Source organism: Coffea arabica, chromosome 1e (assembly GCF_036785885.1).
Source record: "Coffea arabica cultivar ET-39 chromosome 1e, Coffea Arabica ET-39 HiFi, whole genome shotgun sequence".
NCBI lineage: Eukaryota > Viridiplantae > Streptophyta > Magnoliopsida > Gentianales > Rubiaceae > Coffea > Coffea arabica.
Window position 1 is genome coordinate 40,392,947 of NC_092311.1, and position 72,089 is coordinate 40,465,035.

At 36.6% G+C, this 72,089-nt stretch overlaps 4 protein-coding genes, 1 non-coding gene and 1 pseudogene across 5 annotated transcripts; 3 read left to right on the top strand and 3 right to left on the bottom strand.

Moving 5' to 3' along the window:
- Positions 1–6,049: 6,049 nt before the first annotated feature.
- On the top strand, positions 6,050–6,156 carry LOC140021782 (small nucleolar RNA R71). The gene has a single exon (XR_011825765.1). It is a non-coding gene; the product is annotated as a small nucleolar RNA R71 (small nucleolar RNA).
- Positions 6,157–12,361: 6,205 nt separating this feature from the next.
- LOC140017026 (uncharacterized) lies at positions 12,362–16,293 on the top strand. Its single transcript, XM_072071385.1, has 6 exons — positions 12,362–12,475; positions 14,121–14,180; positions 14,264–14,416; positions 14,569–14,596; positions 15,923–16,097; positions 16,179–16,293. Exons 1-6 carry the CDS (start codon positions 12,362–12,364, stop codon positions 16,291–16,293), a joined length of 645 nt encoding a protein of 214 aa, XP_071927486.1.
- Positions 16,294–25,814: 9,521 nt separating this feature from the next.
- On the bottom strand, positions 25,815–26,473 carry LOC113740862 (uncharacterized). Its single transcript, XM_072071388.1, has 2 exons — positions 26,469–26,473; positions 25,815–26,358 (listed from the first exon to the last, which is right to left on the bottom strand). The coding sequence occupies exons 1-2, from the start codon at positions 26,471–26,473 to the stop codon at positions 25,815–25,817; spliced, it is 549 nt and encodes a 182-aa protein (XP_071927489.1).
- A 23,486-nt stretch (positions 26,474–49,959) lies between these two features.
- LOC113740927 (protein kinase STUNTED-like) lies at positions 49,960–52,646 on the bottom strand (annotated as a pseudogene).
- A 3,517-nt stretch (positions 52,647–56,163) lies between these two features.
- On the top strand, positions 56,164–58,170 carry LOC113740880 (DELLA protein RGL1-like). Its single transcript, XM_027268395.2, has one exon. The coding sequence runs from the start codon at positions 56,341–56,343 to the stop codon at positions 58,093–58,095; it is 1,755 nt and encodes a 584-aa protein (XP_027124196.1). The 5' UTR covers positions 56,164–56,340; the 3' UTR covers positions 58,096–58,170.
- Positions 58,171–71,582: 13,412 nt separating this feature from the next.
- On the bottom strand, positions 71,583–71,945 carry LOC113740886 (non-specific lipid-transfer protein 1-like). Its single transcript, XM_027268403.1, has one exon. It carries the CDS (start codon positions 71,943–71,945, stop codon positions 71,583–71,585), a length of 363 nt encoding a protein of 120 aa, XP_027124204.1.
- Between the last annotated feature and the right edge of the window lie 144 nt (positions 71,946–72,089).

A 72,089-nucleotide genomic window follows, 5' to 3' on the forward strand; every position in this document is an offset into this window, starting at 1 on the left:
ATGATTGTGATAATATGTCACGTTTTTGTATTTATGGATGGCAATATTACTAGCCACATCTTTGATGATTTATCATATCTAGTTGTGGTAATATGGATGGCAATATTACTGGCCATATCTTTGCTGAAAATGATTAAATCTGTCAAGTGTCCTGAATAATAATTGCTGGTTATATCTTTGCATCTGATGACTTAATCTAACAACTTCATTGCATTTAAATGGGTATTTCAGGGTCTTTTCAATGTCCTGAATAAAAGCAGGTTTTTTCAATGTCTTCAACAAAAGCAGCTTCATTCGCTCATTTATAATTGAAACATGAAAATCAACTCTAGATTGAAACCAGGATGTGGTTTTTGCACTACAATTTGTCCCAACTCCAAATTCTATTATACTACTTTTACATTACAAATTTTGCCCAAACTTCATCTCATACATATAACAACCAGTGACAAAAGAGACACAAGTACAGTCAGCATCATCATCATCTTCATCAGCCCCATCGTTGCTTCGACATTGTGAATCTTCGATTGTAATCCCATAATGATGTTATAGTTATTACTTTCTCATTCCTTGCCCAGACATGATAAATCTTTTCGCTGTTGCAGGTCCAATTGGTGAAACCCCTTCAACGTATGGATTTTGGCAGAATGATTCATTAGTGCCTCCCTCTCTACTAATTGGATTGCACCATGCCCAAAATGAACAAGCACCAGTTTCACATACATAATACAACATACTTTTTGATGGTTTTTCAGATTCTACTACTTTAATCTTTGCTTTATTGTTGTAGAAGTATCGCCGGTTTTGGTACCTTAGGTCCCTCGATCCACCGCCAAAATTTTGGGAGCTTGAAATTTTTTGGTTCTCCCTTGAAATGATAGCTGATTTAGCCCTTCCAAAGCTCTTTTTCTCCCATCCAAAGCTGTGTTGCTCTTTACGTTTTTGGGTTTTCGTTTTGCATCTCTCTGTCGAATTTATCATTTGCAGAACAACAATTATGGTGGGTTTCATTTGTAAGAGACATGAAGGGCAAAATTGGAATGAAACCAGTTTCTTCTAGCCACAAGTTACCATTAAGTCGCGTCAATATCACTCGCTAGCTTCCCAACCGGTCAGCAGGTAAAATCCAAAGAAGTCCAAAGCACAGGGGGGTTAAGTGGGTGTTTCTAAACAATGAGGAGGTTTCGTGTCAATTTCCTTAACCACAGGGGGGTTTTATGTATTTTACCCTAATAAAATTCATGTTCGGGTTGCCTCCCAAAAGAGTGTCTTTTTTTAATGTTTTTTGCTAGACATAGCTCAAGATTTGTTTAAACTAAGCGAATCGGGTCTTCCAGTTGCACCATCTCCACCCGTTCAACCAGAAACCCTTCATGATACGGCTTGAGACAGTGACCATTCACTACAAATTTCTTCTCCGTTTTCAAACTCTGGATCTCGACTGCACCATAATGAAAGACATTAGTCATAACAAAATGACCAATCCAACAAGAACGTAATTTACCTGGAAATAGGTTCAATTTTGAGTGGTACAGTAGAACTTTTTGCCCGCAGACAAATGTCTTCCTAGAAATTTGTTGGTCATGAAATATCTTATTATTCTCCTTATAAATCACTGCGTTCTCGTATGTTTCATTTTGAATCTCCTCCAATTCTTGTAATTGCAACTTTCTTTGAATTCCGCCCTCCTCGATATTCATATTGCATTGCTTGACCGCCTAAAACGCTCTATGCTCGAACTCGACCGGGAGGTGACATGGTTTCTCAAATACCAACCGGAAAGGGGACATTTCAATGGGTGTCTTGTACGCCGTCCTATATGCCCATAGTGCATCCTCCAGTCTCATACTCCAATCCTTCCTATCGGGTCGAACCATCTTCTCTAAGATCGACTTGATCTCTCGGTTCGACGCTTCCGCCCGACCGTTTGTTTGAGGATGGTAGGGTGTGGATACCTTATGTAAGACGCCGTACCTCCTAAAAAGTGCAGCAATCGTCTTGTTGCAGAAATGGCTACCTCGATCACTTACAATCGCTCGCGGCATCCCAAAGCGGACAAAAATATTAGACCTTATGAATTCTGCAACCACTTTAGAATCATTAGTACGGGTGGCCTTTGCTTCCACTCATTTTGAGACATAATCCACAGTAAGCAATATATACAAAAAATCATAAGATGAAGGAAAAGAACCCATAAAGTCAATACCCCAAACGTCAAAAATTTCAACAAAAATCATTGGGGTTTAGGTCATTTGATCCCTACGAAAAATATTACCTACTCGTTGACACTTGTCACAGGAGTTACAAAATGAGTAGGCATCTTTGAAGAGGGTCAGCCAATAGAACCCGCTCTCTAGCACCTTACGAGCCGTTCTCTTTGGTTCAAAGTGACCTCCACACTTAAAAAAGTGACAATAAGTTAAAATAAATTGGAATTCAATTTCACTTACACATCTACGGATGACTTGGTTGGCACCCTACTTCCAGAGGTAAGGATCATCCCAGATGTAAGATTTTGCATCACTCTTCAACTTGTCTCTCTTCGCCTTAGGCCATCCTACAGGAAACTTGTCAGTGACTAGAAAATTAATAATATCCGCATACCAAGGCAAGGATAAATTAACAGAAAATAAATGCTCATCGGGGAAAGTTTCTCTCAACGGGAGGTCATTTTCGGTGACTTGTACTCGACTCAAGCGATCTGCTACTAGATTTTCGCCCCTTTCTTGTCTCTGATCTCCAGATCAAACTCTTGTAGCAATACTATCCACCTTATCAGTCGTGGTTTTGCCTCTTTCTTGGTCAACAGATACCGCAATGCTGCATGATCAGAAAAAATAATAACTTTAGCACCTAATAAATAAGACCTGAATTTCTCTAAAGCAAAAATTACAGCCAAAAGCTCCTCTTCAGTGGTGGAATAGTTTAATTGAGATCCGTTCAAGGCTCGAGATGCATAGTATATAGCATGAGTTGCCTTTCCTACTCGTTGACCCAGCACCACGCCCACGGTATAATCGCTGGCGTCGCACATGATCTCGGACGGTAGGTTCCAATCAGGAGGTTGTATAATAGGTAGCGAGGTCAATAGCTTTTTCAACCTATCAAACGCCCTCTTACATGCTTCATCGAAATCGAAGGGCACTTCTTTTTGTAAAAGTTGCAATAGGGGTGCTCCAATTATTCAGAAGTCTTTAATGAACCTTCGATAGAAACCTGCATGACCCAAGAAAGAACGCACTTTTCGCATGCTCGCAGGATAAGGTAAAATAGATAAAACATCTATTTTTGACTTATCAACCTCAATACCCTTAAACGACACTACATGCCCCAGAACTATTCCGTGTTCGATCATAAAGTGACATTTTTTTCAATTAAGCACGAGATTAGTTTCTATACACCTTACCAAAATTAAATTTCAGGTTATCTAGACAGTTGTCAAAACTCTCACCATACACACATCCATGAAAACTTCGATAATCTTCTCAACATATTCGAAAAAAATACTTATCATGTATCTTTGGAAGGTAGCAGGTGCATTGCACAACTCAAATGGCATCCTTCGATATGTAAAAGTTCCAAACGGGCACGTAAAAGTCGTCTTCTCCTGGTTCTCGGGTGTGATAGCAATTTGAAAATAACCTGAGAATCCATCCAAAAAATAATAGTAAACTCGACATGTTGATCGCTCTACCATCTGATCAATGAAAGGAAGGTAACAATGATCTTTTTTCGTGACGGCGTTCAACTTCCTATAGTCTATACACTGCCGCCACCCGGTGGGCTTTCGAACTGGTACGAGTTCACGCTATTGGTTTGATTCAACTGTCACCCCTGCTTTCTTCGGGGCCGCCTGTACTGGACTCACCCAGGGGCTATCTGATATTGCAAAGATTATCCCCACATCCAACAGTTTCAGGATCTCTTTCTTCAGTACCTCCATCATTAGGGGATTCAGTCTCCTTTGAGCCTATCGAATAGGTTTAACACCATCCTCGAGTCGAATTCGATGCACACACACTGTGGGGCTAATTCCCTTGATACCGGCAATGGTCCATCCTATCTCCTGCTTATATTCCCTGAGAACTCGAAATAGTTTGTCCTCCTGAACCTTTGATAAACTCGCGAAGATGATCACTGGGAGTGTCTCCCCTTTACCCAAGTATGCGTACTTTAGGTGTTTCAGCAGGGGTTTCAATTCCAAAACAAGCGCCTGCACCACAGATGGAAGTAACCTCTGGTGAGGTTCGGGTGTAAAAATGGGTGCGAGATCACACCTTATTTTTGTGGTTGGCAATATCTGTAACGCTCTAATCACACATTTGAGCTTTTCACTCAACTCTACCCCAGGGATCATCTCTGATTCGAAATGCCTGGTCAAGGCGACTTCTAACTCATGCCTGCCTTCAATTTTAAAAACTTCTTGTACAGCAGGGTCAATAACATTTATAGAGAAAATAGAGCCAGCATATGATTTTGAAGGATATTTCATGGTTTAAAAAATGTTAAAATGAACAATCTCGCCATCAAATTCCATAGACAGGGTGCTCTTATTAACATCAATTTTGGTTCGAGCTGTGCTTAAGAAGGGTCTACCTAACAGTAAAGGTGATGGGTCGCGGGAGTGTTCATCCTCCATGTCTAGCACATAAAAATCGGTGGAAAAAATCAATTCATTAATTTTTACTAAAACATCTTCAGCAAACCCGTCAGGGTATGCATTGGTTCGGTTAGCTAAGTGAATTATTATTCACGTTTCGTTCAAAGAACCTAAGTTCAAAGAAGCATAAATGGATTTGGGCATGACATTAATCGAAACTCCTAGGTCTAACATGGTCTTCCCAATTAAGGTATTACCTATCCTACAGGGAATGGTGAATATACCTGGATCCCAGCATTTCAGTGGAAGTTTCCTTTGTAAGATTGCTGACACGTTCTCCCCCACTATAACTCGTTCATCTCCTTTCAACCGCTTTCGGTTGATACACAAGTCCCTCAAAAATTTTGCGTATCTAGGCACTTGTTTAATCGCGTCCACTAGGGGAATGTTAATCTCCATCTTGCGAAAGATTTTCAGGACCTCTTTTGCCTTATCCTATTTCTTTGGTTTCTCTAGCTTGCTAGGAAAGAGAGGTAGATTAGTTTTAGCTTTAGTGATTAGGTGCGGGAGTACCTTTTGATCTTTGTTGTCTCTGCCCTCCTCTTCCAACTCTTTCTCAATTCGTTCATCGTCCTTGTCCTTAGGAATCACCGGTTCTCGTTCTCGAATTTTTTTGCCACTCCTCAAGGTCATTGTACTAACATTCTTCGGATTCAACTCTGGTTGAGATGACAACTTCTCTTGAACTTGGGACTCCAAACGGTTGTTCGTGATGGCCATTTGATTCATTTGATTTTGCATGGATTGCATTTGTCCCAGTTGATTTCTCATATTTTGTAGACCTGAATCTGTCTTCTGTTGATTTGCAATCAATTGTTTCATCATCTATTCCAAGAACGGACTTGAGTTAGAAGGGGGTGGTGGTAGGCGAGGTTGATACTGCTGTTGATACCCTTGCTATTTGTTTGGCGCAAAATTGGACTGCCTATTTCCTCCATAACTGAAGTTAAGGTGATCCCTCCAACCAAGATTGTAGGTACTTGAATATGGGTCATACTGCTTTCTTGGCACGGGCGCGTGGCCAGTCATGTTAACTTGTTCTGCATTTTTTCTTGAATTAGCGGACACATCTCCATAGAATGACCCAAGGCAACGCATACCCCACATACTTTGGCTTGTGAGGCACTTCTCACAGTTAGTTTTCACACGAAGAACGTCAATTCAGAGATTTGTTGTTGGATGGAGGATGTTTCTATCTCATTCACCCTATGCGTTAGGACATCCTCCCTTGTACCAAACTGTTGCGAATTCTCAGCCATTCCTTCAATTAGCTCTCACGCCTCTCGAGAAGTCTTATTTACTAACGCCTCTCCACTTGCAGCATCGATTATACTTCTGTCCCTGAAGAGTAGCCCCTTATAGAAATATTGGATGAGCAGTTGCTCATTTATCTGATGCTGAGGGTATTGGATGCACAGCTTCTTAAATCTCTCCCAGTACTCATAGAGAGACTCGCCTAGATGTTGTTTGATACCGCATATCTCCTTCCTTAGGCTTGTAGCTCGAGACGCCTGAAAGTACTTGTCCAAGAATTTTTTCTTCAGCTGGTCCCACGTGGTGATACTACCAGGTGTTAGGTAGTACAACCAATCTTTTACGGAGTTCTTCAAAGAGAAGGGAAAGACCCTCATTTTTATCTGCTCTTCTGTGATTCTCGGGGTTTTATACTGTTGCAAACGACGTCGAATTCTTACAAGTGCTTATAGGGCTCCTCATTTGGTAGACCATGGAAAGATGGCAAGAGATGAATTAGATCAGATTTTAGTTCAAAGAGAGTGTTATCATTCAAATTTGGAAAAGTAATGCATAAAGGTTGCTAATTTAAATTATGAGTAGCCAACTCCCTTAGTGTCTATGCATTTGCCATGATGACTTGCTCTTGGTCCGAGTCACTCGAAGTGTCACCAAACAAATCTGCTGGTCCAACTTCTGGCTCAGGTCTCTGAGATGCAGCACTTGAGCGCTATTCTCTGAGTTGTCTGGTCTCTTTTCTTGTTCTACGCGTAGTCTTTTCTACCTCGGGGTCGAAAATTAATTCACCTGTACGAGAAAAACGAGGCATACATTGAAAAGCACCAGAAAATTAGAACAAAAGTGAAATAAAAAAGAAACAAATAACTGACACCAGTCCTCGGCAATGGCGCCAAAAATTGACAAATGTCGAACATGTGCAATAATAAAAATAGAACCTAACTACCACCAAAAGCAGTCAATAATTAATCCTAGGTACTGGAGTAGGGACTCTAGGTGTGCAATGGGTTACTTGATTCACCATGTTTCCGAAAAGTTTGTTTAATCCGATATACCAGAATTAATTAGTTGACAACATTTTCTAAATAGTAGACAGTGGCAAGTAAGGTCGTCTCCTTAGGAATTGGGGATATTTGTCTCTTTGAGATACTAATTGGTGAAGGGGGATTTTATGGGAATGATACTAAAAATAATTAAGCAATTCAACTAAAAAAAATAATTAACTAACACAAATATAGACAGGAATTAAATCAAGAATAGAATAGATAAATTCTAACAAAGGATACAACTACTCAGACACAGTCCACTCATCCGATCATTAATGCAAGGTAGGTTCACTTAATTTATTAATAGGTTAGTTATAGTCGCCGACGAGTTCTGACGACCAATTTTTTCTTAATTTATTGGTAACCAAGGTACGACCATTGATTACCCCTAACCAGAAAATATTTCTAGGTACGACCGTAAGAATTAATTTTTCAATTACATAAAGGATTGGAAAAACCTAACCCCAATCAATAACATGTTACGAGAGTTATTTAAATCAGATTGCACGTTTCCCTATTGTATAAAAACGCTAGTTGCCACTAGTATTAATCAATTTAAATAATTACGAATTTAATTGACTAATTTGGTAGGAGATTAATAAATCGCACTAAACATCGAGCCCTTGACATTCAATTAACTAAATAATCTCATAGAAATTCAAACAGACAATGTGCAAATATTAATAAATTAAGGAACGCATGATAATTAATTCGATCTCACAAGTATTCGGGACTGTGTCGTCGCGTTGATCTTTGGCTAGACTGACAGGTGTCGAGCCTGTGTAATAATAAATACCTACTCGAGAAAAATATAAATTTTCTGTGTATAGCAGTGAGTAAGGTCGAATCCACAGGGATTGGAAAAAATTCGATTCTTTTCAAGTTCAGGACACGGGGAATTTTTTATCAGAATAAAACTAAAAATAATTAAACAATTTAACCAAAAAATAAATAATTAATTAATACGAATATAAATAGCAATTAAATAAATAATAAATAAATTCTAACCAAGGATACAACTACGCAGACACAGTCCATTCATCCGATCATTGATGCAAAGAAAGTTCACTTAATTTTATTAACAGGTTAGTTATAGTCACCGATAAACTTTGACGACCAGCTTTTCCTTAATTTATTGATAACCAAGGTACGACCGTTGATTACCTCTAACCAGGAAATACTTCTAGGTACGACCGTAGGAATTAATTTCCTAATTGCCTTAAAAACTAGAAAAGTCTAACCCAAATTAATAACATGCTACGAGGGTTATTTAAATCAGATTGCATGTTCCCCTAATGTGTGAAAACACTAGTTGCCACAGATATTAACCAATTAAACAATTACGGATTTAATTGATTAATTTGACAGGAGATTAATAAGTCAAATTGCACATCAGGCCCTTGATATCCAATTAACAAAATAATCCCATGAAAATTCAAATAGAAAACATGCAAATATTAGCAAATTAAGGAACACGTAAAAATTAATTAGATCTCACAGATATGTGGGACTGCGTCTTCGCGTTGATCCTTGACTAGATGAGAAGATTAGCCACGCCTCATAAGAAACTTTCCACACAATTTAATTGATTTCAAAGACATAAATACTCGCTAATAAGTTAGAATGAAACTTTGAGTCTTCGTAGATTCTTTGAAGAAAAATTGCATACCACACAACAAAAGAAGGAATAAGTTCCTCCTCTACACAAAAGACTACCTATTCTACTTTGTAGTCTCCTCGGAGAGAAAATCTCCCTTCATGCCAGAAGCTCTCTAAAAATAAAAACAAACCAAATGGAAAACTTCACCCCCTCGTCCACACAAGAAACCATTCTTTTTCTCTATCTAATCAATCCCACCGAAAACAAAAGCAAAAGCCAACTTTTGTTTGTCGGGTTTCCTTTGACCAAATGCACACGATCACAAGAAAGCAATTATCCTACTACTGTAAGAAAGCAAACAAAAGGCACACTATCTTTAGACAATACTAATTCTTCGCGGTCCCCACCAAATTGAGATGTTGGCTAGCCAAATGCAATTCAATTCTTCTTCATCAGCAAAAGGGATGGACGTTGGTTTACACCATGCATGTGGGCCAATTGTGTAGAGCTTCACAATAATCTTCTCAAGAAGGTTTCTGCGCCAATTTCTGAAATTGGGTTTAAATACCAAATATAAATATATGTCACAATTAAAGCAATATTTGGCAAGATCAAAGAGGAAAATTAACAATAAAATTACTAACAATTGACACCCTATCATAGACGAAAAGCTTAGCCACGCCGCATAAATAAATCCCACGCAAAGTGATTGAATTCATGAACGTCAAACCGTCTTTAACTAATTAATCAAGAAGTAAAAGATGATTCTCCCGTTGGGAAATTTTGTCGAACAGTAGGCGTGCGCATGACAAGGAAAAATAAAGAAAAACTAAACTATTGCTCCAAGCTATCCTACGACTAAAAACAACCTCTAACCCTCTAGTGGTTCTGCCAAATTTAGAGAAAAAGGTGCAAAAGCGGGGCCCTCCGAATTTTCTCTTGTTTCCTATTGCTAGTAGGACTTCCCGTACCAGCCATCTCTTCATCAGTCCAAAAGGAAAAGGAAATCAGCTTTGGTCCCCTCTTGTGGGCCACGTTGATGGAGCTTTGTAGAAGACTTCCACGTGTGAAGTAATTTGCTTCAGAAAGCCCCCCCCCTTTTTAGCACCTTTCAGTCCCATTTCCTGTAGATAGGTCCAAATACCAAATATAAGTATATGTTAACAATTAAACGATATTTGGCAAGGACAATGGGGGAAATTAATAATAAAAATTACTAACAATTAACACCCTATCAAATCCCCCCACACCTGAACCATGCTTGCCCTCAAGCATGAGAACAGCAATTGAACACCAAAATTTGACAATGGCTATTGCTCCAACTACCGTATTGTCAAGATACCAAGAAAAACATATATTAAGCATCAATGGTCAAGATCCAAGAAACAATACCTCAGTTAGCTTCCAAACCACCAACTCCTCCAATTTAAAGCAAACTAATATAAGAAAAAGGAATGGTTGCTCAACATTCATCAGCAAATGGTCCAACTATTAACCAAAATCTCAACATTAAATTCACAAATCGGCAAGCTGACTCTTTCACATTCTAACACAATCTTTACTTTTTTTTTATCACGTTTTCTATTTTTCTCTTTCTTTTTTTTTTTAGAATAACAAAAGACTTAGTTTCTAGCCATTAGAGCCTTTTGACGCGAACTCCAACATTTACCAGATGGAGGAGCCTGGTCACTCAGCTCCAATCGCTACGCGACCACGCACTCATAATAACTACTATCTTTTGACGCGAGAATCGACAGTTTAGGTGAAGATCCCTGGTTACTCAGTAGTAACAACTAGCGGAGTACAGTCAACTTTTATTTACAACCATATAACACAATAACTAAAACAACACAAAAGTAACAGCAGCCAGCCTCAAATTTCCAAACATGGAGAACTAAAATTAATAACTGGACCAATTCACATGAAAAATGCCAACAATCATTCCCTATGCCTAGAAAAGTTAACCAAAAATTAGAAAAGTCAAGCCATTACTGATATTCACCAAAGAGATGTTCCTAAACTCAACCACATTAACTTGATACCCTTTTATTACTAAAACTTGGCAATAGCAACATTAATCTGTCAAGCAATGCTACCACACTCGATTGTCGAGATTGTGTCATTCATTTTCCGTCAAATTAGATGATTTCCGTCCATTTTCCAAAGAAATCCAAAGGACAATGAAATTATGTAGGTGTTTTTAAATAATGAGGAGATTTCGTGGGTAGTAAGCAAATCACAAGAGGTCAGTGTATTTTATCTTTTTTTTTTTAATTTTACAAACCAAAAGAATTCTATTCTAGTATTAGCTGTAATCAACCCAAAAGAAGAAAGACAGATGTTCTATACCAAAATGGTCCTATCCTAAATCACAACAGTACGCAAAACCAAGTTGAGTTTGACATTCAACCCCCCGACACTTTGGCACTTCAAGATGCGACTACGCTGCTACCGCTCCTTAGTACAGTAAAACTCCGAGTCACCACACACACTCACACGCTAGCCACACTGACTGTGCCCCTTCTCGCCCCATTCTCGCTCTCACCTAGGGTGCGATTTAATTGAATAGCTTGACTCGAGCTCATGAATAGCTTGATAAATTATTCCATTTGAGATTGACAGGTCGCGGTTGAACTAATCAATTGAGTTTTTTGAAGCAAGTTCGGGTATGTATATTATATATTGAAAAACTTGTGGTGTTTTATGAAATACTTGATATAATATTTAATTAATATATTATAAATATTTAAATTACTCTTTTAGGTTGGTTATTTATAATATTTTTGATCCTAATCATTTGTTGAACTCAAGTAATCAAACTTCACCATAACGAACGCAATTCCTCCACCTAGCACTTTTTCCTGCCTTAGATCTTTGTTCATTGATCGTTGTGGCAAGCTCAAGAAGTTGTTCACACCAAGGTTGCTACAATCCGTGCAAAGTCTTGAAGTACTTAAGGTCTGGTGTTGTAACGAATTGGAGGAGATAGTATCAAACGATGAAGAAGGCTACTTTAGTTTTACTTCAAGCAACAAAGATTCATGCTAAAGGACCACTATCAGTTGCCTCCCAAATCTCAAGAAATTGGCTGTGCTAGGAAATCCTAAACTAAGGAATATTTGCAAGGGGCTCCTGATTTGTAACTCTATTGAGAGAATTGAGGTAATAAGCTGCCGAAATCTGGAAAGCTTACCTCCCTTCCTACCCTCCATCAATGGACAACCTTCTGCACCACCGGCACTTAAAGTGATCCAAATATCTCTACTTGGTTGGGAGTCATTGAAATGGGACAATCCTTACATGAAGAAGATCCTTCAACCTTTTGTTCGTTATGGTGAATTTTGAGAATAATGTCAAGCTTGACAAATTAGAATTGTACAAAGATTCTTAAGAATATGCCAAGGTCGGAACTCGTATTTATCCAATGTAATTTTTGCCATTAGCGTAGAGTTTGTCATTTAATAAAATTATGATGTGTTTTATTTTTAAAAAAAAGGAAAAAAATTCGTTTACTCGTGATTTTAATCATTTAAGCTTTTCATTGTTATTCTCCATAAGAAAGTGAAAACCATGGAATTTGGGCATATCCATGCCAACAATATATATATTCCACTTACTTTGGGACCATTTCTGCAAGAGTTCCAGAGAACACATTTGAAGATTTACATTACTAAGTCCAAAAGTATAATTAAGGTCAAACATAATTAGTCAGAAGTTTTATTCAAGTCCGGAGAAAGAAATTCCAAACTCACTTCTTTGGAAACATGGTAGTTTGATACTTGATGATGAAGTTGGCAAGTTAAGATGTTGTACACTGTTCGTGATGTTAAAGCAATCGTGGAGAGCATCATTGGCTTCCCTCTTTATGATCTGACTCTGAGCCTAATTTATGATGGCAAAAAACTTAATGATTCAAAGGTCCAATCTTGTCACAATATTACAGCAGAATCAACCTTACTGATGTTAGCGCAAAATTTTTTTCAGATATCTGTCGGGTACTACAATTTAATCTTGACGTGCATCAAGATTGTTTGATCAAAGCTGTGAAGAACAAGATTTTTGATAGGCTAGGATTCCCAGTTGATTCCCAGATTCTGGAATGTAGAGGAATACCTCTAAACAGTCGTCAGCATTTAGCTAGTTACAACATTCAGAGAAAGTCCATAATTCAACTGTTTAATCTTGCCCGTTAATTGAATTACCTAAGAAAGTAACATCTTCTTTGTGCAAGACTGAAAGGTCATTTTTCAAGATTTTACTTATGATGCTAATCTCTACAGTCTTTTTGCATTTTGGATTACTTTTAACTGTAAAGAAAAATATTGGGGTGTTTTTTTTTTATCAATCGTCACTTTGTCTATAGTATCCTACACTATCCTAATCTAAGAGGGAGACACAAGTCACCCAACTGGGTCTAGAGGGGCCGGAAGGGACTGAACTACCATCAGACTAGACAGATGCACTACGCACCCGTCTGATTTTTTTTAAGAAACCACTTAATGTGGTAATTGATGGGAGGCAAAGGAGCCTTAAATGGCTTAGTGGTGGCCATCAGCCCAAAGGCTGGTGGTTAAAAAAATTGGGGTGTTGATCATAGCTTTTCATTTCTTCTAATTTTCTTGTGAAACTGTTGGTATTTGTTTTGGAAATGGGCTTCTTATAGCTAAAACAAATTTATTCCTCCTTTAAACTTGTTGCATATGAGGAAAGCCTGACAAAAGATGCTAACTGTATTAAACTCAGAGATGATTTCTGATTTAATCAGGGCAACAGTTGATGCTAACTTTTCATGATATGATCAAGTTTTTGCTCATTCGAGAAGTATTACCATGCTATGTGACTGAACAAGTCCCTAGTTGTTGGACAAGAAAACAAATAAAATTACAGATGACGATGTCTCTAATGTAATATGTTGTGTTTCTTTTCCTCCAGTGCAATGTAGCTGAATAATTACTTTAGCTTTTTTGTCTAACATAATTCAATTCAATGTGCAAATTCTAAGACAATACCTCTATACCGGCTCAAGTTGTAGTAGTGTAAAACTTCTTTTTTTTTTTGAGATTATTGGTTTGCCTTTTCTTTTCATACATTGGACATTTTTTTCTCCCCCTTTGGGTTTAGCTACACTTTGCACTCAATATTTAAATTAGCAGACCAAGCAATGGTGAGCAATTTTTTGTTATTGTTATTCAGAAGCAATATAAAAAGGATGAAGTCTTTGTAAAAAAATATTTGGGAAGTCCATCGGAAAATCACCAATTTGACAAGAAAAAAGGGAAGATTGAAAGTCATGTACAGGATCTACAGACCAAATAGATGATCAAATAGGTTCGAGGGGTGACATCATTTTTATTATTACACATTGTTCCCTTTATCCTCCTGAATTTTACTTGAATTCATGTACTTCAGATTTTTTTTTTCTTTTGATTAAATACAAGTGCTAAAAGAATTGGAGCGTCAAAATTCTTAGTTGCAAAGCAAGCAATCCAGGGTGTCACTTTCAAATTTGAATTAAGTAGATTTTCTGAGTACTCTTTTTTTGGCTGTTGTTACTGTTTTGCAGATAAATATATGCTTGCCTGTTATGAAACCGGTTGCTTTGAAAGTGAAGAAATCAGATACAGTTAGAAAAGTGAAAGCAATGTTGAAAGAAAAGAAAAGAATATGTGAATGTCTTCTGGAATTCTTTTCTGCTGGTCATGGGAGGATGATCAAAATCTGGGCTCAGTTGGGATTCAGCAGAATACTAATCTCCATTTTTTTGTTCAAAATTTGCTGTCAACGAGACTGTTTATCAAGAGAGCATCTGATCAGAAAGTCCTCCAGATTGATGCAGAGGCTTCTGATACCATCCACAATGTTTAATATCAAATGTTTAATTGAGGCCAAAGACGGGATCTGATAGGATGTAATTTGTTGCTAAATTTATAATTATTTTTCCCTTGATTTTAACCAAATATTATTTTAATTAATAGATTCTACCTATATTTGATTAATTGTGTTAATTGTAGGGAGGTGGAGTAAAAAGTGACAAAAGAGGTGATTTTTCAAGAATTACTGTCAAGTCCAGATGATTCGGGAATTTACTACGCATGGGATTTCCTAATTCGAGTCAAATATGGACATCTTTGGTGGAATTTGAAAGACTTTAATTACCTTTGTTAGTTGTAGAGTTGAATTAGAAAACATGAGTTATTATTGTTTTTATTTCCTTTTTTCTAATTAGACAATAGGCCTTTGTTATGAGTAGTAGATATCAAATAGGAAGCAAAAGAATAAGGGAAGTCCGCCGAGTCCCGTTTGATTAGTACTTCTTAGGGAGGAAAAGGGTCAGTCAGCTATATATATTAGCAGACTAGTCACTTAGATTAGGTTTTATCTTTGTTTCGGTTGGCCGCATGTCTTCACGTTGGCAATTTTCCCAACAACGAAGAACTAACTTCTCGTTTTCTAGTCGAAAGTCAACTTGAAGATTCGGTTCCAAACATCTGTGAGATCGAATTATTTTTATTTATTTATTTTATTCATTGGTATTCGTATGTTTTCTGGTTTAACTTCTTATGATTGTTTTGTTATTTGAATGTCAAGGGCTCGATATTCGAATTAACTTAATAATCTACCGCCAAATTAACCGATTAAATCTGTAATTGTTTGATTGGTTAATACTAGTGACGACTAGCGTGATTGGTCCCATGTTAGGAAAACGTATAATCTAATTTAAACAAATCCCCGTAGCGTGTTTATTGATTAAAGTTGGGCTTTTCTAATTCTTAATGCAATCGAGGAATTAAATCCTACGGTCGCACCTAGGGTTATTTCTTGGTTAGGCAAATAGTTAACGATTGTACCTTGACTATCAATAAAGTAAGGAAAAGTTGGTTGTTTATCGCGTGTATAGCAACTATAACCAATCTATTAACTAATAATTGAATTATCTTTACATCGATGATCAATTGAATGGACCGTATATAAAAAGTTGCACCTTTGCCTAGAATCGTATCTATTGTTGATTAATTCCTATTTATTTTTGTGAGTTGCTTTTATTTAGTTAATTAGTTATTTTTATATTTTTGTAAAAACCCCCATCTCTGAATTCTAAAAGAAATAAATTATCCCTAGTCCCTGTGGATTCGATACTCGCCTATATATAAAATTTGTATTTTTTTTGAGTAGGTAATTATTATTGCACAGGCTCGACACCTGTCAGGATCCCTTGTGATAAGTTCAGTCTAATTTATTCCGGTAAGCCCCTTGAGGATGATCATGAAACCTTAGCCTCTCTCGATATCCAGGGTGAATCAACTCTTCATATGGTGCTTTGGCCAAGAGATGTATTGCCAATCTCTGTGAAAATGTAAAATGAAGAGTTGTTGAAGAGGGAAGTCAAGTCGTTGTACACTGTTCGCGATGTTAAAGCAATCGTGGAGAGCATCGTTGGCTTCCCTGTGAATGAGCAGAGCCTAATGTGTGATGGACAACAACTTGATGATTCAAAGGTCCTATCTTCTTATCATATTGCTGCAGAATCCATCTTAAAGATGTTAGTGCAGAATATTTAGATACTTGTTAAGGATGGTTTCAAAACAATTACTCTTGATGTGTGTCAAGATGTTATGATCAGAATTGTGAAGGACAAGATTTTTCACATAACAGGATTGCGAGCTAATCCCCTGTTTTTGGAATATGGGGGAAAACCTCTAGATAATTTTCAGAGTTTGCCTAGATATAACATTTAGAGAGTGTCCACACTTCATCTAAGGAGGTTTGGGATGTTTTTAATTGTATTAACCAGAAAAGAATATGATGTTGTGCAAGAAAGATTGAGACATCCTTTGTCAAGATTTTGCTTTCTGATGCTAATGGATATAATCTTGGTGATTTGTCAAAGTGGAGTTTGTTGCTTTCACTACTGTCTTGTCTTGGTGATGGACGCATTTAAAGGTTATCAAAACAGTTTTGCTGTGAATAATTCAAAGCTAAAATATCCAATTTTGTCAAAAAATGTGAAAGCAATGTTTGAGTCAGGAGGGGAGAGTAATGCTTTGTTTCAGGAGCTTTTGCCTAGAGCTGGTCATAGGATTCAATTAGACTACTAAGTATGACACTAGCTAATCATAGAATTCGGAGGGATTAGTGACTTTCAAATTATCTGAAGTAGAAGATGATAATTGGTCATGGAAGGATATATTATGGTTGATACATGAATTTGTGATCCCATCTTTGTATCAAATGTTCGATTGGGGCCAAACAAAGGGTACATTCACATAACTTTGATTGAAGATGATATTGTAGAACGTTTAGCCTTTCTGGATATTCAAGGGGAAATTTTCTATGACTTGAAGTTTCTTGTTGTCACAGAACAGACAAAATCTTCAAGGCAGATAGAATTTGTTTGCATAATGGAACTTACATTTTTTGCACATTTTTGGATAATGGAACACAAAAAAGATGGACTTTCTTCCTATTTTGCAACTTTTTCTTTTTAATTGTATTTGAATCAAAAAAATAAAAGATATATGAGACTCATTGACGTGATTGGGAAATTTTTATGAAACCTAATCATAAGGGTGTATAATAACCAAATAATTCGACTCAACTCGTGAGTAACTCGGTCAAAGATTCGACTTTAATTTGGTGTTGATTGAATTCAAGTAGGGTTCTGCCTACTTGATAAGAAATTTAAGTGAGTACAAATAGGAAAACCAAAACTCAAGTATCTTGTACAATATGATTTTTTATTATTTATTGTGAAATTACATTTATGAGTAAGATATATAGTTATGAAATTTACCCCAATAAAAAAACCAAGCTTGAGAACCTTCTGTTATATATTTTGATTCTATCCAATTCCTATATCTTCATATAGTCAGATTTAGTCGCAAGAGAAGAGAAAATTACAAACAAGCACTATTTTAACTGTAACACGAAATCCAATTTAACACACAAAAGAGGATAAACGAATTATACAACAATAATGAGTAAAGAAAAAAAAATAGTTACAGTCAAGCATAAATTTGGAGCGTGTGCAAAAAATAGAGCCCTCAGTCTTAAAAGTTAAATCAGTGTTCTAATGTTCTTGATAAATCAGTGCTGGGCAACGGAGATGTTCCTTCGCTTGCAGATGTTCATAGCAAAACGCAAGAGACCATCTTGCCTATAGCCCCAGAATTCTACCACATCACCTTTCTTTAGATGATTGTCATCAACAAGCTTATTCCACCCGCTGTTGAGAGCGTACTTGTTCGCGCTCGGCCAGCTCTTCAAATTCATGTCGAAACAGCGTTGTGAGCAATCCACCACCGTGACCTTAAGAGCCTCTTTCTGATTCAGCAGCATCACTTCTGGTTCAGTCAATACTTGCATGATTTCCTCGCGAATTGGAAAGAGAAATCTGCTTTGACTTGAAGCAACATCGGACGCTTCCAATCTTTTCTCGAGTATCCAACGTGCTCCATGAGGAAGTTCTCGCGCGCGTCGAGGAGGCATTGATGCACGGCTGCTTGAAGCAGTTTCTGTTCCTTGTTCTTGATTCACTAGATGATCGTCATCAGCCAGGCCATCCTCGACCATAACAACGACGTCGATAACCTTTCCGAACAGCTTAATTGTCTTTTTCATCTTCTTTTCCATGTTTTGAATTCGCTGGACGGTGGTAGGGATCAACAATTGATAGTCAGGAAGGATGGGAATCTGATAAACGAATGGGAAAAACAGGAGGAGGACTAATGGTAATGAGAAGCACGAAGTAACGTTTATGGGCTGTTTCTATATATATATCATGTTGCAGACCCTAGAGAAGATCGCTTCTCCTAATCCTATACAGAATCAACTTTCCAGGATGATAACCTTCTCAAAAGCGTTTTTCTTGCGGCAATAGGAAACAGTTCGAGAGATATTCTCCTTCTTCTTGTGGGATTCGGATGCTTGTTTCCTTGAAGAGGTGAACTCTCGAAACTTGCAGCACTAATTGTTAAACAAGTAGGCAGTTGTATTTCATAAAATCAGATTAGCAACAATATTACAACACGAAAGTCAATTTAAAGTAATTAGAAAGGAAAAAAAAATGAAAACGAATTGTACTGCAAAGCAAAGTAGAAACATTTTTAATTACACTCGAGCACAAATTATATATCAATATCAATTGAAATAAAATCTTTTTACCAAAAAAAAAAACAAGTTTTTCTAATACAATCTTACAGTAATACACAATTAAAAATAACTCAAAAAACATCTCATCCATACAATATATCAAATATTTCAAAAAAATTTTATAGTAAAAATTTTTTATATACGTTGTTACAGTAAAGTGGATATTAGATATATTAAAAAGAAAAAAAAATAACTTTTACCCAAATGGATTAGTGATAAACAGAAAATGATAAATAAAATTGAGAGAGCAAGAAAAGGAAAATGTAATAAAAATGAAAAAAATTAAGATCATGGGATTAAACCTACATTTTCACCACAAAATGAAGCGAATGAATATCTTCCAGCTGATCTTTGAATTGACGAACAAAACTATAATAGAATAAAGGCAAGGAAAGAAGTATTTACGGTTATAAAAAAAAATAAAATAGGTGAGAATTACAGCCAACTCAAATTTAAAAATATAAAAAACCAAAGAAACACCCTCACTTTCAAACACCTTGCAATTCTCCCTTCCCTCTTCCTCCCTTATAATAAATCCATACTAAATCCCATCAACCCTCTCTTTTTCTCTCTTGGCACTACCTCATATGGAGCTCCAAGTTTTGCTATTGTTTTATAAAGAAAAATAAATAAATAAATCACCAAATACTTCCAAAAAAATGTAACAAAGGCAAAGGCATTTCATGAAAGTAGAACAATTACACATTCAGCCATATAAGCCATTTTATTGATGTTGTAGCCAAATCTCAGCTAATTATTTTGAGATCTAAAAAATATCTAAACTTTATTGAACGCAACAACCCTTGAAGGATGGACTGAATTTCAATCTATGATCATAAAATTTTTAGGTCCATTGCTAGATGGTGGTAGTATAGCTCACTTATTTAAAAGTTGAATCTTTTGTTGTTGGGTTCCTAGGCCACATCTTCCCATTGGAACGTGCAACTCTTTCTTGACTGGCTTTGGCTTAGCCTTGATAACGGTAACAGTTCAAGCAACCAATGGGGGAGGTGGCAAAGCCTCACCCTCAGGAGCCCAATCCTATTTATTGAGCAGCCTATTCTTTTCTAGCTCAGACGAGTCCATGTTTTGATTTGCCACAAAATTAAAAATGTTGTCAAGCATCAACTTATAAGAGCTATGAAACAGTATTTTCAAACAACCGTACTTTTATCTCCCCAATTTTGGATGTGGAATATACAAATTGCAGTGAAATTAGTATAAAATATTGAGAAAAGAAGAAGAAATAAACTAGTGAAATGCAAAAAGTACAATGAGGCGGGGCGGGGCGGGGGGGGGGCGGGGGCGGGGGGAATTTTTTCCCCCCCGTTTAGAAACGAGGCGGGGGACGGGGGTATATTCCTCCGCCCCAACCCCCGCCCCGCCACCCGTTTGAAATATATGTATGTACATAATTATATATATAATGATATTATCAATTATACTACTAATTATACGTGTTTATTAATAAAAATTATTAATTATTTATATTAAATTTATTAATACACTTATATTAAATTCCTAACTACACTTAATACAATAACACTTTTTTCTAAAAAAACACAATAATAATTTAGTAATTGTATTGGTATCAAAAGTAAAAACTTGATTATTTTAGTTATATTTTTTTATCATATTAGATTGTATTCAAATAATTTTTGTTTAATTATTTTTATGAGTTTCAATTGTGAAGTTACAATGAATAATAATTTGGTGATGTGTTGATATTTTAGTACTTGATTATTTGCTCAAATTTAATTATAATAAATTATATAATAATTTTTTTTAACACCACGGGTGCCCCCGCGAGGGAAGTGGGGCGGGGCGGGGGAAGTCGGGGGTGGGGGACGGGGGTCATTAATAGGCAATAGGACGGGGGATGGGGGAAGGATCCCCCGCCCCATTGTCACCCCTAAATATGACACTTTCAATGGGACGGAGGAATTAATTACTTTTGTGTTAAGATCAAGATGAAATACAGAAAACCCCTTGTGGTTTCGTAAAAAATCAACGAGCTGCTTTATGATTTTGAAATACCCACATAACCTTCTTGTGGTTAAACTAAAGTGGAATAGCATTGTTTGACCTGCTATGGTACTGGTAGCCCATTTTTTATTGATTTTTTTCTTTTCTTTCTTCCCTTCATTTTTTTTGTTTTCCTTTCCTTTTTTTATATATATTTTTCTTCACTTTCTGTCTTCCTGCATTACCACACAATCGCCACTGCTATACTACCACCACTATCTCTATCTTCTACCTACCTACCACCACCATCCGCCACCACTCTCTCTCCTTGCCTAATTTCCCTCCTTCCATTTCCTTTTTCCTCTCCCTTCTTCTCTCCCCCTTTCCTTTCTCTCTCTCTCTATCCTTTTCTTTCTTGATGATCGGATTTGGTCACTAGAGAGAAGATTTGGCTGCAACTAAATCTCTGTTCGTAACCAGATCTTCTCCGTGTGATTAGATAAGGTCACTAGAAGGAAGGGAAATGAGAGGGAGGCATGGGAACAATGGAGCACTACAAGAAATTTGGCCTTTTGTGACAATAAAAAGTCATCACTAAAAATCAAAAAGTCGTCATTATATGAATATAGTGACGACTTTTTCCATTGTCACATGGTTGTCACTAATTCTATGTCACAAATAGGTACGTGTGACAACTCTTTTAAAGTCATCACTGAATCTTATTATTTAATGACGAGAACTAAGTCGTCACTAACGGTTGTCATTCTGTGACGAATTTTCTTGTCACTGTTTCACATATTTTTTTGTCATAAAAGGTAGCAAAAGTCGTCACAAATTTGAACTCTACAGTGACGACTTGAACTTGTCACTATCATTCCTAGTATTCAGTGACAAGAATAGTCGTCACTTAGTGAACTTACAACTTTGTTTGGAAGATCTGCAATTGTTCATTACAAATATAGCATTGTCACGGCATTTCCGACAATTATAGTAAAAAATTAAATTTGCATGATAGTGACAACTTTGAAGGTTATCACTGAGTTTGTCTTAAAGAGTTGAAATTGGCCATTACAAATATAGTATTGCCATGGCATTTTCAACAATTATAGTAGAACATTCAATTTGACAAAAGGCAAAATCAACCATAACATTTAATTTGACAAAAGGCAAAATCAACGTAGAATATATGCCGCAAATTCATATATTTGGCCATAACACATCTATAAATTAATCAAAACAAAAGTGAACCACAAATGTTGGGTCCTAAATCCCACATAATCAATTCAAGTAGTAATGGCCAATACATATCCTTCCCAAAAGATAAGAGTACTAGATTTCTAAACTAAAACATAGACTATAGCACCAATGTCATATTTCAATCATCTCTAGCAGCATATCCAACAGTCTTCTCACGATCAATATGAAGCTAGACTGCATTGAAAATAAACATTTTTTTTAGAGTTTCAGCATATCCAACTATTGTGAACTTAATAAGTCAAAAAATTAGTCAAAAAAAGAGTTTCAGCCAAAATAAAAGAATATGTGAATTTTAAGAAAGCAGCCACCCCAAGTTTATAAGACTCGTCCTTTCTATTATCAAGTTTCATCCAATTTTTGTCCATGTCCTAGAGTTACAAATCCAGAACATAAGTCACAAATTTTTATCTACACATTACAACCAGAAATAAGCATAGATAAGCTAGTTATGAAACAATAGATTTCTTGAGGTGAATCTATAAAGATATAAGTGCAATTCCTAATGTGCATAAGTAGGCAAGGGGTAAAACAGGAAAATCTCTACTTCTCTGTGTTTTTTCCAGATTATATATTAAACATACACTTTTGCTAGCTTAGACAATCATCCATGAATTTCATTTTGAAGGAACAAGGAATGGAACTGTTAAGTGGCAGCAACTGCAAATCTGTTAGTGTTGTTGCAGTTGCATCCTTTAAAAGAGAGACTAATAAGTCAAAAACAATCTATTAAAACATAGTTTAAAGAAGTTACCTGACAAGTAATGAAAAATTAGAAGAACAGAGGTAAAAACAGGCCTAATTGTCTCTTGAGTCCAGTGTAAAGCAGCTGCAAAAAAGGCAATGAAAAAGCTGAGAACCATTTTTCAATTGAGGCTCCAATGAAAAAGCTGATTAGTGAACAAATATACAGAAAATAGAACACCAAACATAATGCACCAAGTGTAACAACCCATTTAATGGGATTAGATATGTTACCATCAGGAACAAAATCAGTTGCACAGAAAGTTGAGAAAAAGAATAAACTACATGCATAAAGCTTCTAAGATTTAGTGAGGAAAATGGACTGAAAAACATGGTACTGACAGATTTTTAACTAGGAGTGGTAGGACTGAGTGAGGAAAAAATGGGTAAAGAGAAAATTTTTACTTGAGGTTTATACAGGTCAAGTTTATGTCATGATAAGTTCTGTCACAAAGATATTCGTGCCATCGTCTTCATTTTCTCCACCTTTATGTATACTTCAGTTTCATAATGACAGAAACTCTTCGAATTAGTGAACTGTGGTAGTTGTTTAGATCAATAGAGTTCCATATTGTCCTTAATAGAATATTGAGTTTGAGCAAAACTCTTATCTGGATAAAAATTTCTCCCATTGCTGACCTTTTAGGCTTTAGCTAGCCTCTCTGCAATTCCAGTTAAGTGCTGTTATGAAGACATGACAAGAAAAAAAGAAGCAGAAAACAAGGAAATATACAAGTCTATTATTTAGTTTGAGAATCCTATTCAATTCTTGAATGGCATATGAAGTATGAACATGAAAGTATTAATTATACTTATAGATTGAGTAGAGCAGTAATAGCATTCATGGCTCTTAAAAAGGAAAAATAAAAAATGTGCTATGACTAACAAATTTAAGAATCTTGTCCATTTCCAAAATGTTATTTCATTTTCATAAGATTCTTTCTTCTTGATGAGACATTGTCGTATATACTGTGCTCAACTAAGCTTATGAGTGGGCCGTTAATCCATTTTGCTTTTACAATATAAATTATAAGAAAAAGAAAAAGAAAGAGAGAGAGAATGAGGGTAACAAGACTAATATAACAGATGTCAAAACAAAAACTCCATTACATTTTTTGGTTTCGAAGTTAAATTGTATCCCATAATAGTGGAAAGGCAGCTGGAGCCAACCTAGTGCTATCACCAAGTAGCCAAAAGTACCTCTAACAAGTGTAGTTGCATGAGTTTTATCAGCTTCAATGGACCTTGAAGTTCCAAAATCTGACACTTTGGCTATGTGCTTCCCATCCAAATGTATATTGTTGGACTCGATGTCTCTATGATAGATGGGAATTGCGGCTGCCAAGTGTAAATATGCCAATGCTCCTGCTACTTCACTTGCTATTCTTAGTCTGAAGTTCCAAGTGAAGGAGAATGAATCATCTATCTAATTATGAATGAGGTTGGAGAGGGTGCCATTAGGGATAAATTCATAGACCAATAGAGGAACTTCTGTCTCTAAGCAATAACCCAGTAGTTTAACTATATTCTTGTGGTTGACTTGTTAAAGAACAATAACCTCATTAATGATTCAGTACCATAAAGCTTCTGTCAGTACCATGTTTTTACTTTATCTTTGGCATTAAATGCTTTTATCTAAATTAGTAGAACCATATATGGACTCTTTACAGGTTAAGTGCAATCCTATATAAAGCACATCAAAACCAACTAGAGAATTCTGTTTGCTTGGCAGAATAGTCAGCAGTAGTTGTTGACAAGAAATTCTAAAACTGAAAAAGAAGCTCCATTCATTCACAAGCAGGCCGTCATCATAGCTAAACAGATTTTCTCTCTTTGGCAGAGTGGACGAGAAGAAGATACAGCACTAGGACAATCTCTATTCAAAATAAGTAAATCTTGAAAGAGTTGCAAAAATTTCTAAACTTAAGCGGGGCTGTGATTTAAAACTTGGCCCTTCGCTGTGTCTATCCTGCATATAACTAACTTAATGCAAGTGTTCTACAAGTTACCTTTGCTGTGTTGAAAACAACATTTTTGCAGTCTGCAAGAATGCTCACAGACCAAGCAGGAAGGAAATATGAATTCCCCTTGAATGTGACGTTGGCATCTACTTTCCTATCATAGTTAGCAAGAAAGGCTACACAATCGTTTGAAGTTTCATAGTACACATGTGCCTGATCAAACAAATTCATTCTGTTTTTTGGATAAATTCACTATTTTGGATAAATATACTGCATCCTTTGCCTATTTCCGAAGACATAAACTGTAATGATCATCAGAAACGTCTATTGCATATGTCCTCTTATGAAAAACTCTTTCTCTTATCACTACCCACCATTATAGTGGGGGCAATGGGGAAGAAGTCCTTGAATTAAATCAGTCGGTTCAAATGTTCAACAGAAAAATTGGCCTCAACCTACTGTTGTCCAACTCATTATAGGAATAGAAATATCGAGTCAAGAAACGGGTTCTTCATTTTCCTTTTAAACAGGAACCAACCAATATCAAATCTAAAATTACAGAATAAAAACTCTTCAGAAAATCCCTTCATTACACAATCAACAGATATTTACAACACCCAACACTAAACTCAAATCCAAGCACAGACTGTGATAAGCCTACACATAATGGGCAGAAGACACATTAACAAACAACCATTAGACAGAAATGTTCGAAAATAAATGGAAAATATTGAGATCATTTACCTCAAATTATGCCATGACAACCTTAGGTCTTGTTTTCCTTCTGATTCAGTCTTCAAATTCTGGCTTTTCCCCAAAATTCATGGTACTGGCTCAATTTAGGGATATTTGCTATCTACTACTCTACTAAAGCTGCCCTATCAGCTTGGGTAGCTCTTTTTTTTTTTTTTTTTAACAAAGATGATGGGAAAGTTTATTGAGAATGATACGTGCCTCATTGCTAAATTACAGAACCAAGAGTACCAACAGCTACCATTGGACAAAAATGAAATACCATATCTCAATGGAAATATTCAGAAACAAGAGTTTGCAGTTTTGAGTAACATTAGGCCAAAATTACCTCTTGTTAGGAATCTCCACTGCTTGAAACTGAATTCAGCTGCACAGGGCAAACAATAACTTGTGCAGCATTTCAACCTAAATCATCTAAAATTGCAAAACTTTTATAACTTCTTCACTATGACCAGACACTCGTTCAAAAACCTCTCAAGCTCTGATGTATATACACTGGGAAAAGTCCGATAATGGTCAACATGAGGTGATGCACCAAAGTTGAATGCCCACACATTTTTCCCACTTCTCTTCTGTTCTTCAACAAATGACTCAACTGATGAGAATGGAATGACCTTATTAGCTGTACTATACAGATAAAGATGTGGGAAAGAAGGCCGGTTTTTTGAAAGGACGGAGATTATCTTTGTCAACTGCTGTTTGACGTCGTTCAAGTTTAGGAGATAAGAGAAGAGCTTCTCAAATGCTGACAAAAGTAAGGTTTTAACGGACAGGGGCTCCTTTTCTCGCAACTTTGAGGTATCAACTCCACTTTCCAATTGATTTCTTCCTACAGCTACAACTGATGGATAAGATGATGAATTGTATTTCTTTAGCAGGGCTGCAGTAAATCCAGCAGCCCAGACCTTGGGATCTATATTAGCGTCACCTCCTGAATCAACAATAATTCCCTTGATTTTCTCCAATAAATCTGGCCTACTTTGCAAATTCTCAAGAATGGAACCATACCTCCTCAGATGCTTCGGATTCGACCCAAGCCATCCCAACAAAACTGCAGCAAAGATTGGCCCTTTATCCCCGATGACCCCATTTTCTCTAGGGTGAATTCCATCAAGAGCGTAATTCCAGTGGAAAGATTTAGCTTTTTGGTCAGAGAAAATGCGGAAGAAGGTTGAGGTGGAGAAGAATGAGTTGAGGAGAAACAGTGAAGAATTGAGGGAATGGGAAAAGCCAAATGGGGTTGTTGAGGGGTGGTGGGGAATGTGGGCGTTTGAGAAAATAATGGAGTGGTGATTTTGGGGGTTAATAAACGAAACTGCAGGAGTTGGAATTGGGCGATGATGATGATGATGATAGTAAGGAGGAGGAGAAGGAAGCAGTGTGGAAAAGGGCTTTAGAGGAAGCGGCTTTTGGAGAGGGAAAAGGGAGTTGGGAAGATGGTGTCCGAAGGCAAAGAAAGAGGGAAATGAGTTTTGTCTGAAATTTGGCCAAGTGTTGAGTGTTTTTCTTCCAAATCAACTTTAAATGACGTCGTTTCTGCTTCTTTTAGAACCCCGCCTCTACTCTTTCAATTTTCAGCTTCCCGCTTCCACTATTGCACACTAAAAAATACGCCTTGTCTCTAAATTGTTGAACCTTTTTTAATAAAAGTAACGCCTTCTATCTCTTTTTCTTTTCCCAATCTTTGTGTAATTAACATTGTTTATTATGTTGAGCTTTTTCATTTCACAAGTTATATTAAAACTTTGGAATATGAAAATTTAGTATTTTTTGATTTTTTTCTTTTTGTTCTAACATAGGTTTTTTAGGATCTCTACAAAAAATAATGTTCAAAAACTAAAAGGCTTATTAAAAATATATTTATGATTCAAAAAAAGACCTTTTAATGTAAATATTTTTGGTATCAATTTAATAATTTTATCAATTATGCACGAATTGTGGTTTGACAAGACCAAACAATCTGTTTAGTTGATCAAATAACCAAAATGGTTTACTAATACATGCATGAAACACTAAATCTATTTGATACAAGTACTGATTCATACACCATAAAAAATTTGATTATTGTAAATTGTAATACATAACAAACGCCAGTCATGCAATTGTCAAGATTTTTACTTAATTTCATATTAAATTTTATTATTCTTTGCCATTATTTTCACACTATGTTAATCAGTAATTTTCCATATGTTGTCAAGAGAACTAAATAATGAATTCATGATATTTTTTAACTTTATAACAAGGTATTAGCTAAATTTGGAATAATTAAAAAATAGGTATACATTTTTTTTACAATACCTTCCTTATTTTGCCAATGATAAACACAAAATAAAGTGTAAAGCATAGGGTGCCATAATAGAATTAATAAAATTGGTTTATCACGTACGAGGCTAAATTGCAAAAGATAAGGTGTCATGGTAGAGTTAATGAGATTAGTTTACCACATACGGGGCTAAAATATAAAAGTTCGGTTGTCATAACATAATTAATTAAATTTATTTACAGCATATGGGCCATATAGAAAAAATTAGGGTGGCATATGGGGCTAAAATGTAATAGTTAGGGTGTCATATAGTAGAATTAATAAAATTTATTTACAACATATGGGCCATATTGAAAAAATTAAAGTGGTATGTGGGGTTAAAATGTAAAAATTAGGGTGTCATAGTAGAATTAATAAAATTTATTTACAACATATATGCCATATTGAAAAAATTAGGGTGACATAGTAGAATTAGTGAAAGTAAGTTGGGAATAAACACTTTGGACAGTGACGACTAGTTGTTGTCACTAATTTAGAACTGACAACTATATTGTGACGATATTTTAAGTTATCACTGTAGGACCAATTTCAATGACAACCTATTTTCCAGTTGTCACAATGGTGATCTCCCGCCACACTGGCTAGTTGCGCGCCATCCATATTGTGACGACTTATCCCATGTTGTCACTGTTGCCGGGTGAACCCACGATCAACTATGACGACATTAAAACTCGTCACTAAAGTTTTCAATTGTGACAAGTTTCTCTGTTGTCACAGAGAATGTTGTCACAAAAGGCCAAATTTCTTGTAGTGGAGAGAAGAGGAGAGAGGACGAGGGAGGGAAAGGGAAAGAGGAGGAGGGAAAGGGAAGTGGAGAGAGAGAGAGAGATATGAGAAGACGGTGGTGGTGGGTAATGGTGGCGGCTGGTGGAGGAGGGGGGAGGAAAAAAGAAGATGGGGGATGAATACTTTCTAAAAATTTTATAAGTATCTCAAAAATTTTAAAATTTGTAAAAGCATCCAAGATAGTTTAGGCAAAGGAATTTAAGCACCAAATATAAAAAGAAAAAAATTAAATAATAATAATAATAATAATACATCACTTGTAGGTCACATATAGGTTACAAGTGAAATTCCATATTGTTTAAAGTTTAAGAGGATTATATGGACATTTCAAAATCATAAGGTGTCCGATTGATTTTTGGCAAAACCACGAGGAGGTTTTCTGTATTTTACCTTTTGTATTACCGGTTTATTTGGGATTTTATAATAAGTTGACACACATCCCACCATTTTTTATAATTATTGAATAGTTACCAATTCCTTTGAATATGAATTTATCTAAATTTAAACTTTATTAATAAATTTCCATACTTTTGATGACCATATTCTATTTTTTTTCAAAATTCTTTTGATATTTTTGAATTGACATTAAATTTGAAAAGCATGAGTGTACTTAATAAGTTCAACATTAGTTGGACAAGTATTCAAACATGTGACAACTGGAAAGAACAAGAATCCATTCATTTAGTTTATGCTTGTAAAGAGCTAATTGTGATTTCATAATGCACAAATAATGCACGTGCAAATCCTACTACTTATTTTTTGAAACTTAAGGTATTGTTATGTAGAGAGTTACTTCAACATTTTTGTACTTGTTAACGAGTAAACCTGATATCTTTAGGATGCAACCATTCTAAACATGTCTTGATGTTTTAGAAAGACACATAATTTGAAGTATATAATTTGTTGGCATAGACTAATGTAGAACTTACCATTGAAAAGAGAAATTTTAGTGGCATAATTGGATCCTTAAACAATCTAATAAAGGCATGGCTTACCATTTTGCAACCGTATATCATTACAAATTGAGGAGCTAGTACACTATCCCACTGGAAACAAATCTCAAACACTAAATAGCCTCAATCGGACAACTATATGTTTACCAAATGTAAGGGAAATAATTGAAATAAGTGGAATCTCCTACACTTATCCCAAAAATTTACCACAGGATTAATATTTGTACATGAAGAGGTAGTTATCCAAGGGTTTAATCCTCATGGTTGTGGAAAATAAATAAATAAATATATATATTGAAAACAACTTTCCAGACTCCAGCTCTTAAAAAGCTCCCAACTACCCATCTCTTTTTCATAGAATTTGATTTATTTTAATTAGATAAAATTACTTAATATTTGACTATATACTTATGATATTGAAGCTATCAATTATTAGCATTTCCTAAAGTTGACTAATTCATGTTAAATTTACATATGACCTCAAATTGAAATCTTAGCAAACTTATATATGACTATAATTCAGAAAGATATAAATGACCATAACTAAAAAGTCTAGAAAAGCAAATTAGTAATCTCAAGATAATTCAAATAATTAAGAATGTACAAAAGTAATGGGCATTCTTAATGTCAGGATCAAGCGCTTACCATTGCACCAAAAGCTATAGCTGTTAGCGAAGGCGCAACTTTATTTCCTTAACCACAATGGCAGCGCAAAGCACCGTACCACGCTCGGCCAGCATGAGGGGCTGCACCCCTGGGTGCCACGGGCTGGGCGGTTAGTCCCTTCGAGCCGGGATCTGAGGGATGTTGCTGATTAGGCCAACAATCCCTCCCCCAGCAACAGCCAGGGAGACTCGAACCCGCGACCTCGCTCTGATACCACTTGTCAGGATCAAGCGCTTACCATTGCACCAAAAGCTATAGCTGTTAGCGAAGGCGCAACTTTATTTCCTTAACCACAATGGCAGCGCAAAGCACCGTACCACGCTCGGCCAGCATGAGGGGCTGCACCCCTGGGTGCCACGGGCTGGGCGGTTAGTCCCTTCGAGCCGGGATCTGAGGGATGTTGCTGATTAGGCCAACACTTAAGATTAAAGAAAATATCATGAATAGGAAACTAAAAGCGTTTACAAACAGAACTTTCTAAGATTTTATCGAAACTTGCCAGAAAGTAGATGTATGACGAATTAGTTTTGTGCGTGTCTAGAGTATAAAAGTGTAGTAGATTGAAAAGCAACCTCTTACAGACATAAGTGATGTGAGAAATACAATGTAGTCAAGGTGAATGTTTTAGTATGTCCATATCTTACCTTATAGCTAGTTCTACGTACCCATTGTTCGGTGGAAGATAAAGCAGAGGGATCAATCTCTAATCTTGGACTCAGATCTAAAGCGTTGAGTACCATAACAACTCCATTTCTCATGGTAGCAAATACCACCTAGTTGCGACATGAATTAAAATGTTTCCATTTGAAATCCTTAAACAGAAGTCTCTAATGGTCCACTACAAGTATTTGAGAAATGATCGTCTAAAGAAGTCAAATACAATATATCTCCTCTCCAAGTGTTTGTGGAGGATGAAGTGGTAAAACAACTGCACTGCTGATGGGTTCCAGGCTTTTTTTATTCATACATTGCAAGTTGAGTCTCGTGGTGGCAAGAAAGTGCATTTGATCCTTGTGAAATTGGATATCAGTCTCTGATGTTTGCAACAACAACCACCACCAAATTAATATCTTAATTGAAATGCTTTTCTTTTTCTCCTGCCTAATTGTATTCCAGACATTGATTTTCAACAAAGAGGAATCATACGATTCAGGAATTTTATACATGAGGGGTCATAGCAGGAACAGTTTTTTGGAAATTTTTAAACTCATATAATTTGCACAAACAACATGCATAATCAAGATGCAAGAAATAAATAAATAAAAGGAAAATGGGTGGTGCAAAAGGAGGAAATGAAGGAAAGGGTAAGCCAATCTTGCAACCATATGCTATTAACTAAACAATAAATCATGAAACCTATCTTAACCAATGGAAATGGCTTGGTTTAGTGTTTTGCTAACAATAGTTATTACTACAAATTGGTGCTGATGAAATTTGACTCTTTCCTATGTATGACAAAGCAAACTATGATGTAGTCAGTTTTTTTATCCTTACATATGACATTTTATACCTCTTCATTACTGGTTCAATTATCAATCTTAGACCAAATACTCAACAAAACCTACATTTAGTTCCTATTAAACAAGAAAATTTCTAATAAATCTTACAAGAAGTCTAGGACGAGAACATATTTGTTTTGTTGAATTACTCTTTTAACAATTTTTAGATAGTAGTACTAATAGCTAGTTTGGGAGTTCAGATTTCAAAGGAATAGAAAAGAAAGGAAGGGAAATGTGGACTTTTCACGTTTGGGAGATTTAAGTGAGACGGAAAAGAAAAGAAACGAACGGATCTTGAAGAGAAGCCAAGCGCTGCTACAGTGCAAAATTTTTCTGACCAAAACGGGCGGAAAGCGAAGGAAAACTGATGGAAGCTTACAAATTTTTTTTTATCCTTTCTCTTCTTTTCTTTTCTATCCTCAACTCACAAACTAGCTATAAGTGAAGAAATCAAATTGTGTATACATGGAATGATTTGCCCATAGATAATTAGATAACATTAGCTGCTCAAGACCACAAATTCCTATTTGACATATTTGATTTAGAACAAACTTGAGCATCTACTGTAGTAGAGACCAATACTTTTAACGTGTTAGAAAAGGCTAAGCAACTAATCCTTTTCAAATTAGAGTAAGCTTATTTACAAGCTGTTAAATGTATGGAAAATAATTAAAAGCTTTACATGTGCAAAATTAGTGCTATAACTCAGACTCTCACATGTTGTAGACGAGTATAGTTGAATCGTCTGTGCCAATAGCAACTAGGTTGTTATCTTGTGGGGCTAGAATGCCATACATGTAGCTGCAGGTGGAGCCAATGGGAAGCTTCTCACTTTCTGCAGTTGCAGTTGACAAATCAAACTGGTCATGTAAAATGGTAATCTAGTAATAGACATAGCAGTTTAGTTTTTTCAAGTGTTCAAGAATTTGGAAACTTTGAGTTGCCCTTCAGTAATAGCTATTAGATTGATAGGATATCTGTGGAAGTCAGAATAAGCATTTGTTTACATTACTGAAGTGTTTTGGTTTATATTTTCTGCATGCATTTTGCTTTTTTCTCTACCTTTAGCACTAGTTTTTTTTTTTTTTTTTTTTAAAAAAAAAAAAACAAACCTGTTTTATTCATCAAAACCAGAACACAACGCCAAGGAATCATCCAGATCCCTACATCCTAAGAGAAAAACGAAAACTACAAAAATTCTGCATGTCCAGAGATAAAAGCCCCCTAGAGCGCAGGGGCAACTGAGGCGCTGACGTGAAAATAGATCGAGAGCCACACTCCACCCCAAACGTTGCGAGCGAGTCCGCCACCATGTTCCCCTCCCGGTAGCAATGACCAAACTGATGGCCAGCAGAAGTAACCAGACGAACATCACGAACAACTGGCCGAATCACCGCAGGAACCCCCCAAACCCCCTTTAAACAATTGACTAAGACCAAGCAATCAGATTCAACAAACATCTGCAAAATCCCTAAGCTGTACCCCAGCTGAAGCCCTAACAAGAGAGCCCGAGCCTCAACTTGCAGGGAATCCAGAGAGCCAAAAGAATCCGCAAAAGCAATAATGAGTTTTCCCCTCGAATCCATAATCACCCCACCGCCCCCACTACCACCGACCGTAGAACAACCGTCAGAGTTAAGCTTAAAAGAACCCTCCACAGGGAAAGTCCACCTCACCGCCTTAGCTACTAACACCCTTCTAGCCGAAGACAAAACCTCTAGGAACCCCTCCCACTGGCAAGGCAAAAGCGCGATCCCTGGAAAGTGGATTTGAGCTAACCTTTGCAATTCGGAACAGATAGAAACCCGAACCTGAACCCCAGAAACCTTGCACCCCTCAAACCTGGATGCATTCCTGGCACGCCATAAGAACCATAGAATAAGGACCGGAAGAATCCGGGACACCCAGCGGAGCGCCTTCCCTTTAATAGGGGACATCCACCAATCAGAACATCGAGACCTAACGGCCATACCTCGTATAGACACTCCTAAGGAGCGCTCAAAGAACATCCATGTCACACCCGCCAATTGACCAGTAGAGAACACATGCTGCAACGTTTCACCTTGGGCCGGCAAGCAACAATGACACTTAGAAGGACCATGAATCTGGAATTTCCGCAGCACATCATCCACTGGCAGATGGCCATTTAGTAAACGCCACATGAAGAAGGAAAATTTCCTTGGAACGGACGACTGCCAAATATAGGAACACACCCAGGAGTGAGCCCGAGCCGGGCGAACAAGCTGATAAGCAGACCTCACCGAAAAAACCCCTGAGGGATCCAAGCTCCAGACCAAAGCATCCGGGTCCGATCCAAAACAAAAGAAGGACCCCTGAACCATTTCTATAATCTCCGAGGGGAACCCCGCTAAAGCCAAGTAGTCCCATTGACCCTCTCGTAAAAAATCTGAGACCATCGCATTTGACGCCAAATCAGGATACCGCCATGCCAAAGGGCCCAAACCACTCCAGTTGTCCCACCAAAAAGCCACCTCTCCCCTAGACAGATCCCACTTTAACCATTGCTCCATTGACGACCGGACCCCAAGCATACACTTGCAACTAGCAGACAGCTGAGCAGGAAACGGAGCTTGATTCGGGTGTCGAGACCCAAAATATCGTGCTCTCATAAATTTCGCCCAAAGAGATTGACCACACCGAAACATCCACCATAATTTACAGGAGAACGCCGCAACGACCGCCTGGAGGGACCGAAACCCAACCCCCCCTTCCTCCTCCGGGAAGCAAAGCCTCTCCCACTTCGCCCAATGACGTTTGGCACCAAATTCCGATTCGCCCCAAAAGAATCTAGCAAGCATCCGCTTGAGGTCAGAGATAACCCCCCTTGGAGGTTCCAAAACTGCCAGCATATGAATCGGCATGGACGACAATACATGCTTAATAAGCAATGCCCGCGCACTCATTGATAACCATCGGCCCTGCCAAGACGAAATTCGGTGAGATACTTTGGAGAGTAACTCAGCGAATAAAGACCTCACTCTTCTCCCCCCCAAACAATGGGCAACCCAAATAGGTTACTGGCAAACTCTTAGCAGGGAACCCAGTGACCTGCGCAATTAACCTCCTACGGACCAACGAGACCCTCCTATCTACCAGAAAACAGCTCTTCGCAACATTCACCAACTGCCCAGACACCCCCTGATAGCCCTCCAGCACCCGCATGACACACTCAAGGGACCGCTTACCACCGTTGGAGAAGATTATTACGTCATCTGCATAAGCAAGATGCGTGAGAGGAGGGCATTCCCGCGTCACGAAGAACGGAGCAAACCTCGACTCCCCCGGTAACTCATTCAAGCTTCTAGACAACACCTCAGCCGCTATAATAAATAAAGCCGGAGATAATGGGTCCCCTTGCCGTAGACCCCGAGACGAACGGAAAAAACCACACGGCTTTCCGTTAACCAATACTAAGAAGTGGCACGAAGAAATTAACCTCCAAACCATATCCAGCCATTGCTCCCCAAACCCAAACCTACGCGTGACCTGGATCAAGAAATTCCACGATACCCGATCATATGCCTTGGCCATGTCCAATTTAAGGACAACATTGGATCCCCGTACCTTCTTCCCCAAGGCTGAACACATCTCTAAGGCCAAAAGTATGTTATCCGATATCTGGCGACCCTTCACAAAGCCACTCTGCTACTGCGAGATAAGTCGTGGCAACACACGCTCCAAACGTCGCGCCAACAACTTAGACATAATTTTATTAACAAAGTTACACAAGCTGATAGGGCGAAAGTCTGAGAAGGATGACGGCCCAGGAGTCTTAGGGATCAGGGCCAACCACGTAGCAGTGTACCCCCAAGACAGCTCCGCACCTGTAAAAAAATCACAAACAGCCCGATAAACCTCACCCTTCACAATATCCCAACATGAAGTGAAGAATGATCCTGTGAAACCATCCGGACCCGGACTACTACCACCATCTAGTTGAAAAACCACAGCCTTGACTTCCTCCTCCGTCGGAAACTGCTGGAGCTCCATGTTATCTTGCACAGTGATAACCGAAGGTATAACCTCTAGCATCGAAAGATCCATCGGCCCATGTCCTGGTTGCGACAAAATGTCCGCAAAGAAAGTGGTCGCCATCTCTTCAATCCTGGAGGGCTCTTCCGTCCATACCCCATTCGTATCCTTCATCCGATGGATGAAAGACCGAGCCCTCCACTGCTTTACTTGCGCATGGAAGAATTTGGAATTGGCATCGCCTTCCCTAAGCCACCGAAGCCGTGCCTTCTGACGCCAGTAAGCGGCCTCCCGTAACAGGGACATCTTGAGCGCCCCTTGCGCCCGGAGGAGCTGGAATTCACCCTCCCCCGAGGGACACTCCTCCAAAGAGCGTTCCAGTGCCAACACTGTTGCCTCATCTTCCTTGACACGGTCAAAAATGTTGCCAAAAGTCTCCTTATTCCATGTACGCAAAGCCTGCTTGACCGCCTTTAACTTCGGAGTAGAACCCGAATGGGCCGCCCATCACACTCCACCTCCCACGCTTGACGAACTACATTATGAAAATCCGCATGTGACCTCCAAACGTCCAAGAAATGAAAACTCTTAGGCGCCCCACCCATGGCCAAAGAACAAGACAATAACAAGGGGGAATGATCAGAGGCAACCCTATTCAAATGAGCCACCGTCGTGTTCACCCCTAAACTCAACCAATCCTGGTTAACGAGTACCCTGTCCAGGCGTTTCCAAACCCTGGCTCTGACCCAACGATTATTGCACCAGGTGAACTGAGACCCAGAGAACCCTAAATCTGTTAACTCAGCACCCTCCATGAAACTCAGGAAAGGCTCCGACTCCCTAGCACGAAATGGGCGACCCCCTTTCTTTTCATTCGCCCCGACAATGACGTTAAAATCCCCTAAAAAAAATTTCCGGCATCCCTTGAGGGCACACCTCTCCTAACTGTTGCCACAGCGCCTCCCTATCAAGAGAGGCACACGACGCATGGACAAAGACCACTACAACAGAGCAACAGAAAACAGCATGTGTAACCTCCAACGCCAAGAACTGGTGTGAGGCGACCAACAAATCACACCTATAGTCTTGCCCGTACATCACCCAAATCCGACTCTCATCGCTAGAGATAGCATGACGAAAACCCAGCCTATTCCGAATAAAATCAAGCAGCTCGCGACCCGCCTTTGGTTCGCACATCGCTAACAAAGAAACCTGATGCATCCGCTTCAACTTCCTCAAACGTGCAATGGTGAGAGCATTATCCACTCCTCTGACGTTCCAAAACATAGCCTTAATCATGATCGTGGTCGTAGAAAGTAAGGGGGGGTGAATCACCTTTTCTCCTATTGCGACGGCTCACCACTGTATGCCACTCCTCCGGGTTTTCCAAAGCATCCAACCGCGTCTGCACCGCATCCCTAACATCCACCTTGCGAGGAGAAAGATTAAGGTTAGCGACCATAGCCCCCTGCTGCTCCCTCACCTCCACCCTGACCTGCTCCACTGAACCCGCCAGCTCAAGACCACCTCCCCCAAGCTCCCCCACTTCCAGGTCAGCCCCTATGGACGACTCATCGGAGTTGTCGATTACTTGATCAACCAACCTGTGAATGAGGTTGTCAGCAGCGGAAGCAATCGCCTCCTCCACCAGCTCCGCCACCCGAAACTGGGACGACGGTGGATTGGCAGGCAGGACACCCAAATCTATTGTCAAAACTGGCGCAGCAGCTGACCCCAAACCCGATTCTAACTCACCCCTCGTCACAACCGTACGTTCAAGCCCAAGCTGTTGGGGCTGTGCAGAAAAGATCTGCTCTGCATTCGCACCTTCAGTCGCAGGCAACAGCAGAGCATCCGAGCACAACTTGCCTGATAATGTTCGTTCTAATGCCCGCGGCGCAACCGCACCTGCAAGCCCAGGTTGTTGGGACTGAGCCAAAGTAATCTGCTCCGCACCTTCAGCTAACGGAGCATCAGAGCCCATCCCTGAAACTGCTCCCTCCAAAGCCACAGGGGGCTCCTCCACCCCAGGCAAAACAGCAGCCCCACTGCCATCAGCCGCATCTAGCGACTCCCCTGCACCCACTAGAGGCTTTGAAGATGCAATCAACTTACCCCCATCATCCAATTCTACAGCACTACCAGGGACCTTCAGAGTCGGCCCCTTCGACACTCGCATCTCTGGGAACTTCACATGGCAGTGGCCCTCCTCATGCCTATGACGATAGCAAAAACCGCAATACTTTGGAAGGCTCTCAGGGATCAATGGTTGACAGAATCCATCTCCATCCCCCATGTCTACCCAAACTCTAGAGGGGAGCGACTTCAGCAGATCCACCTCCACACACACCCGCGCCACATTCGGACGAATAAAAGACGATGTTGCCGCATCAACAAACAGCGGGTTCCCCAGGCAGGAGACAATGTGAAACAAACAAGGCTTGGCAAACAAATGGACAGGAAGCTTGGGTAATCTGAACCAAACGGGAACTAGGGACGACTCCCTATCGACATGAAACTTCGAACTCCACTTGAAAACCCGCATAGGACACCCATGAACATACCACACATTTCTTGCCCATACACGAAGAAAATCTGCCTCTTCATTAAATCACAGCAAAACATGTCTAGCGTCTAATAAACCAACAGACACTGAGTCCTTCAGATCAAGCATAGAGAAAAACTTACGCAATTCAGGCAAAAGGGGACGGCCATTGGAAAACTTCCCAACCAACGTGAAGCGGGACGGCGACGCCACAGCAGCAATATCTGCCGCATTGAAGACCACCGCAGGCTCTCCACGATGGGTGGAGACAGCCGCCTGGACCTTCACCATCTCCAACGGCAACCGATCTTGGAACAAAGCAGAAAACGCCTTCTTCTTGAACGTAGGGGAAGAAGACAGACCCCCACCCTGAGATGAGGGGGCAGCCGCGGCTGCCATGCACGAGGAACCAGAGAACCCTAAATTTCTAAAACAGGAAACCCGAGAGAGAAAAAAAACTAAATTGTACTAAAAAAACCCGCAAGTCTTGATTATTTCTTGTTTAGCACTAGTTAATAAGCGATGAAATTTTCACAAATAAGTTCCCACGAGTTCTTATGTTAGTATGATTCAGTTTGATTAAATTTCAATATACCTTTTGACCTAAGAATTGCGATCACCTCCTAAAGATGTTAATCACATACTTACCTCAAAGGTTATTGTGTTGAACAAAGAAACTATTTCTTCCTGATGCTAATATGAGATAAGAGTCATTCCTGGATAAAGCAAAGCATGGTGAAACTATTTGAAATGGATCATCACTAAGGCTGTTGGTTATAATTATTCCACTTTTTGGATGCCATACACAACGGAGATGATTTCTTATTGCCTAACAATTTTGTTTTTTTCCATTTGACAAATTAGAAAAAATAATTAGAGTCTAACAGAAAATCAACACATAAGAAAATAGTGATGCACATATACAATTGGGAAAAGATAAATATACAAATGAAAATAGAATCGATTAACTTTTCTATCTAGCCATAATTGTTATACCCGCTTCCTAACCACTTCCAATTGTTTTTTGATACAATTACTAATAGCATGATAACAATGCAACTTGTTGACGACGTTTATTGAGCACGATTTATTGATATTTGTTGATTTTGATAATAATCAATCTATATGGGAAGGCTATTGTTTAGCATGCAAATATTAGGAAAACTCCATAAAGGATCAATAATGATCTATAAGAAATTTATTTAATAGGAATGATGAGGAGATGACCTCTCTATTTCAGATCATAAATCCATTCCAAGAATGTTTTACTTCAGCACATTTTAGTAGGTTGTTATTTGCTTTTGTAGTTACATCCAATAGATTAATTTCAAAACTTATGGCAGGGTAATTCGTGTAAAATTGTACTCTAGCAATAGCAATAAGAATTTAATGTTTCCAAATGTTCAAGAATTTGGCAACGTTGATAAAGGATAATGTACATATATAGTCCATAGGAAAAAATTAAGAAACAATACTTGTCATTGTTATTGCAAAAAAAAAAAAAAAAGACTTATCATTTCTCATTCATCAACTTCACCTTTTATAGAGGCATATGAACAAATTTAATGTAAATATCCCCTAAACAATCTCATTAAAATACTAGAAATTGTAACAAACTAAAACTAGTCAAAATATTGAAAAAGTGGAACAACTCTAACAATTTACTAACAACTTGACTTATTCAACTAAATTGATCTATTCTAAAGTTAGAAAGCTGCAACCAAAGTTGCATCATTCCAACAGTGTTCCTTAGTTGTCAGTAGATTGTTTAGATCTAAAGTTATTAGACATTTCATGTTTTCTTCCTGTTTTCAAATCGTTGAAATTTGCATATCAACTATGCTAGAGCGAAAAAGTTCATGCAAAAGAGGACCAAGTAAAATTCAATGATTCATAAGAGATAAAAAGTGAATCATAAGAGACAAGAATATCCAATACAGACCTCCTTAGACCACACCCCAGGGCAATGGGGTTGTTTTCATCCTCAAGTTTAATTCAGGCGAGAGTTGAAATGGGCCTTATTGCTGGCTAATCTTTAGTTACATTGATAATGCAGATAACAATTACTTCAAGAAATATAGAACAAGGTTTCCGTAGCTGACCTTCCACAATGATTTAGAGAGATGTCCTATTGAATTAACTGAACCAAGAGTTGAATTTTGTAGCAACAGACTGCCAATTACATTATTTGCCAAGATTTTGACCTTACTATCATCAGAAAAACAACCAAAAGAGTGTCTTCCTTGTTGAAGCAAACATAAGGCTTTGCATTAAAATAGAGAAAGAAGCCAACAAGTAAATGAAACACCATTTTGATAGTCGTAGATGATTAGAAATGTATAATCCTTATATGCAAGTAAAAGCATATCTATACTATACATAAAAGTGCATTAAGTGTTTCTTACTTTTTTATGTACCTATTTTTCCCTTAATGGAAACACTATTCTTCTATCTAATTAGCTTACTCTAAGATACATTACCTGATAGTTAATGGCACTCCAGTAACAGTAGTTCAAAAGTCGGACAATAACCAAATCACAAGGGTATTAGTTGGCTATCAGACAGGCAACCATATAGAATCCATGAATGTATTCAAAACACCCCAACCAGTACCACTGGTGCAGGCACAGGGAAAAATTAAAGCAAATGACCAACCCAAAGTATTGATAATTCCAAGCAACGCCAAGCAGTACCAGAAATCGAAAAGACCAAAATGGTAGTCAATTGGGGCAAATAACTCCCAAGGCAAATAGAGGCAACCTACTTCAATAAGCAACGGAAATGGCACAGGAGCCGTCCAATGCACCAATTAAATGCAATAAACCCCAACCAAAGGCAGCTCAATAGACTCCAGACAGAAAGTACCAAATGATACTCAATTGACACCAAAAACGATCCCAACAAAGCAGCAAGATCGAAGGATACTCAGTCACAGATGCTCAATCATATCGAAATAAGAAATTGTAAGCAAATTAGCACAACCAGTACTACTGGTGTATACACAGGAAAGAAGGGAACCACATGGCCAACCCAATTAATAAAATGCACAACTGAGGCACCCCAAAGGCTAGAAAAGTACCCTAACAACACAGCAAATTGAATGAATATGCACTGGGTCTCCAATTCAGTCAAAATAAGATCAAGGGGCACGATACAGAAACTAACAAAGCAGAACTCAAGCGATACCAACAGGGACCCCAACAGAGCAAAGAATTCAACCAATTGGAGCAAGTGAAACTCAACAAATGTCACCAATTGGACATTCAATTACCCACTTCAAGATACCAAGCCTTAAGAATTTTAAGAATCCCAGCAAACAAGCAATTCCAGCAACTACCGATTAGAATTCGAGAAAATTTAAGAATTGTAAGCAACACCGCAACCAGTACCACTGGTGCACAGACAGGAAAGAATTAAATTCAACGGCAGCAACTCAACCACAAGAACTGAAACTTCAAAATAAGCAAGTATCTTCAAATATAAGCCATAACGATAAGCAAAAGATCTCAACCAGTACCACTGGTGAGTCGCAGGGAAAAAGTAATCAAAAGGCCAACAATTCAATAAATAGCAGAAGATACCCCCACTATGGCAGCAATTAAACCCAATTCTGTCCAAAATTGACCCTAGAAAATGCCCAAATTATCACCTTTTTTTTATCCTTCAAGAAACCTAAACCCAAAAGCTCAAATTCCAGCAATTTAAGGACCCGAAAAATACTAATCGAGGTTGAAGATTCAATACCTCCACCTGTCAATTTTGACAGGTGGGAGGGGCGTGGCTGTGGGTGGCGTGACAGGTGGGGAGGCACGAGACCGAGGGTGGAGCGAAGGAGACCACAGCGAGCGGCAGCGGCAGGGAGAAAGGCGCGGCCCGCGGCTGTCGCGCCTGGTGGTGCGCGCAAAACAGCAGAGAAAGGGAGAGCTGGTGGAGAGCGCGAGGTGAGCAAGAGTGAGAGAGGAGTGAGCTGGAGGCAGCAGTGGCGCGCTGGAGCTACTGGCGGCGCGCGAGGAGGCTGCGCGTGGCGATGGGCTGGCTGGTGTGGAGACGAGCTGGGGTGGCATGTGAAGGAGAGCTGGTGGTCGTCCGTGAGGTGGAGCTTGGAGGCGGCTGCGATGGCAGCTGGGCAACGGGAAACTGGCGGCGCGTGGCTGCTTGGTGGGCTTCAGGTGGCGCGAGGTGAGTGATGGACCGCGAGGTGGAGGGAGAGGGCTGCGTGCGACGAGAGGAGAGTGGCGAGCTAGGTGTGGCTGGGCAGAGTTGGCGGCGTGGGCTTGCGGTGGCGGACGAATTAACAATGAAGGAAAAGTGGAAAACAGGGGAACTGCAGAGAAGAAGAAGAAAAGGAACGGAAAGAAAGAAAAGAAAGGAAGAAAGAAAAAGAAGAAAGAAAAAGAAAAGAGAAAAAAAATAGTTTTTGGGGTTTTTTTTTTTTTTCAAATTTTTTTTTTTCGAATTTAAATTTTCCAAATTTGATTTTTTGAAGAAAAGGAAAGAAAAAAAAATGCTTTTTGAATTTTTGAATTTTCTCAATGTGAAATTTTAACTCTTTTTTTTTTTTTTTTTCAAAGAATCTCTAGCTTAGGCTTGGGCATGCCTAACCGCTCCCTAGTCTTTTGACCATCCGGCGAAAATTCTCGATCTGTTAGCGTGATCACCTAGCGTGGGCACGTCTAACTGCTATAGAGTCCGCAGATCCTGAACGAAAATTTCTTTCCCTCAGGCGTGACCACCTGGCGTGGGCACGTCTAACTACTAATTTCCTGCCACCAAACATCAAACTATTAATTGACACTAACACTTAACTAAAACTTCAAAAATGCATGAAAACTGAAACAAGTAGTCTTGGGTTGCCTCCCAAGTAACGCCTTTCTTTAATGTCTTTGGCTAGACATGCTATGCTTGTTCACGGGGGATAAAATCTTGTGGCTCGCTTCAATGCTTTATCTTCAATATGATCCTGGTAACCCTCATAGATGGAGTAATCTTTGAGCACACGAGTTACGATTTTCCATGGACTGGTTGATGGCGCCAAATAATCAAGCATTGATCGCAATTCTTCATCCACTCCTCCATCAAGAGCATTCACCGGTTCAAGATATTTGACCATAGCTACCCTTAACTTATTTCTGCCATGAGACTCAAAAACTTCCGGTATAACAAAATCAATCTCATTAACAGAAATCATAGAGTAAGAGTTAAGAAAATGCGGGTTAGGGAATGGAGGTGGTGTCACCACATTTGATGATTCTTCACTGGATTCTTTCACTTGAATGGGTTGCGGTTGGGGTTCCATTTCTTCATTTTCGGCTTCTTTTTCAACTGCATCTGTAGATCTCTCATTTTGACACTCTTGCATCTCCTCATCACTAGTCAAGCAAATTGCACTCCCATTTTCTTCAAGGCTAATGTTGGTTTGTGAGGGCAATTCTTCAAGGCGAGAAACTAATCGCTCTATCCTGGATGTCAATTGTTTCATTTGATCTTCCAGATTACTCATTGCATCCTTCATCATCCCATTTCTCATTTGTGTCTCCTGTTGGAATTGATACGTATTAGTAGCTATTGATTCAACTATTTCTTCAAGAGACATACCTGACATAGATGATGATTCTTGAGACTCATACTGCTGAAAATTCATAGGCTGCTGAAAATTCATTGGCCCTATTGTATAATTATAACTGGAGTTATCCCACCATCCTTGATCATACCCGTTTGGATTAGGGTTATACCAAGTTTGAGACCAGGGTGAAAAATCTCCATAATTATTGAGTGGGACACTCAGATTATCTTGATATTCGGAGCACATACCGGTTGAATGATCCCTGGCATAACAAATTTTACAGGTTGCAGCAGCCATTCTGTCTCTAATAGAGTTTAGTGCCTCTGAATATGCAAACTTAGCAAAAAAACTAGTCTCATCGCCTTCCCCGGAAACAAAATCCATTATATCACCAAAATACGGAGTGTTAGAAGCCATAAGCTATATAAAAAAAATAATAATAATAAGAGAAAAATAAATTAAAAATGAAAATAAAATGAACTCAAAAAGAAACAAATTAATCTGGCACCAGTCCCCGGCAACGGCGCCAAAAATTGACAGGTGCCGAACCTGTACAATAATAAATACCTACTCGAGAAAAATACAGATTTTGTATATAGCGGTGAGTAGGGTCGAATCCACAGGGATTGGGGATAATTCGTTTCTTCTAGAGTTCAAAGTATGGGGGGTTTTGGATTAAATGCTAACTAAATAAATTAACTGCAGAAAATAATTGATTAAGAGAAATAATTAAGGGAAAACTCTAGCCAAGGGTACACTTCAGAAATGGTTCAGGCACTGATCATTGATTCACAGATAATTCCACATTTATTAATAGATTAGTTATAGTTGTCATGCACGCGATAAACAACCAACCTTTCTTTAATTTCTCGATAGTTAAGGTACGACCGTTAACTATTTCTCTAACCCAAAAACAACCCTAGGTACGACCGTAGGATTTAATTTCTAGATTGCATTAATAATTAGAAAGGCCCAATCCTAACTAACAAACACGCTACGAGGGTTTGTTTAAGCTAGATCGTATGCTCCCCTGACATAAATCCAATTACGCCAGTTGCTACTAAGATAGAGATAACGAACAATTACGGATTCAATTACCTCTATTTAGCAAAATAGCCTATATGAATAATTAATTATTGCGCACTAATCAATCATACATAAGGACTAAAACAATTAAAAACAGGAAACACATAAATACCAATAAATGAGGAAGCGATTAAAATAATTTCGATCTCACAGTAATTGTTGAACCAAGTCTTCAGTTGTCCCCTTGACTAGAATTAAGAGGTTAGTCCTCCATTAATGGAGAACAACCATGCGAAAGAGCTAAGAAAAGAAATCTAAAACTATGCTAAAAGCCTAAACTAAAACTATTGATTTCCTAACCTCCTGTACGTTTGTCCTCTTAAAAAGCCAAAAGGAAATTGCACAATCCAATCTAGTCCGTGGTCCCCGCCGAAAACAAGAGTCCCAAACCGAATTCTTCTCTACTTTCCGTTTGGTAGGAGGACTCCTACTACAAGTCAACTCCCCATAGTAGGAACTACCCATCAGTAACCGAAAATGGAGTTCCCTTGTAACACTATGTGGGCCCAACTTGTAAATCCGCTGGAGGCTTAACATGTGGAGGATTTTTCTCAGTAAAATTTCCCTTTTAGCACTGGTCAACTCCATTTCCTGTAGATAGGTCCAAATACCAAAAATAAGTATATATCAACAATTTAAAACATTATTTGGCAAGGATAAAAGGGAAAATTAATAATAAAATTACTAACAATTAATACCCTATCACCTTGTACAAAGTGAACCTCCTAGGTAAATGAAACGCTTAATTCTTAAATAGTTACAATTTAATGTTGAAACCTCAAAATAGGTGTGTGAAGCAATTTATCTATGGTTTAACTAGTTTTTTCTATGTTTATAGGCATGCCTTTTTGCATGTGAAAAACAACATTGGAATTTTGCCTTACATTAGCTTGTTAAAACCTTTAATTGCATTAATTTGCCTTACATCTGTGCCATTGAATTTAGTGAAATTTCATTTCCTTTTTAGATTGTCTTCTAAACTCCTAACATTGCTCATATTCCCTTTTCTTTTTGCAACTATATATATGATGTCATAGACATAGATGCTTACCATCTTAGAAAGGTTGCAAGTTTTGAAATTTTGTTTGAATTTGGCACACCATACTATGCTTCCAAATGATTGCAAAAACGGTGAACCAGTTCATAAGGATACTGGTTCCATGCAAATTTTGTGGCCTATGCCATACTATGCTTCTAAATTATCACAACAGAGGAAGTCGGGTCCGTGCAAATTTTGAGGCCTGCTGTGGTTGTATTTACTTGATTTATCCACATCAAGATTTTCCATAGAACTTGATGATGAAATCTTGATTTTCCATAGAACTTGAAGATGAAATCTTGATTTTCCATAGAAGTAGATGATCTACGTCTTTGGAGGTAAAGTGATAATTTGGTAGCAATTGTGTACGTGTTTGCTTCATAAGGCACAAGTGATCTAAGCTCCGGTGTGGTGCCTCATTTTAGTTTTAAAATCGCGTTAAGAAAAGCTCATTGAAGGCTAGATGCTGCACGAAATTTCTCAAATGTCCTAGGAGCTCATTGAAATCTAAGAGATTGTCTAAAACTGCTCAGATTTTTTTGGTAATTTCTCCTTTCCTCTATTAATGAATGAATTTCGTAAGTGTTAGAGTAGCTGTTATTGCCATTAATCGAGCCATTGAACTTTTGATCTTTCTACTTGTTCCGTTTTTGTTTCCAGGTTCCCATTGCTTTTTAATATTACTCTTTGGCTTTTGGTATTTATTAATTTTTGTATGGTTGTTTGATTAGGCATGTTTATTTTCTTCTCCTACTCTATCTTAAAATTATTTGTTGTTTTTGTTTAAATTTTGTGTGTACAATAGAAATTTCATTAAAATCTAATAGTTCTTTTTCTTGTTAAAAATAATTTTTGAGAATAAATCTACTCGTAAGCTACTGATGCCCAATTCAATCGGACCCATTAATCAGTTCACCCTACTCGGTACAAATCAAAACTCAAGCAATCATTTTCGTTCTAGCTTAAAGCTACTAATTTTTCTCCCTCTGTGATTTTTTTAATTGCACAAGGATTATGAGTCTTTACTAATTAACCCAAGTATGGATTTCTTCTATTGTCTTTGCTATGGCTTTTGATTTTATATTCAAGGCAGAATTATGCATATAACCTATTTGATTATATGTTTTTGAGGAATTTTAATTTGCTTATAGTGATCACTACAATCTAAGTTTGGTTATCTTATTAAGAAGCGACAAAAGCACATACTGACAAAGCATTTGAGTCAGGACGCTCTACAGTTGCTTACAATGTGGGTATGTATTGAATGTCTTGTACTTTCAAAAGAAACTTGTCCATGTACGATTGAGTTTATTGTGAATTATCAAGAAAAAAAAAAAACAATGACAAATTAGTTGGAATTGGGTTTTGAAACTAAAGGTTTTTTTTTATGAATTTGATTTCAGGATGATCAATTTAATTAAGTTTCTATGAAAATATAATTCTTCTTTAAAGAAAGTTAATTTGTGCTTAAGAGAAAAAAAATAAAACTTGTGCTTGGGCAGCTTTTTTATTTTATGGAGCACTCTTGAAGGTTCAATTATGTTTATATGCTTATCTTCTACCAAATTAGACGGTTTACTTCTGGAACCTGTCAATTGTTAGTGTAGAACTACTATTTAGTTTGACACTGATATTTAATTATCACAATAGATTCTTTATATATATATATATATAGAAGATCATTTCATTCAAATAAATCTACATTAATGGCAGAAAATACATCAAACAAACATAACACAGATACATATAGATCTGAAACCAATAAATATAACAGATCTAAAAAAATAATACAAATAAAGATAATATTATTGATGCTCCTATATATCTTCCATATGAATGAATCACTACACCCCAATACATCAGTGCATGGTTGCTAACAACCAGATCTGATTAAAACTGGTTCAAGTCTAAAAAGAAATTTGGATCTGACAATAATGGATAAATTACAGATCTAAGAAACTAGATTCTAGATCTACAAAATCTCAAATTTCACAAAATAAAACCAAAAACTCTCACAAAGAAAAAACCTATAAAAGAATAAAACTCTCACTAAAATAATTTGGGAGAAAAGAAACTCTCACTAGGAGATCCTAGGAGAGAAGAATCTCTCATTAGGAAATCATAGGAGAGAATTTATTCAAATAAGAGAAACTAAAAACTATAAAGAGTACTTCTTCCCATGGAAAAAGACCAGATTTGATCTCTCTCCCATGGGAGAGATGAAGAAGATCTTGATTAGAAAAGTTCTAGAGAAAAGGGAGAGAAAAGAGTTTTAATGAGAAGGAAGAGAAACTTAATTATCACAATAGATTCTTGTTGTCTCTATTTATTCATTAAATTTTTAGGCTTCATTCTTACTAGGGATAATTTCAGAAACCTCCCTTGAGCTTTCTGACAATTTTACTGAGCTCCTCTGAAATTTGAAAAATTACACTTACCTCTCTTGATTTGATAATTTTAGTAACAAAATCTTAAAATAATATTGACTTGGTTAATTTTTTAAATGAATACCCAAAAATACGCTTGTGTAATGAGTTTTAATTTATTTTTCTATACAATTATAAGATTATTTAGTATAATTATAAGGAAAATGTGCCAAAATTTTAATGTCCATATCTACTATTTGATAAATAACTATAATAATAATTTTATTACTATGATATGATACTTTTGATGGAATTTTATTATGAATTTAGATTTATAAGATAGAAAAGAAAATGTTGAAATAATTCATTTAGAGTTTATTAATTTTTAGAGTAGTGGGATTATCATAATTTAGTAGTGCTTTGGGCCATTTCTTTTTGATTTATCGTTAATTTTAATACCAACAAATAGAAAACAAAGATCAGCAAAAACATTGGATTACATATAAAATTAACTCGTTAAAAAAATCACTGGTTCGACATTTGGTTATAATAGAAACTAGAGATAATAGTGGTAGTTTTACAGTTTTATTGGCAAAAAATTTAAAAAAAAAAGGAATAAGAAGGACAAAGGATGAAAAAATAATTTTAAAACTCATTCTAAGTATAAGCATACCAAATAAGAGAATTTTATTAAAATATTTAAGAGTAAAATTGTCATTTTAAATGACAAGGGAGTTCTGTAACATTTTTCAAATCTCATGGGAGTTTAGTGAAATTGTCAAAAACCTTTAGGGGAGGTTTCTGAAATTTTCCTTTCTTACTATTAAATATTGTCGTGTACAGATTCCCAACATGTGATAGGCACTGAATTCATCTAACCATAGCATTTGTGATAACCATATCAAATTGGCATGCACTAGATTCAAAGCATTTGTGATAAATTAGGCACATATTGAAAGTTGAACTAGAACCCAAAATTGCATGAGCAATATCGACTCAAGCAAAGATGAAAGAGAGCCTAGCAAAAAAGCAATGAACCTGACCTATGAATGAAAAAAGCTAGAGGACTACTGCTTTCATTCCTATGTATTGATTCAAACACATAAAATTATCTTCTTCACCGTTCTAATTGCTTCATCAATTCTTAACATGCACAAATCAACTACCAATTTTATAATTGACAATTTTATCAATATTAGCATAAACTAAATCTATTGTTCATATATTCGTGCAATGTGCATAATTTTTTAGCACACAAAAGTAATTCCATGTAAGAATTGAGAAACCAGAAATGTAAGAATATTGATAAGATCTTTAATTTCATAATTTGCAATTTCAGGCAAAAAAAAAGTGTGAGATCTTTTTTAAGCTAAATTTATTATCAATTTTATATCAATTTGGTATTGCTTGAAATGCTCCTTCTCTTTGAGAATTTTCATTAAATATGCAAATCATTTGAGACTTCACCCATATTTGAAAACGGTAGACCACACAATCAAAATAGGTTCAGTTCATCATTCAGATTGAGAAGAGAACTGGCCAAAAATACCAAAATCCTAGCACATCAATTTGCTACATAGAATACGACGGGAAGGAGGAGGGCAAACCCGCAAACATCCTCTCATCCAATACCCACCAATAAGCAACAAAAAGATGCAGCGTAGAATCGGGAATTGCTAATCAAAGGGGGAAAAAGGCAATCTACAAAAGAATGAGAACAGAATGTCTACTTGCATTCTGTGCAGTAATGCAGTTAGTCAAAGCTTTGATGACCGGCTCCATCTGCCTCGTAGATAGTCCTAGAGTGAGATAGTTTGCTCGATGCTGGAAAGAGAATCCTCCACACCATGCAACGCAAGGTTTAGATGGGATTGGAGATTGGAATGTCAAAAAGTTTCATCGTCTAAAGCTTCAGAGCCCTCCAAACTATCAACTAGTTTTACGGTATTAGTCCCTTCTAAACCATTCACTTGTAGCCTTGCCCACTTGGTCACCTCCATGTCACCTTGGAGGAGCTTCAGAATAAGGCTCATCTGAGGTCTAGCTCTTGCCGCACGTCTAATACAAAGTGCAGCTGCTAAAGCCATCCTCTCCAACTCCTCACCATCATACATGCTACTTAAACTTGGGTCTAGCAGTTGAGTAAATTTTCCGGAGTTTGGAATTGGTTTTGCTCACATAACAAGGCTTTCTTGGCCCTTTGGAGAGTCATTGCTTATAGGCTTTCTTCCTGAAAGAAGCTCAAGAAGGACCACTCCAAATGCATACACGTCAATCTTGTCATTAACTTTTCCATACACAAAATATTCAGGAGCCAAGTAACCGAAATTTCCTGCTGTGCATGTTATGTGAGTTGAAGTGGTTGAAGCCCATTTAGCCAGCCCAAAGTCAGAGAGCTGAGGCTCAAAATCATCAGAGAGTAGTATATTAGAAGATTTCACATCCCTGTGAATCACTGGCTGAGCATCTCTATTGTGAAGATATTCAAGTGCTTCGGCTACACCAACAGCCACCTTATATCTCTGGGTCCATCCAAATGCAAGTGGATCCTTCTTGTAACGATGAAGGTTCTCTTCAAGGCTTCCTCTTGACAGGAAATCATACACCAAAAGGAGGTGGTTGTCCTCAAAACAAAACCCAAAAAGAGAGATGATATTCAAAGGAGTAATAATCTCTATTTCCAGAACAAACTCTGTCAACACAACTTCATATCATGCTTAAAGAATCGGCCGAGTCCAAGACCACTTGGCCGAGTCATCACGGGAACGCAGCTCTCAGTTTTGATACCGGAACGAGATGATTTTGAAATACATGGATTGCCAAGAACTAGGCCGAGAAGTCTCTGACACAAATAAAAATGGCCGAGTCATACCGAGTCGCTTCAAGTCATCCCGAGTCCAAATCATTTGCTAATTTTTACTTTCCTTTTGCTAATTTTTTATTATTTTGTTTAGCATATTTTTTATATTATATACAATTTTTAGAATATTAAATGCTTCAAAATTAGCGTCTTGCCAAGACCGCGATCGATATGCCGAAACCGATGTGAAACAGTCCGAGCTGCAACCGCGACTTTGAACCATGCTTCAGATGGCTTTAAAATTTTGACAGCAAGCTCCTTTCCATCAGGAAGGCAACCCTTATAAACCTTACTGCTTCCACCTTTACCAACCATGTTCTCGGGGATGAAATATGATGTTGCTGAGACAAGTTCCTCGTATTTAAACAATCTACAAGTTGCTGAATACTTCTCATGGAGACCCTCCAACTCCTTTGGTAAGGCCTTAGATATACCATCTGAATAAGTATCTCATTGCCAATGGGAACAATCGCACTACATTCTCCATCTATTTTGGGGGATTGATCTTTATCATGACCACAAACTCTTCCTTTTTCATTTGAATCAATTGACTGAAAATGCTTGCTGGGTAAACGCAATGCCCACTGAACCACAGTGATCTGACGGAATGAGGAGTTGTTAAGTTCGCTTGTTTGATAATATTGCTCGGCGAAGAAGTGGCCAACCAGGTCTAACTTCAGGCAATTCCCTCATCAACATCGAAATTGAACTAGATGCAACCTCTATCTTTTGTAATGGCACTACCGCCATTGAGTCTCCATTGCTGCCATCACAGGAAGATTCTTTTGCTGATTGTGTATTGCGATCATCTTCAGGTACTGTAGCAAGAGAACAAATAGGACAACCCTTTTTTAAGAAACCATCCTCATGTTTAGAATCAGCATTTTTTTGGGGCTAGATCTAAAGTCCCATTAGTAACGTGGTCAGATGCTATCATTCCCATTGCCAAATTGCCATCAGTGATTGCTTTGTTATTTTTAGTCAGAGAACTCTGAAGTGCATTAAATAGACCATTCCTATGGTGATGTTCAATTTCTTTTGTGATGATATTGGAGGAAGATGGAGCCCCTTTATGAAAGATAATTTTCCCATTATTTACAGCTAAAGTTGAACGATCCTTGGCCAACTTCTTAGCACAGTATTTAGCTACGGAGGCTGATGACCTGATGGTATGATGATTCCTTGAAGTTCCAACTATAAGCTCAGTTGCTGAGTAAGATTTTGCTTCACGAACTAAAATTTTGCGAATTGATGATCCTCTGCAGATCTTTAGCTTGAGATCCACATGTCTGAGGTTGCAGAAGCCTTCATAAACTGCAAGAACAGAGTCAAAAGCTTTACAAGAGACAGCAGAGATGATTTCCCATCACGATCCACAATTTCATTACTATCAAGAACATGAACGGCAATGACACGATCCCCAGGCTGAGCAACTTTAACCAAAGCCCAAGTGAGCAGTTTTTTACTCTGAGCATCAAGCTTCACTCCCACCACCACCGTCCGGCCATCAACACTTCGATATCCAGATGCATTCGAGTATAACCGAAGTGAATCTTTCAGGTTTCCATATGTACATGTAACCATTTGCTTCACGCTAGTACGACGATTTTTTTGTGGACATTTTTTTCATTATAAGTGGAAGGGCTCAAAATCTAACCTCTCACTTAAGGTGTTTTTGATAAAATTAAAGTTTAAAAATTTAAATTTAAATTTTGAAATTTGAAATTTGAATCCATTAAATCAGTGAATTGTTAACTATTAAATTTGATACATTTGAATGTATATCATATTATTAAGTGATAAGTGAATAGTTTATCACTTATATTTTGGAGCAAATTTTACCTAAAAAATTTAGTGTAACTTAACGAATTCAGATGTTCTAACTTTGGTTATCGAACGTATCTGAATATGTTAAGATCTGAACCTATTAAATTTAAATGCTGAATTAGATTATCAGATACGACTTAGGCTCTGTAAAATTCAGTTAAACCGATACCCTAATCCAGACCCTTATGGATCTTAAAAAATAAGTCCAAATCCAAATCCTCCTGAATCTAGATATCTAATGGGTATCCATTATATTTTTCTAAACACACTAAAGTAAAAATATATTAAAAATACATAGATTTCAAAAAATATATATATATATAAACATCATCCAATTTTTATTTTCAAATAATAAAATTAATATTTGAGAAGTTGAATGCAATATTATGAATTCAAAAAAATAACCATTATTGACTGCTTCTATTTATTTTTAAAACTTCAACTGTATCTACATTCAAATTTTCGTTTATTTGCCTTTACTTTTTCTTCTTGTTCTAAAAAAGTTTGTACTAATTACAATGATAAGCAGAATTAATTTGTAAAAAGAAAACAATCATGAAATTTTACTATATTTGATCCAATGACCATAGAATATTAGAATATTTTATAAATTTACTAATATATATAATTTGATTATATATACATGGGTTTGGGTAGGAGCCGGTATGAATTTGGATTTGGATATGGATTATAAAAATTCACACCTTATCTACATCCATAACTCTTTTACAAGGTTTGGATCTAGGTAGGATTTGGATTTGAAAAATTAAATTCAAACCCTACCCAAGTATATTGGACTTGGATAAAATCCAATCCATTTACATGCCTAACCACCACCCCCACCCTCTTCCTCCTCCCCCTTCCCCTTCCCTCTTCCTCTTCCACTCCTCTTCTCTTCCCCCCCCCCCACCCCTACCCCCACCCCTCCCCTCCCCCTTTCGATTTGGTTGGGGCCTCTGGTCGCTACCAAATCGCGACCAAAAAGTATAATTCAGATGCAGTAGTTCAACATATCATGAAAATTAGTCAAGAATTTGGACTATTTCAGTAGTTTAACAAATCATGAAAATTACTTAATTCTCATTCTTGTTGCTGTTTTTCTTCTTTTTTTTTCCCTTTTTTTCTTTGAGAAATTCGACTTAGAAACTGCACCTCCTCCACGCCGGCAGAAAGAAAACACCGAAAGAAAAGCCAAAACTGATCTTTATTTGTTTCTTTTTCTCCTGTGCATCTGGTTGGATTTCGTGGTTTGGCAATTATACCCTGCCGGAAAAACTGCTGAAGAATAAGAAATGGTCGAAAAGGACAAATAGGAAAGCCAAACAGCCAAATACTTAAGCTAGATTCTAGTTTCTTCAGCACTAATGTCTTGCGTTCACAGAGTATAGTAATAAAGCAAAATGACTAAATCCAATGGATTATTATTAGATTCCCTATAAAGACTCAGACAAGAAAGACAGCGCATTATTGTGTTCAACAAGTTCCAAACATCCATCGTCTTTACAAACAAGTGTGATACATGTTTACCCAAACATATGGCGACGACAAGAATCCTGTGACAAGATCTTTTTCACTTCATTTTGGTTCCGTTAAATATGACGATGCCCTTTTTTCCAAAGAAAGAATAAAATGACTCCTTTACTTTTTGTTTTTCTTTGAATTTTTCTATCGAACCCCCATTGGACACTTATTTAACACATCTAAATTTTACATAATCTGTCACATATATATATATATATATATATATATATATATATATATATATATATATATATATATATATACATACTAATATTTGTTACCTTTCCTTATATTTATTTACCTTTCTTGATTAATCTTACGTTTTAAAAATTTTAATATATGTTAATGAGTGCCCCGTTGAGCACCCATTATACAGACACTTTTTCTTTCACATTTCTTGTATTTTCTTGTTAATATGTATTTTGCTTCGAAAACAATGAATACTAGAATATGCTGAACAGAAGGAATTAATGCGATAGAAATGATGTATAGGTAGAGTTCTCGAAAATTTTCTGCTATAAACTATGATACTATTTCTAAATACTACTAAATTTTAGTGACATAATTCGTGTGAAGTGAAGTGGCATATCTTCTCTTGTTTACTTTCTCTTGCTCTTATGCGTGGCGTGCAAATAATCCTTAGAATTGTTCTTAATATTGACCAGAAAAGTTCAATTTAAGATTGTTCTCTTAGAAAGGAAAAGTGCAAAGCGAATGATTCCAAAAGGGAAATGTTGTTTTCCCTTTCCTTTTCCTTTTCCTTTCATTTTCAGAAAATCTAGAAATGCACCCACATAAAACAATATTATTCCAGCATAATTTTTGTGTGATGCATCGCTATTTGCTAAGATGCAACATGGTACAATGTTCCTTCCATGTTACCAACACATAACATTTGTTGGCTTCCAATTTTGCGCAATTGCCAAGATGATTTTTTTTTTTTTTTAACATTTTCTTCCCCACCCTGACTTTATTGTCCCTCTCACTTTGTCCCTTGCTTCACGTCAATACTCAACATTAGTATAAAATCAAGGGTAAATTACTTACTATCCCCTATGATTTTGCAGAATGCTAGATGACCCCCCTGAGATTTTAAAATAGCCACATAACCCTCATGTAGTTTTATGCAAAATGAAAAATAGATAGAATGTACAATCAATTATGCCATTTATACCAAATTTTTTTTAAAAGCGCGTGTGATAAAATCTTAATATCGATGTAACCCCTTATGATTTATATAAATATTCACTTTATTCCTCTATGATTTTTGTATTTATCCACATAATCTCTTTATACTTTTATACGAGGTGGTTAAGCCATTGATTAATTTATTAGCATTTAAATAAAGGCACTATTGATATTTTAATTTACGATGTTACAAAGCTATTTTTCGTCAAATTTTCACTTTATACAAAATCTTATGAGGTGAAGTAGATATTTTAAAATGTTAGGAGGGCCATGTGGTAATAAATAAAACTACTGGGGGTTACATGTAATTTACCCTAAAATCAAAGACTTCAAAATTTCTTCCAAAATTGCCATGTCATGCCAAGGTTATTTTTGTTGTTAAATATGTAAAGATGCCGTCCCTCAATATCATCCCATGTATTTTATTAATCTCAAATCCATTGCCAACACTGTTGTGAGTTGTGACTTGTGATTGAGTTGAAAGGACGAAAACAAAAAGTTCCACATCAAAGTGTTATTATCTGCATTTTGTGTATTGGATACTTTGCTGATTGATGCTACTAATTATACTGAAGTACTAGTGCATTCTTTCTCAGTTTCAACGACGCTACTTCTATGAATAAGCAAGTTATTTAAAAGAGACAAACTAAGTTGGATAAAAAAAAGCCATTTAACTCGTGCCTCCTCCTCATCATTCCAATACAATCGAACCCATAGATCATTGAGTTACTGTGGGAATCTGATGGAGGACTACGAAGCAGATGAACAAGAAGCCAACGGAGGTAAAAAACAGCGACAACCACCACAGCCGCCGGATACTGATTGGTTCGATGTGGAAGATAACAGTCTCTATGGCCTTTATCAGCAACAGAACAATCCCACGCCCAGCAAGGTTGCTTTCTTGGAAGGTGGTCAACAAGCTACGAGTACTCCGCCGCAGTTTAATTGGGTACAGAATGATTTCCAGCACCTGGTCAGCACGCCTGCAGTGCATTCATTCCAACCAATTTATGATCAGGCCACGGCCAAGAACAACGAGCAGCCGCAGCAACAACGACTTCCTGAAACGGGCGGCAAATGGCAGCAGCTCAAGGGAAAAACACATTCGTTTACCTTAGCATCCCTGGAGCTTCTGAGCAATTATGGGAAGGGCTTCAAGAATGCGGCCAGAGAAGATCAAAACTGGAGCAACGACTCCCCAACAAATATTGATCAGGATAGCAGCCAGGGCCGGAGATTATCCCTGGGAGAGATCATCAGGGCGGCTGGAGCGAGGTACATCCAATTCTCCACCAAAAATGTTGACGGCTTTTCGGGGCTTATCCACCCATACGCTTCTGCCATCACGGACATTTCAGTAGCAGAAACTGCAGACGTGGAACTCGTGCAGTTTCTTTTGATTGCAGCCGAGTGCGTGGGTCACAAAAAGTTTGACCTCGCAAGCGGCTTGATCACTCGCTGCCTGTGTATCGCCTCCGATTCAGGGAATGCTGCCCAGAGAATTGTATTCCACTTTGCCGAAGCTTTGCAGCATAGGATTGATATGCAGACAGGAAAGATCACTCCTGAGAGAATCATTGAACGGTTTGCCTATGCAAGGAACCTTGAATTGGATTTCAATCTTTCCTTCCTGGCATGCCACCAGGCGATCCCCTTCACCCAGGTCACACAATTTGCTGCGATGCAAGCAGTCATTGACAACGTCAAATCGGCAACCAAGATCCACCTGGTTGATCTGCACATCAGGAGCGGAGTCCAATGGACCGTGTTGATGCAAGCTCTGGTTGAGCGGGATGACCGTCCAGCACTCAGGATAACGGCGGTGGGAACCATGAACAAGCAGCGTATGGAGGAAACGGGCAAGAGACTGATCAGCTTTGCTCAGTCCCTGAATTTATCCCTTTCTTTCAATGTAGTGATGGTCTCCGACATGGAAGAGTTGAAGGAAGACATGCTCAGCAAAGCACCTGATGAAGCCGTGGCTGTTTACTCTCCCCTAATACTCAGAACCATGATCTCAAAACCTGAGAGCTTGAGAAATGTAATCAAAGTGATCAGGAGGATGAAGCCGGCGGTAGTGGTAGTCACCGAGGTAGAAGCCAACCACAATTCACCGCTATTCATTAGCCGTTTCACCGAATCCCTCTTCTTTTATAGCGCATTCTTTGATTGCCTGGAGGACTGCATGGAGCGGAATAATGAGCACCGGAAGACGATTGAGGGAATCTATTTGGGTGAAGGGATTAGAAACATGGTTGGGAGCGAGGGCGACAAAAGATGTACCCGAAATGTGATGATTGATGTTTGGAGAGAGTTCTTCACAAGATACGGGATGGTGGAGGTCGAACTCAGCCATTCATCTCTGCAACAAGCTAATATGATTCTCAAGAAGTTCCATAAGGCCAGCTCCTGCAATCTTATCAATACTGGTAAAGGTATAGTCATTGGATGGAAGGGAACTCCCATCCATTCTCTTACTACTTGGAAATTCATGTAATTAAGCAGATTGATTCTGAAGAGTAAAATATAAGGAAGGAAACAAAACTCTCCAATTTGGAGGGCAAGTGAAAAATGTCTGTTAGATTTTTATTTGGAAAATGCCAATGTTACAGAAGGAAATATAATATACATATAACTTCTTGATCCAAACAATAGGAAAATCTCTCCTCTTCTCTATTTCTTTTTTCTCGTGACTTAAGTTTTGTCGTCTTTCTTTTCTATCCTGAACTCCCAAGCCAGGTTACGCCTAATCTCATTCCATACCATGGCCAAAAATCTAAAGAAGGATACCGGAAACAAATGCAATTGCTTTTTCAAAACATCGAATGCATTGTTGGAAAGCCCAATTATTATGTTATTGGGATCCCATAAGAACACAAATACAGCTATCTTAGTCTTGATCCAAATTGCATTTCTTTAACCAAAACCTTCTTGAGAGCACGGAGAGTTAATTTGTATTGAATATTTGTTTGTAGATCATGAATACAAATATTTTAGAACCAACGAAATATACATTAAGGGATCATACATACCTCAGTGAAGATTACTCTATTCACTTTTGCTGAGAGAGATAGAGAATTGGATTTTTGGTCTCAAATGTTCGGGGCATGAATGTTTCTAGTTCCTAAAGTTTGGACGAAAACAAATATAGTCCCAAAATTTCAATCTCTAAATGCATTTAATCCTATTGACTGATTTTTGCCAATTGCTACCCGAATCCAATCACGTGCTACTATGTCCGGCAATTAATTTTTTGAAGAAAAATATTGTTGGCCATAATTTGCAGTAATAGATGATTAATTACTCACATGTAGATCACATAATCAGTCATCTTTTATTCCAGATTATAGCTAGTAACATTTTATCAAATTTTAAAATTTTTCAAAAATTAATTATCAACAGATTTCAGTAGTAATTGGGAAAAACCAGTCATTAGGACCAAATTTGCATGATAGCTGAAACATCTAGGACGTCATTTGCCTTCATCTAAAATTTAGGAACTAAAAACACTCATATCTCAAACATTTGAAACTAAAACTGTACTTCTCTCAAAAAGAAAAAAGAGGTTTTGGTAGATATTAGCAAACCAAAATAATAAATAAATGAATACTAATCTAGATACCTAGGGGGTTATATTGGAATTGAAGGATAAAACTGAAAGATTAATGTAATAACTGTATGTAACGTGTTTGTGTTTATTTATACTCGTTGTAAAACCTTAATGAGCATAAATGTGGAATGTTAAACACACGCAAATTTCTTGCATGATGGTTTCAATTAAAGTAAACTAATTGATATGAAAGACCGGATTGATTTGGAAACTCTATTAGTTATAATACATCAAAATTAAATAAAGTACGTAAAGTAAAACAAAGTGGGTTGGGAAAAAAAAAAACTCTAGAAATTTAGGTACCGTAGGGCTTCTCCTAAAGTTATGGAAAGAATCTTGATGATGTTTTATTGCGTCGACACAGTAATTGTTATCTAAAAACCAGTAATGACAAAACGAAACATAAATCTCTGTCTTGTAAACATGATTTCTTACTACAAAACTATAATGGTAACTTATATCTTTGATAAATGAGGCATTCGGAAACCATCCATTTCACTGCCTGATATTTTCTAATTCCGATTGGTGGAATGCCAATAGTCTTCCAAAATCACATTCCATTGCAATCTTTAAGTTAAAAGCAAAATGACAGATTACAAAGAGATATAGAAAATATATGACTTAATAAGTTTGTTCAACCATGCCCAAATCATACAGTAATGGTGTAAAAGTTCAAGCCATCGTGGAAAATATTTACTTTTCACATAAAATTAAGAAGAATAATATAAATGGTCCGACCTCATGAAACGTAAGATTTGAAAATGAATCATCATAATATTCTCTAAATTTATAGATGTAAATTACTAGATCTTAGTCGTAGAATATTAGTTGTCTAACTAGGATTAGGATTGAATTCGTAAATTTGGATGGGGATGGACATGGGCTAGGTACCCATCTTGTGGGCATTTGACTGACTTGATTCGTATTTTGTCATTTTCTAAATCTTATTCACTCTGCGTATCAATTGGTATTCGATTATCAAGTACCCAACCCACCCTTCTCATCATTTAATGTTTTTAAAAAATAAGTTACACTAATTTATTTTTATATTTTACATATCCATCAAATGTTCAATATAGATTTTACCTAGAAAAAAGTGTCATGCCATAAACAAATATCCAAAGAGTATGCAAAAAAAAAAAAAAAGAATTCAGAACCAATAAATCCAAACTAATGATAATTGTTATAAGCATTGCCCTTTTTGACACATATTCTATATCAATTAAATTTTTTATTAAAAAGGATCATGACATCTACAAATGAATCTTGTAAACAAATTATAGGTGTGAAGTACTTTTGACTTTTTAATCTTCTTGACGGGTATTTTACATACGTACAAGTTAAAAAATTCGAAATTACACACGTTCACTGCAAGTATACAGGTCAACTGGTAGTTTAGGGTATATATCGGGTCGATCCCACAGGAAAAAATGAACAATTACCGGTATTACTAAAGCTTCTCTATTATTTAGACTATCAATGAATTATAACAAATTTAACCTACTGAAATTATACAAAATAACAAATAAAAGCTCCTTAGGTTATGATATCCCTAACTACTCATGCAATTGCCATTTTTGGATCATTGAGTACTACATGTAGGTTAGTTATGGTGTAATTTCCTTATGCATTTGAATCCTACTTTCGTAGTGAATCAATTATACTTATAACTAATCCATACCTATTCTCATGGTTATGAAATTAGCTACAAGTTCATTTCTTCAGTGAAATTACATGAAATGAATCACTAAAAACCACATAGGTGTACCTCTACTTTCGTGAGTGTACTCCCTATATTTAGCACTTCTTGAACTAGTGTTAAATCTCAACTTTCATTGCAGAAACAACACCTTAGGTAATCACAATCAATGGTACCAGATTAATCATGATTTAAAGAGCCAAAGTGCTAAATAATTTGCTCAAATCATAGCAATCAAATAACCAAATAATAAACACTAACAATTATAGAAAGTTCAACCAAACCCAAGGCATAAACTTTAGAAACACATAATAACATATAAATCCATAACTTGTATATTAACTAAACTTAGAATCAAGTACAAAAGATAAAGAGTTGGAAAGAAAAAATAACCCTTGTCACATGAGCTCTTTCCTTGCCTTCTTCATCTCCTTCTTCATCTTTGCCTAGCTAATAAACAAGAAGGATGAATTACTACTCTATACTAAACTAATCTAACACTAAGAGAATGGAAAAGCTACATTTTTGCAGACTCCAAGCTTCTCCCATATGATCATCTCAGACCTCCCAAATGTCTCTGCATATAAACTACTCCAAAGCTCATTTTTCACTGGTCAAACTTTCCACACTTGATTTCCAAATCTGAAATTGTTAAGATAGTCAATAACAAATGTTTTTGACTTGAAAATAAGCCACCTTTCTTGCCATTTTGTCTTCTGAAGCATGTGCACCGAATTCCCTTGCAACTTATACCTGGAAAGTAGTCTGAACACAAGAGAAATGGCTAAGCAAATTGCAGAATTTTGGCTTCAAAACGCGGCTTGGAGTCGCGTGTTTTTAACTCGCGTTTTCAATTCTGTGTTTTTGGCTTCACTTCAACTGCAATTTTCTCTATGATTGAGGCCGAACTAGCTTTTGTGCAAAACACAAAAGTTTTAGCCCTTTGAATTAGCTTTGCAATGCTTCAAAAATCATCCAAATCGAAGCTTTGTAGACTGAGATATGACCGAAATACTAATACCTGGTCAAACCCCTGTTTTCAACTTTGGACAGCAGTGTTGAATTTTGGTATTTCGACTTTTTGACTGAGTAATCGGCTGAATTGGATTCTGATGTCTTCATACCGAATTTAGATCTATTTCTTAGTTTCAAAATGGTATAAAGATCACTTCAATCCAATTTGTGTAGCTGCAGATATAGTTGAAATACCAAAACGTGTCAGAGTTGTCAAAGCTGACTTTTCTTGATCCAAATTGCATTTCTCCTTTTACACTTCATATTTTATTTTCACCACTTTAATCCATTTTCAATCATCCAAATATCTTTTCAATGCCCTTCATTGGATGATTGAATCATTAAACCTACAAAATATGAAGTTTTTACCATAAAAATCCATAAAATGCAATGTTTAGCTACTTTAACATAAAATGTAGTTTTTTACCAAAACCTTAGTTATTTTACTTACAAAACTAAATAATCAAACCAAAATTAACTAATAAAACACACTAAAAAAATACGTAAAATATATTCTTATCAAATACCCCCACACTTGAACCATTGCTTGTCCTCAAGCAATAAGAAATATAAACCAACAATGATCCAAAATTTGAAAATAAACATATGTAGCATTTCAACTTCATTTCCTCAAAACAAAGTAAATAACTACTATGCAATCATTCAATAACCTCAAGTACTCATAATATCAAGTAAAGGAGAGCCAATTATACCATAATTATAACAAGTTTAATTCAATTTCTCATTCTTACTCAATTTCACAAGCAAGTAACTCATATGATCAATAAAATGCTTCCTAAACCCATGATCATCTTCTTATTTAACTTAAAGAGGGATTTATTTATATAATATAGCTAAATATTACTTAAGTTGTGAAAGTATCTTTTTTACGCGAGGATCGACATTTTTAGATGAAGATCACCGGTTACTCAACACTTCACATACTCAAGTTGCTTTGCATACTCTTAATTCAAGTACCGTTTTACGCGAAAGTCGACATTTTTAGATGAAGACACCCGGTTACTAAGTACAAGAATCATTGGAGTAGAACAAATCTTATTGTATTTTTGTCTTTTTCTTTTTTCTCGTCATTTTTTTTCATTTTTTCATTTTTTTTATTTTTTTTAAAGTAAAGATAATAACATTCCCTCGAAAGCATAATCATGAGAAGAGTATTGCAATTATTGACCATATTTATCACTTAACTTATAAAATCAAATAAAGCGAAGAAATTTCATCAAATATGCAAAAAAATATAGGCATAATTTTCTCCACTTTAAAAGATATACTTTCTTACAAATGCAAAAATTATAATCACATAATAGTCATTTTCAAGTTAAATGAGAAAAGAAGTGCTTAAACCACATATATTTATCTCAAATGTAGAAGGAGTTTGAACTACTAATGGTATGGAACTTGTTACCTCTTGGATAAAATCGAAAAAATTTAAAAAAATTTTGGGCAAGTTTGCAATTTTGGACAAGATTTTAGAAAAATTTTGAATTTTAACACAAGTCCAATATTTGCAACTAATAAGTCAATCACATACAATGTATATAATCTCAATTCTCCCCCACACTTAACATACACATTGTCCTCAATGTGTAAAAAGGAAAATCAAGATAAAGAAAGTAATACTCCCCCATGATATGATTGAATATGAAGCTTCAAGGTACGTTGTTCGTCTGTCTTCATCGCTTCATGAGTTCCATTTGGTAACCATTAGTGATATAAACCTAAAAATGGAAAATGAGAAACAAAATGATAACAAAGGCTTAAGAAAACAAAATGGGGATCCGTAACTTCAAGCCCTTGTTTTCGTGATGTACCTATAAAAAAATACACAATAAGCAACTCAAGGTACAAGAAAATATATGAGGAAAAGAAGAAAAAGAGAATCAAGGAAGCTGCATTTAAAAAAAAAAAAAAAAAAAACGTGCTCAGAAAACGCGACTCATCAAAATGCGCCATCAAGCTGCGTTTTGTGAAGTCGCGTTTCTTCACAAAATTTGCAGCATTGAAAACGTGACTACGTGAGAAAACGCGACTCCAAGTCGCGTATTGGAAGGCGCGTTTATGGTTTCTGAACAAGCTGGAAAACACGACTTGGTAGAAAACACGACTTCATGTCGCGTTTTGAAGGCGCGTTTTCTTCAGTATGGGCGCAGAATTGAAAACGCGATTGTATGAAAACGCAATTCACTGGTACGTTTTATAGAAAAACGCATTTTCTGCTGTGAAATTTAGCAGAAATTCAACTTTTGAATAATTACAAATGATACCCCAATTTCCCAAAATGCATCATAGATCATTTGTTTGCTAAAATTCTCAATGCATGCACATGTAAAATGATCAAAACATGCATTTTAAGCCCTTCTAATGAATCAAAAACAACAATTACTCAAATCGAGGAGTTGAGTTCCTTGATCAAATTTTGCCTTTTTCACCTCATTTGGTCACTTTTGCTTTCATTTCCAATACCTATAAATGAAAAATAACGAAATAACTCAAACACATACTTTAAACATAAAATCACACCAAAATAACATAAATAGCCAAAACATTGGGCTGCCTCCCAATAAGCGCTTTTATTTATAGTCGTTAGCTCGACTATTGAACCTCATTTTTCAAGGAGGCTTGGTTAAAGAATAATCCACCATTTTAGGTTGTGGTGGATCATTAAAAGGTGACTTTATAGTAAAAGTCACATGTTCTAATGATATAAGAGATGGAAGTGACTTACCTATTCCAAGTGTTTCATAAATATTACCTTGAAAATGCAACACTTGAGAACTTACTAAAGGGAATGCCATGAGAGTATCTTAGGCAGCAATACCCTTAGAACCTATACCTTCCATGCACTCCTCAAGAGGGGTGAAAAATGAGTCATTAAAACTCACCTCTTGAGATTCAAGATTAGTTCCAAAGATATTATCATGTGAAATGGATATTTGCTCATTAAAACACAATTGAGATTCATCATTTTCATCAAAATGCAATCCATTTTCACATACAACATTCCTACCATTCATGCTAGGATCATTTTGCAATTTATTAGAAGAAATAATCTCACACAATGCATTCAATTGCTCATTTATTCTACCAAAGTGAGAAGTTAATTCATCTATTCTTTCTTCAATCCTATCAAAACGGTCAGAAGTCACATTAGCTAATTTTTCTAAAGCTAACTCCCAAGATGGTTTAAAATCATTAGCTACTCTTTCTATTGCCAACTCCCAAGATGGTTTTGATTCATATTGGACACATTCAGGTTGGTAATCATAAAAATATGAAGAATTACTATAAGTACATTGATTATCCCAACCATAAGCAGGAGAATTGCTCCACTTAGCACTATATTGATCAAAACAAGGATTGTAATGCTCTAATTCATCATAATAATCCACATTTTGTGCTTGCATACATGTATTAGTATCATGATAATCTCCACACAAGTCACAAATCACATGATAAGAATTAAAAGCATTAACATTCCTCCCTTGCTCAATTTCATGCATAATTGTGTCCATTTGAACTTGTAACATGATTATATCAAAATTTTCCTTTAAACACTTCAACCCATCTTCATAAGACATACCTCCAGTAATTTCTTGGTTACCTCTATTGAAGGAGTTTTGCACTTGATAACCATCCCTTGCCAATCTTCCACTTCTCAAGCATTGTCCTCCAAATTGACCTACCCTTCTCATTACCTAAAATTACTTTTAAACAACTTAAGAGCAAAATTAGTAAGAAGAATAGGTGATGAAATACATACACACAAAAAACACTAAAATAACATAAAATAACATTCACACTATAACTAATAAAATGTCTAAACTAATAAAGTTGTTTTTCACACCGATATTGCCAAATCTTTCCCGGCAACGGCGCCAAAAACTTGACGGGTATTTTACATACGTACAAGTTAAAAAATCCGAAATTACACCCGTTCACTGCAAGTATACAGGTCAACTGGTAGTTTAGGGTATCTATCGGGTCGATCCCACAGGGAAGAGTGAACAATTACCGGTATTACTAAAGCTTCTCTATTATTTAGACTATCAATGAATTATAACAAATTTAACCTACTGAAATTATACAAAATAACAAATAAAAACTCCTTAAGTTATGGTATCCCTAACTACTTATGCAATTGCCATTTTTGGATCATTGAGCACTACATCTAGGCTAGTTATGGTGTAATTTCCTTATGCATTTGAATCCTACTTTTGTAGTGAATCAATTATACTTATAACTAATCCATACATATTCTCATGGTTATGAAATTAGCTACAAGTTCATTTTTTCAGTGAAATTACATGAAATGAATCACTAAAAACCACATAGGTGTACCTCTACTTTCGTGAGTGTACTCCCTATGTTTAGCACTTCTTGAACTAGTGTTAAATCTCAACAATCAATGGTACCAGATTAATCATGATTTAAAGAGCCAAAGTGCTAAATAATTTGCTCAAATCATAGCAATCAAATAACCAAATAATAAACACTAACAATTATAGAAAGTTCAACCAAACCCAAGGCATAAACTTTAGAAACACATAATAACATATAAATCCATAACTTGTATATTAACTAAACTTAGAATCAAGTACAAAAGATAAAGAGTTGGAAAGAAAAAATAACCCTTGTCACATGAGCTCTTTCCTTGCCTTCTTCATCTCCTTCTTCATCTTTGCCTAGCTAATAAACAAGAAGGATGAATTACTATTCTATACTAAACTAATCTAACACTAAGAGAATGGAAAAGCTACATTTTTGCATACTCCAAGCTTCTCCCGTATGATCATCTCAAACCTCCCAAATGTCTCTGCATATAAACTACTCCAAAGCTCATTTTTCACTGGTCAAACTTTCCACACTTGATTTCCAAATCTGAAATTGTTAAGATAGTTAATAACAAATGTTTTTGACTTGAAAATAAGCCACCTTTCTTGCCCTTTTGTCTTCTGAAGCATGTGCACCGAATTCCCTTGTAACTTATAGCTGGAAAGTAGTCTGAACACAAGAGAAATGGCTGAGCAAATTGCAGAATTTCGGCTTCAAAACGCGCCTACACAAAATGCGGCTTGGAGTCGCGTGTTTTTAACTTGCGTTTTCAATTCTGTGTTTTGGCTTCACTTCAACTACAATTTTCTCTATGATTGAGGCCGAACTAGCTTTTGTGTAAAACACAAAAGTTTTAGTCCTTTGAATTAGCTTTGCATTGCTTCAAAAATCATCCAAATCGGAGCTTTGTAGACTGAGATATGACCGAAATACTAACACCTGGTCAAACCCCTGTTTTCAACTTTGGACAGCAGTGTTGAATTTTGGTATTTCGACTTTTTGACTGAGTAATTGGCTGAATTGGATTCTGATGTCTTCATACCGAATTTAGATCTATTTCTTAGCTTCAAAATGGTATAAAAATCACCTCAATCCAATCTGTGTAGCTCCAGATATAGTTAAAATACCAAAACGTGTCAGAGTTGTTAAAGCTGACTTTTCTTGATCCAAATTGCATTTCTCCTTTTACACTTCATATTTTATTTTCACCACTTTAATCCATCTTCAATCATCCAAATATCTTTTCAATGCCCTTCATTTGATGATTGAATCATTAAACCTACAAAATATGAAGTTTTTACCATAAAAATCCATAAAATGCAATGTTTAGCTACTTTAACATAAAATGTAGTTTTTTACCAAAACCTTAGTTATTTTACTTACAAAACTAAATAATCAAACCAAAATTAACTAATAAAACACACTAAAAAAATACATAAAATATATTCTTATCACTTCTGATTCTAAACCATCCCACATATATGTGGATACATGATCCTCTTACTCGGTCATATAATACGGATTAGATACTCTATTTCTCAAAACAGATCGAATAAGATCTCATGGATTTTCAGATCAACGGATATGTTTTCCCACTCCAAAATTTAGATTCTCAAATCACCAAGATCCTAATAACTACTGTCGTGCCCCTTTTTTTTGGAAAAAATAAAATCCAAGCGTATTTAGGGTGTTAGAAAATGAATTGATTTGAAAAATGAGTTTCTTATTTTAGAGAATAAACAAAAGAAAAAGGATCTAAAATGGGACTTAAAAAGTGCGACGATTTTGGTCTAATATAATACTCTAAAAAGGGTTTTTAAGAAAAATAGGAGTCGCCACTTGGTATTAAGTTAAGATGTACCAAGTCACCTAAAAATGAATTTTTAAATAAAAAATAGAAAAAACCCTTTTAGACGATTCCAAGTTTTCAAAACACAAGAGAAAAGGGCTCGGGAGTCACAGTTGAAGAAAGGGAAGACAAGGATAAAATCCAAGACACCCTTTCAACCTAACCAAGGCCAATTGCGTGATTTAGTCGAAAATTTTCTTAATTTAACCTATAAAACTTATCACATTTAGATGTTACTTTATGGATGCAAACCTAGACCTAATGGATATCGGAATGGTCGAAATATCTTTTCAAAGTTTAATCGGTGCAAATCACATTAAATGTGATGCCAAAAATGATTCTTAGAAAAGGTCACGAATATGCAAACAGTGAAACTCGAAGAAAAGAAAAAATTATAATATATAAATATATGTGACCTAAAAAGAGGCATGCAACATAACGGGTACGGGGGATTAAGATTCGTGATTCAATTTTCCTTTTTATAGAGGAGATACGAGTTTGCTAAGGTTAAGAAACCATACTCGTACATTTCCCATATTTGAAGGGTACTCCCCTATCCTAGTCAAGCAAATGAACTAATCTATATCTAATTCCCTAAATGGAATACAAGTCTAAATATCATGCTTTGCACACATAGGGGTAAGGGGTATACATATAGAGGAAATATCATGCAAAATGGTAAAGATCCTAAAAGTAGAAAATATGCATGCAATGTAGTGATTGTCACGCAAGTATGTGATTCTAGTACGTGGACGGTCTAAAGAGTTTAGCATTTGACTAACCCATTTCTACAATTTTTCACTAGCGTTGGACTAGTGAAAAATCGGGGAGAATGGCCAGAACTAGCGTAGGACTAGTGTGGTGACGTCATGCATTTATTATAATTGAGTAAATCATATAAAACATAATTAAAGCAAGTAAACATATAATGTACATAGAACACATAACACATAAGCATAATTTCTAGATACAAAACCCTAATGAAAGTGAGTAAACACATAAGCACACAAGCATGCAAGCACCCAAGCAAATAAACGCAAATAAGAGCTTAACTATTATATTCAGGACCCTAACTACAATCTAAGGGGGAATTTTAAAAATAATAACCTAACAATTACATTTATCTAACTAAATACATTTTTAACAAAAATTAAAACCTATCTATTACATAAGCTAGTTAAACACATGTCTTGAGCACCTATCTATTACAACTTAGCATTTTAAAACCTCTCAAATGATCATCAAAATTAGATAAAACAAATGAAACTTAAAATAAATAAAAATGAATAATTAAAGGAAAAAAAAGTACTCAAAACATACAATTACACATTAAAAAAAACACAGTGAAGCACATAAAAGAATTTAAAATAATAAAAAAAGGTTACCTCCCTTGAAGTGGTGGTTATGTGGGGGTGAAATTTGTCCTACTTATGTTTCAAAATCAACAAAATGATCAAGGCACTAATTTAATTGTAAATAAATGGAAATAATCATGCAATCTAGCAATTAAAGAAGCAAAGTAACTTTTATTTAAGAAATCAAAACTATTAGGGACCTATTTACAAAAATTAAGAAATTTTTATTATCAAATTATAATTATTATAAAAATTAGGGGGTCACAATTAAAAAATAAAGTTTAGAGACCAACGTGTAATTAAATTAGGGACCTAATTGAAAGAAAACTAAAGTTTTTAGAGCCATAATATAATTACTAGAAAGTATAGGGACTAACTTGCAATTTGCGTTACCTGATTACTTGAGCAAACAGGCCTCTGGGCCATTTCTCTTATTTTTCGGGCCAAATCCTTCCAAGCCCAGCGAAAAGTTCAAGGAAAATGCACAGGCCAATCCATAATCTTACCCAAACAAAACCAACCAAAAAGGATTGGCTTTTACCTCCTAAGCCCAAGCCAAAACCCAAAAATGAACCAGATTTTTCTACCAAAATCCAACCAAATCAAACCATAACCCAAATGACTAACTATTTTACCAAAACCCAACAAAATAATAAATCAACTAAAACAAATTAAGGTTTAATTACACCCCAAATCACAGAAATAACCTACCCAATAAACCACTTAAAATATGAAAAAGATGATTAAAGTTAGAAGGGGGCAAAATTGATTAATTTCCTAGATTTTGGGCCATAGTGTAATTAAGCAAAAGTTTTAGGGCGGACTTGGAGCTGAAATTTGGGGGTACTGGAGATGTTTTTTGGAGAATTTTTCTTAACAAAGGTTACACTACTACAAGTGTAGATAGTGCAAATGACAAAAGAATGCCTAAAAGACTTAGACTCGGGTCGAATTTTGGTAGAAAATTTGACAGCTCTCAAGTTTCTCATCATAATTTTCTGCACTTTTTTTTCCTCCCTTAATTTTCTCTCCTTTTTTGCTGTTTTTTTTTTTTCCTTTGATCTCTCCGCCGCCCCATGCTCTCTTGTTGTCCTTTCTTGCATTTTGGAGCCTTTTATAGGCACAAAATCCACCCCCAAAACCTAGGATCAATGATGTAGATGAACTGAGTCTTAATTTGGGATTCCAATTACTCAAATGTGTGAACAATTTATTGGCAAATCTAAGCTGTATATTGTCTTTTTATCCTTTCTTGGCTATATCATCCCCATGAACAAGCCAAGGGTCTCCAGAAAATATGGCATATATAGACATATCATAAATGTGAATATTTCCCATAATGAATAAGTGAACAATATTATGTTAAGTGATGAGTAACTTTCCATATATATATATATATATGAATTCATACATCTATGTTTGAGATAACATAATACATAACATTTAGCATATTCCTTCACTGGTATTAATAATGATACTGGACATCATGGATTAGGCATTTGATAAATTTTTACAATCCATTCAAGATTGCAAAGTGATGCAACGCATCTCAATTGTCCGTCAAGCTCACTTCACCCCACCCTGCAATGCAATTTTGCAGTTAGGCACATTATGTATTTAATTAGAAAACATTGTAAAACTCAATATACAAATCAATCCTCCTCAAGAAGCATTCAACGAGATAACTAGGAAGGGCTGCAGTCGTCCCCCTAAGACTTTAGAAAGTTTTCAAATAAGTACCACTTGAAAGATCGTCAGTTTCCCCCACCAAATTGTAAAGATCATGTTTAAATTGTATTGATTATTGAATGATTTATACGTGATAATTTTTGCCGCTGCATTCATTTATGAAGACTATAACCATTTTCTTTTTTGGCTTTTCTATTTTCATGCACTCAAACCTGTAAACTCTGATGTCGAAATCTGTACAATATATAAAAACCTTATGAAGCACTTTTTTGTAGTTTCTTCTTTATGTTTTTTTCGTCATCTTGTTCAATTAAAAGTTTTTTTTTTCCGAAAATTTCATTACAGTAGAATTGTATGCCTAGAGCACTAGTGATTATAATGAAAATTATAGAGATTAAAGAGTGTGCAAGATAGAACATTACTTTGTGCAGTCGATGTTGCGAGAAATGTTGTATGGGAGATTAACACCACAGAGATGAGGGATTTGTGCAGCATTCTTGAGCTGACCATCAGTAGCACTCTGAGCAACAGATTTCAAGCAAGAACAAACACTCTGGCGATCAGTTTTAGTCTTAGCCAGGCTGAGTAGAGTCTGAATCCCACTGCAGCAAGCAGGTGCAACTTTTCCTCCAATCAGGACGAAGCTAAGGCATGGAAGCAGGTCGTTTTCAACAGTGTCACAGGAGATTTGTGCTTGCCCTCCATGGGAGAAACTCATGATAAGCATGGATACGAACATTACAAGAGTCCCTAGTTTGAGGAGTCCTGATGAATTAGCCATACTTGAGTTTGCCTTCAAAGTAAGAATGGTGAAGAAAGAAATTGATCTTTTCTTCTGGACCTGGATTTTTTCAGCAGTTTGAATACAATTTATAGAGGTGATTAGCCAATAGAATGTGATGCGTTGGGGTAAAAATTGTTTCCT

Coding starts and splice junctions, on each gene's coding strand:
- LOC113740880 (XM_027268395.2), top strand. CDS start 56,341: ATGGAGGACTACGAAGCAGATGAACAAGAAGCCAACGGAGGTAAAAAA.
- LOC140017026 (XM_072071385.1), top strand. CDS start 12,362: ATGTTGTACACTGTTCGTGATGTTAAAGCAATCGTGGAGAGCATCATT. Junction 14,597..15,922: donor AGTAAAAAGTGACAAAAGAG/GTGATTTTTCAA, acceptor TGTAAAATGAAG/AGTTGTTGAAGAGGGAAGTC. Junction 16,098..16,178: donor GCAGAATCCATCTTAAAGAT/GTTAGTGCAGAA, acceptor TGTTATGATCAG/AATTGTGAAGGACAAGATTT.
- LOC113740886 (XM_027268403.1), bottom strand. CDS start 71,945: ATGGCTAATTCATCAGGACTCCTCAAACTAGGGACTCTTGTAATGTTC.